Here is a 72,089-nt window from a genome sequence, read left to right as displayed (position 1 = left end):
ACGAAAATAGAAGAAACCTTGTGCTTGATGCTTGGAATTAATGATAAATATGGACATCGACGAGCTATGGCTGGAGAAGCTATCGAAGACTCCATTGCAAATATTAATGTTTGTATGGATGATATTGATGTTGATTTACTTGTTGATGCCGCTTTCCCCGTGCCTGACTATATGCCTAAAGAGACTCACTTTTGGTATGACAAAAAACATCCTGTGATAGAGGAAGGTTCCATGTTTCCTTCGATGGAAGAGTTCAGGATGCTTTTGAGAACATTTGCTATTAGAGGCAAGTTTAACATTCAGATACATGATAGTGACACTACTCGATTTATAAGCCATTGTAAAGAAAAAATATGTCATTGGAGGATAACAACTAAGACAATAGAAGATGGAAAACGGTCAGGGTAATAACTCATCTAGTAACAACCTTTGATGTTGTATGTTGCAATTGTTTTATAAAGTTATATGCAACTAACATTTGATATTGTGTTCTCATGCAGGTTAACAAAATAGTAACGTCTCATAACTGTTCATCAACAACTGAAGTGATCTCTAGCATGGCAGACCAAGCATCGGTGGTAGAAAAGTTAATTAGCATACTTAGGACTGAACCAAATATCGGCGCTAGTGAGATTCAAAAAGGTTAAAAACCGAATCTTTACTATTAGTTTCCTAGTAGTGGTGTCCGTACGTTAAAAGACCAATCGTACGTAAAAAAAACCAGGTAATGGCCGTATGTCCCGCGCGATAGGAAAAACTGGCCACGCACCAAGGAAAACGGTTCACAAAAAATCAATAGCGCAAGAGAGAGTCGTTCCATCCCCTATAGATTTTTTTTAGCCGGCGGCGGCATGGATAGGAGCGCCGCTTCGGGTAGCCGACAGCTGCTTCCAAGTCGCATGGGTGCCGCCACACCAGGGGTGTCGGGCTGGCGGTCTCCCGCGGGATCGAGGGCTTCGGCTGGTGCGCGTTAGGGGGCCGCCAGAGAGGTTTGTCGATGTCCGTAGCGTCCGCCGCGGACGAGGCCATCTCCACCACGCCGCGTGGGAGCGCGTCTAGGTGCGTCCTGCTTCAGCTGCTCCTTCGTCACGTCCTGATTGTTCAAGCTGCGCCATGTCCTGGTATGGCAAATTTCTCCTCCCGCGCTCTGCTCCGACCCGTTGTGGCGCGCTGTGTTTCTAGAGTAGTTTGGCACTCCACCGCACATAACCTGCTCGACATAATGCCGCACATGAGCCATGTCACATCCGCTACTGAAATCCACCAGTGTGCTCGCCTGCTCCTCCTAGCTGTGTATTCCTCTCCTTCCCGAGTACCCCTCCTCTACAACCGGTGGTCCTCCACTGTTGGCTTCTTCATCCTCTATGTTGATATAACTGAAGATACCGAGCCTCAAGAGAAGAGATACATCTTATAGGCAACTATCGACTATGCATATGCATGTGAGCGCTGGTCTCTTACTGATATAGTAGAGATAATGTTCAGTACGAAAAAGAACAAGAAAAAATAATTCTCCTACAACACGCTCAAAAGCAGCTCAAAATTTTTAGGCCACATGTGTTCTCTAAAGTGTAAAATGATGGTTTCAGTAGCAACCAACATTCATCTATGCTCCTATGTGCTATTTTTTACAGGCCATGGTTTCTCTGAAGCTTTTGGCAGGGTCGGAGACCATGATTGTGCTCAATATGAACAACAATTTGCTACCATAACGATGACAGGAACACATGGCAATGAGATGCTTCATCTTACGCCGCACACCATACCCACCAGCAACCATCGCACAATGCGCAACATCGAGGATTGGCTCTTCGATGTGGTGGAACTGGGGATGCATTCAGTTTGAGAAACGATCGTCCGTTGAGGCGAAAGGGACACATGAAAAAAATACTGGGAATGCATTCTGTAGAAAATGTAATCCGTGGAGGCAGAGGCAACACATGAGAGTAGAAATAGAGCGAGGTGTTTTCATAGGAAGAGCAAACTTGATATTTGTGTGCATTTTCTGTTTACACGGAAGATGTGCATGGGCGAGGATTTTTTAATGACTCGTGGCAACACACGAGCATTCAACTAGTACATAGTTACTAATGGATATTAGACTGTTTGGAGGGCCAAAGAAAAGGCCATGAAAAAATTATATGGTTCATTGCAACCGAGCTTTCAGAATCTCTGGAACTTCAAAGCTAAGATTGAGAAGATATCTTCTGGTAGCATTGTAGAGGTTGATGTGAGGAGTAAAGGAGGTAAAGTGTATTTCTGCAGATTTTTTATGGCACTCAAGCCATGCATTGACGACTTTTTGAACGAATGTAGACCATATGTTAGTATAGACTCCACCTTTATGAACGGAAAGTGGAATGGATAGTTAGCTAGATGTACAACACTAGATGGACATAACTGGATGATTCCTTTGACATATGGATTCTTTGCTTCAGAGACATAGGATAATTGGACTTGGTTTATGCAACAATTGCATAAGGTAACAAGACATCTTCAAAACGTAGCTATCTGTACAGATGCATGCAAAGGATTACAAAATGCAGTTAAAAAAGTTTTCCCTCGAGCTGAGCAAAGGGAATGCTTTAGGCATCTAATGGAAAACTTCAAAAAAAAGTTTCATGGCGACCTTTTTGGTCGGATGTGGCCAGCTGCCAAGGCTTATCGTCTAGAAACGTTTAACCACCATATGGCCAAGGTATTTGAAGCTAAACCTGATGTCGCTACCTAGTTAACTACTTATCATAACTTGAAGTGGATGAGATGTGACTTCAACACGGAAATAAAATGTGATCACATTCACAATAATCTAGCTGAGAGCTTCAATAGCTGGATCAGAAGAAGAATGAAGGACCTTCCCCCAAATGAGCTAGCAGATTCACTAAGAGAGAAAATCATGAAGCTTTTTCATAGGCGAAGAGAGGTTGGGAAAATGATCGGTGGAATTATACTACCTGCTATCATTCAACATATAAATAATAGGACTAGAGAACTTGATCATTTCGATGTTGGAAGATCAACATGAGAAAGTTGTGAGGTTAAGGACACCAATTTTTTTTTCTTAGGCATGTTGTGAAGATAGTGAGTCAGCGAGTGCACTTGCCTAGAATGGCAGCACACCGGGAAGCCTTGCGTTCATGGACTTGCATTCCTTATAGGGACGACAAATACAAACTTTCATCCATATGTGCATCCGTACTACTCGGTAACTATGTTTCGAGCAGCCTATGCTGGAGAGATTGATCCCATCACAGATGGCCTCAGGTTACTCTAGATTTTGAGATGGTGCCACCAATTTCAACCATAGGAAGAAAACTGAAAATCAAAGGTTGTCTTGAAGATGGTGGTAGTAGCAGTAAAGGGAAGAAAAGATAGATGAAAAAGGAAAAGAGTAGGAAGATGGCAACCAAGAGAAGGCACAACACAATAAATGAAAAGGAAATGCAAAAGAGAAAAAGAGATTTGGCACCACAAACAGATGCAAAAAATGTGGAGGGTTGAGGCATAGGAAAACAACATGTCCACAAAATGAACCTAGAGAAAGGTAACATTTGTATTGTTCTATTAATATCACATTTGCATTAATCTCTCTTCCTAATGTCTTATATATGTTTTGAAACAGAAAGAAAAGGGCAAAAAAGGTTAATAAAGGTGATGACCAACTTCCTATAGAGGTGATTGATTAAGTGATTTTTCAGCTGATGCTGGGATGCCGAAAAGAATTACAATAACAATCCCTCATAGCCTTCAAGACAACCCCGGGGTTATTACACAGAGGTAATCCTTCTGCTTGCTTTCATATGCACAAAATCACGGGGAAGAAACTATTTTCTAACCTAATGTTTAATTGTAGGAGACTTGTTATAGCCATAGCTGGAGATGGTACATCGCCGCTGCCTGTGACAACTACTTCATCTCCAGTGACACCTAGTTTTGATGTGCCTTCAAGTTCAAGTGTCTGCAAGAAAAAATTAACCCCAAGGAGGAGGAAACAGTGATTTTAATGCACCGAGACTCTATTTTCAGTTCTTAGATAGATGTGTTGCCTTTTCTAATTTGTTGAATAATATGCACACCGAATTTATTACTGTGACTGTTCTAAACTCTGAATTATCTGTTGAATAATATGCACACATATTGTTGGTGATGACTTGGTGATCTTCATGTGATGAATGATATCAATTTCAAGTAATCTGACAGATTTTGTGATATATGGATGGATGTTGTAAATTGCGCAAGCTACACTGGGCATTAGTCTTGAAATTCAGAAATCTGGTCATATACAGTAAATATTGAGAAATCTGAACTCATCCACTGGACTTGCTATCTTAAAAATTCAGATGGTAAATAAGCAAGAGAGAAATTTGGAACACTTGACACTAATTCATTATGCTAGCTAAAAGGATGTGATTGATTAATGGAAACAGATTATGCTAGCTGCTCAAGAAACAAATATGGTTACTCAATTTCTTTTCCTAGAGGAAACAAATCATGTAGTGGTTGTGAAAGTAGCAGAACTTGTATTGCATAAACTACAAAATAATAGTCGATGCTTCAGGCTAGAATAACAACTGCAAAAATGATCCTGGACCCAACCAATTACCTAGCCACGGCATGGACGACGTGGAGGAGACTCCATGCAGATCACGATCCCCTTATTGGTCGCCACATCCCTCCGTCCTGCTACTGTACGGGCGCCGCCGTCGTCTCCGCAGCAACCTAGACGTCATCCCTACCACAGGTACCTTCCTGGCAGATCAAGTCGGGGTGTGGGGTGGTTGCGGTGGGAATCGCTACCGGCTCAGCTCGACCAGACGAGGTCTGCGCTGCCGGTTTCCTCCGTCTTACAGCTGCTGCAGCTTGGGGAGTGGCTGGAGTTGGGAACAATTGCTTGCTCATCTTGCAAGGTGGTTGATGGATTCGGTAATGTATGTATTTTGGAGTAAAAAGAAGTTGCTAGATCTGTAAAGGAAGCGAAGTGATATGGCAAATTATAAAGGAATGAATGTAATGTGTGGCAAATAGTAAAAGAGAAAGTAATGTGTGGGCAAATTATAAAGATCCAATGTATGTGTTGCAAATTATAAAATAGGGGCGCCGGTGGAGACTGGATATGCTAGAGAGAGAGGCTCGCCGCCCCCGCTGCCCGCTGCCCGCTGTTCCTCGGCTCGGTCCGGTCGCCCCTGGGAGCCTCCGTAGATCCGCGCGCATCGCTGGCCGCAGCCGCAGCCATAGCCATAGCCATTCGCCACCACCAGCGCCGCAACTTTCCTTACCACCCGGCGGAACCAAGCTCGGAGGACAACCCGACCCAACCCTAACCCTAGCCCGAGGGCTCCTCGCCGGCGTCCGCGATGGAGATGGTGGAGTCCGATTCGGGGCCGGAGCTTTCCGCAGAGGAGGAGATGGCGCTGATCCGGGACAGCACCGTCGCTGCGGAGGCCCACGCCAAGGAGGGCGACATCTTCTTCCTCGTCACAAACAGGTCCGCTTCCTTCTCATATTTATCCATCTGGTTTCTTGCTGCTGTTATTTGGGTGGACCGAGTTATAGGTTGGGTTACAACTACGATTTGGAGGTATAGTTGTTAGGGACTCAGAGCTGGATTTGGTGAAGAAATTGCCTTTTGATCTGCCTTTGTCTAGCATAGTTTAGCTGTTGGTGAGATCCCTTATATAACATAAGAGATTATATCCTTGGTGAAGGATAGGTAAATTATGACAACTTTCATTCCTATACACATCAAACCATCTGTTTCAGACTACATATTTCTGTATACAGATTTACATAACATGCACATCTCATGTTTGACTCATCCTTGCCCTGCCACTTCATTTTTCTACTCTCCATTTCTATCTTTCTTACACACACATGTTTATTTATCATTAACTCAAATAGGTGGTGGCAAAGTTGGATTGATTACGTCATTCAAGATTCGGCTGGTGTAACAAGTAATGGTTCTCATCAACATGAGTTTGGTTCAAATGCTCCAACAAGGCCAGGACCTATTGACAATTTAGATTTGTTGGATGACGTGGCATCTGAAGTCTCCAGTATGGATATTGAGCTACATGATACCTTGGTTGAAGGCCGTGATTATATATTGCTCCCTCAACAAGTCTGGGAAAAGCTGCATGGTTGGTATGTCACATTTATTCTGAACGTGGAATCTGATTCCCCAAACCTTATGTTCTCCATATAAAATCATTTTGTTTATTGTCAATATGCATTTAATTACGCGTCATCTTCTTTTCTTGTGGTTGCTACACAACTTCTAGCTGTCTGAAAACATGGACCTATCTTCGTTCTTGTGCCACCTTACTTGACTTTAGGGACAGATTGTCCATCAGGGTGTTTATTATACTAGTCCATATACCTGTGTATACTAAATTCATTCACTTTCTTTGACATGCTTGGTCATTGTGTTACAAAGCCTATAGAACAATTATTTTGGCAGCAACATATTTCGTAGCATCTGTTGCTGGTAAACAAAGATGCTGAACACAATACACAAAGAGAAGTCTGTGCTACTAAACTACTTACTATTCACTAGTGAAGAAGTTGTATCGCTAGAAGAATGTTGAGTGTGGTGGAAGACCAACACTACCAAGAAAGGAATTCACTTTGCTTAACTTATTTTTTATTATTTTCAAAATCCGTTTACAGGTATGGTGGAGGACCAACACTACCAAGAAAGGCAATCAATACTGGCTTCTCTCAAACTGATCTAGCCATAGAAGTTTATCCTCTACGTCTGCAGTTAATTCTGATGCCAAAAGGAGAACAAGCTGTAATAAGGATAAGCAAGAAGGTGTGCTCTTACATCTTCGTCCATCCTTTTTATGAAAACATTTCAGTAGAATTCATGTAATGGCACTATTTGTTGCAAAACTACTCTAGACCCCCCCCGGAGAATTAATGGAAAAACTGAATATATATGTAATTTTAACATGCAGGATACAGTTGATGAACTCTATAAGAAGGCATGTGAGGTTTTTGACCTGGTACCAGATGAGGTAGAGCTGTTGTATTTTAATGTCTACGGCTATGGGTTTTACTGCATTTATAAGTTCTGCTTACTCATTATTGCTATTATTGGCAGGTGTACATTTGGGACTACTATGGTCGAACAAAGCATGCTCTGATGGATAACTTGGAGAAAACTCTTGAGGATGCCAACATTCAGATGGATCAAGATGTGAGAACTGGGCTTTACATCACTGTTGGTAGTCATGAGCTTTTTTAAAAATATTTTTGACTTGTGCTTGTCACTTTCTGTTTAGTGATGGTGGCACTAAATTTTGGTGCAATTATGTCAGCACATTTTCATAGTAAATGATCCTAACAATGAACTGTATCTTATTATGGCAGATTCTAGTTGAAGTTACTGCTAATGCAAATGGTAGTCTGGATGGTGGGTGCATGAGTTTGATCCAAGAAAACGATTATTTTGAACGTGGGTCAACTTCTTTGACGACAGATGCTTCAAAATCAGGATTCTCAAATGAGAATTTTGCATCAATCAGTTATGGTTCCAGAAGCTACAGCTCTAGTCTCCCTCAAAGCCAGCACCTGCGATCTTCCAACGGTGACTTGGATACTTTGCCTGGTACTGTTGGTGTGACCACCAGGGGGTTTCCGTCAGGTCTTACCGGGCTACTTAACTTAGGAAACACATGTTTCATGAACAGTGCTGTACAATGTCTTGTGCACACACCAGAGTTTGCTAGATATTTTCGTGAAGATTACCACTGTGAAATTAATTGGCACAATCCGCTGGGTATGGTGGTAAGTACTCTTTCTAGCATGGCCTGAAATCTTGATGCTTTAATTAGCCCTTATCTGGTATGACTTGTTGATCATTGAGTATAACTTGTTGATTATTACCCGTAAAAAAACTTGTTGATTATGATAATATATTGGTAAGAAGTACTTGTATAGTGATATGCAACAACCATGAAAGTTGTCAGAGACTTAATTTGCTACAGAAGTAAAATTTACATTTAATTTAACTTGAATCTTCGTGTGTGTTGCATACTTTCGTAGTCTTACTGCTATCATTTTGACTATGCTATCTTCTTTGAGATTCATAGTACTCTTCATTAATAAAGTTTTCTGCTAGTTTTTCTTTAATATGGAAAAATCTGTGTGTTTTCTATATAATCGTGCATCTGGCAGATTGTGCTCTTTCTCTTGTTATAGCAGCTTCTGTCTGGTTCCTGTCTCTCCTCATCTATTTATATTCCTACTTAAAAAGATTGCAGTTGGTGGTGAGTTCACTCTTATTCCTCCACTAGTACTCGCCTGTGGACCAATAAACCTTGTAAAAGTACAAATAAATAAATGCATTCCTACCTTCCAAGATATATATAAATAAACAAATGCACTTTGTACTCACATATGGGACCTAATACAAATGAACAAATGCACTACTATTTTTTAACTTAGACCAACACTCCTGTAAAAGATACGAACAAACAAATACGTGAATGAGACTCCCAACTCAAAACCATGCTCTAGTTTTAGTTTAAGGAAGAAACAAATTCTTATTCTAGTGCAATGATAGACCTCATCCTACCCAATCAATGACATCATGCAGTCCTCTTCCTAATGTCTATCCTCCTGCATTAGAAAATTCAAAATTTTGTCCCACTTCAAATCCTGGAAAGCATTGTTTTAAAGGCGCTAAGGCGTCCTAAGAGTCGGATGCTTTGGATGCCTAGGCACCTAAGGCGGGCGTTTTTCTATGGCGGAGGGGGAGCGCTTGGACGCCTAAGCGTTGCTTAGGGCTTAGGTGGCGCCTTTAAAACAATGCTGGAAAGGCCATTCCATGGTCACTTCAGGTTCTCCAACGTCTCGCCAAAGCGATGCCTGTAAAACCATGCTGGAAAGGCCATTCCATGGTCACTTCAGGTTCTCCAACGTCTCTCCGCACCAATCTCTCCTTGTCTTTTGAATTTTCTAATGCAACGTCTTCAGGTTGCTCTCTTGTTAAGCTGTGAACCGCGCAATTGTTGCAGGACACCAACCTCTTTCCACGATCTCAACCATTGACTCAACTCTTCCTTTTTGTGGTTTTGTAGCAATGGACATGCATTGCGTTTGAAATCAAAATTGCTGTAATTTTCTTTGCAGGAGAGAAAAAAAATTCTCATGTTTATTTCTTTTTGGCATCACATACCAGATTGATTGCACATTACAGTTGGTAGCGATAGGTACTTTTATGGGAACACCCTGAAGTTCTAATACAGCAACGTTGCCAGCTCATACAAAAATAACTTGGCTATTATATAATCTTTTTTCCGGTCTCATGATCATTTGCATCTATGTGCCATATTAATTGTACTGAGATCTGATGGTAGTCTTGTAGGGTGAACTTGCATTAGCTTTTGGAGAGCTACTGAGAAAACTTTGGGCTCCTAGCCGTACCCCAGTTTCTCCACGACCATTTAAAACAAAGCTTTCGCGGTTTGCACCTCAGTTCAGTGGATACAACCAACACGATTCACAGGTTTGATTCTTTCGTTGGACATCCCTTATTTGTAAGCAGTTTTCTTTAATCTGCACCTCATGGAATTCTTCCAGGAGCTATTGGCATTCCTCCTGGATGGACTGCATGAAGACTTGAACCGTGTGAAACATAGACCTTACTTAAAATCCAAAGATGCTGATGGACGATCAGATGAAGAGGTTGCTGATGAGTATTGGGCAAATCATATTGCCAGAAACGATTCTATCATAGTTGATGTATGCCAGGTAAGTTGCAAACGGCGGAACCTGTATGAATCACTTACCTCAATGTTATAAGGAGTTGGTTCATTTCCTTCTGTTCATTTTTCGTTTCTTGCATTCGTTATGGATTTTTTGTACGTCTCTCAGTTTTAAGTGGTAATTGGGATGACCCCGTGCAGTGGTATTTTGCTAAACGTTGCCACTTAATTGCCAGGGACAGTACAAGTCAACTTTGGTCTGTCCAACCTGCGGAAAGGTTTCAGTGACATTTGATCCATTCATGTATCTTTCCTTACCCCTACAGTTCGCTTCAACGCGAAGCATAACCGTTGTGTTATTCACTTGTGATGGGAGTGCTCCACCAACACTATACACTGTAAGTGTACCCAAGCAAGGTAGGTGCAGAGATCTTATCCAAGCGCTCAGCAACGCATGCTCACTTAGAAAAGAAGAGAGACTTTTAATTGCGGAGGTTTGTTACAAATGCCCTGTTTGAGCAAGCATATTTTGCTGTGTTTTATCATGCAAGTAATTATATATTTTCCCCTGTATTGCATCTGCAGATACGAAATCACAGGGTCCATCTCATTCTTGAGGATCCAGTGCTTCAGCTTTCTACTATTAAAGATGATGATCACCTGGCAGTCTATAGGCTTCCAAAATTAGAAAAAAGGGCAAGTTATGTTCAATTTGTGCATCGCCGTGAAGACTTGTAAGACATACGTTACATTTGTATTCTGCTAGAGTGATAGCTATACTAATACAACATACACCATTACCATTTGCTGTTGACTTGCAATAGTGGGAAGCTCTTCTTGTGCATGAAGTTCTTATAATATTAGCTTTTCTTCTGTAGGGACCATGGCAACAATAGCAGCTTGACCTCTTGGAAATCATATGGTGTCCCTCTACTTGCACAAATATGTCGAAATGAAATTGTCACTGGTTCTGATATCCATGAAATGGCCCGTAAAATGCTTGTGCCCATGTTAAGAAATCAGGTATCACAACACTCGGCAGTTCAAAGTTCTCTTTCCACAAGAACACAGAGTTACCATACAGACAACAGCAAATTTCAGCTACAGTTGATTGATGATAGTAACACAGTAATTGAGCAAACAGATTATGGTATCAGGGTTCCGCAGTCCTCGCTCGCCACTGTGATTTTTGTCAACTGGTCCAAGTCAGATCTTAAAAAGTTGAACACTAATCATTTGGAGCACCTTCCAGAGGTGTTTAAGTATGCTCCTCCTGCCAAGAGAACCCGTGGTGAACCTCTCTCGCTCTATGCATGCTTGGATGCTTTCTTGAGAGAAGAACCACTTGTTCCTGAAGAAATGTGGTTAGTTTTCTGTTGTACTCCCTGAAAGATACACTTGTTGCTTCAAAATGGGTTGTTCACGCAAGTGTTGCTAAACGCTACTTAGCTGATATTCAGTTTCAGTTGACATGGGGCTATAATTATCTCAATAATTAGCTGGAGTGTCCACATTTCCATTTCAGCTGATATAACCTCATTCATTCGCTTATGATTTATTATTTCAATGGGTATCTTGCTTTGCAGAATATGAAATATCTAAATTGAGAAAAACCTGGAAATGTCAGTGCCCTCTTCGTTACAGAAAGTAGTCTCACTGTATGGTTGTTTTGTTTATGTATAATGTCAACTGGCCTTGAGAGCATTACTATGATTCCTTTGTTTCATTTCCTGAGCTTTTTTTAAAATCAATAGTTGCATTTTATAATAGGCACAGGCTAATTGTTCCTGTGTGCTGTCTAGAACCTTACTTTTACAATTTAGTTTAACAAAACTATGTTAATCTAATTAGGTACTGTCCAAGGTGCAAGGAGCAAAGGCAAGCTAGTAAAAAGCTCGATTTATGGAGACTACCAGAAGTTTTGGTTATTCATTTGAAGAGATTTTCATTTAGTAGGTCAACTAAGCATAAGCTAGAGACTTTTGTTAATTTCCCAATACATGGCTTGGATTTGACAAACTATATTGCTAACAAGATCTCTCAGCATCAAATATATGAGTTATATGCCGTTAGCAATCATTATGGCAGCATGGCGAGTGGGCATTATACTGCATACATAAAGGTTAATTTCTCAACTTCTAATACTTTTTCCTGCAATTGTTACTTGTTTGTCTGCCAAGCAGTAGTCATAGCTCTGTAGGAATTACAGTGTTATTGGTGTCTGTAACCTGTTGATACCATAATCATGTGGTATTTGTATTTTTTATGTTTTATCTTTAGCTGTAGTTTTAATTTTGCATTTCTTATTCCAGTTCTTTTTTCAATCTCACTATGGTATTTTTGAGATGCCGAAGCGCATATTTTCACGGTTCCATTTTTTCCTTTCGAATCTTAATTGTCAGATATTTGAAATCTTTTATGGAATTTTTGTTACCATGTGGTCTTCCATAATTCTGAGTGCCACTTATTGTGTTCTAGAGTTATTTTCCCATGTGTAAGGCTGTAGATAGAAATCTAATAGGGTGTTCTTTCTTGTGCAGCTCTTGGATGAGAACAGGTGGTACAATTTCGATGATAGCCATGTTTCTGCTATCAATGAGGAAGATGTGAAGTCCGGTGCAGCTTACGTGCTGTTTTATAGAAGAGTTAGAGAGCCAGACGAAGCAGCAAGCAATGGAACTCAGTCTTGCGTGAAACGGAACAACAGATCTAGCCAAAGATAGTGTGATCAATGCACAAATTCTTTCAGTTTTAGAAGAATTCAGGAAGAAACCCCTGCTTCTCTTCTTTTCATAGAATTGCAATGTTCCAGTGTGATACCGTTATTACTATTGATGGGAAAGGTAGGGTTTAAGACCATTTAGAAGTTATCAAATATAATTGCAAGGTAGTTCCAAAGCTGGATCAATACTGATGGGGGGATCATATGAAGACGTCAAATGGTTAACAAGCTGGATATTGCGGCTATACAGCCTGGAAGGAAGGTAGGGTTTCTAGTTCTGTCTAGAAGAGAAACGAAAAGGCGACGATCTGAGAGTACTGTTTTGCTTAATTTGACTCTTGAGTTTTGTTTCATTGTTAGATGTAGTTACTGTACACCTTAATGTTTCCATCATGAACGCTAGACGCCTAGACCAGAGGTGATGTAGTTTCACCTGTGTCATACTGACTGGTGAGGCTGTGCACAAATTCTGGAACCGTGACTGTCATGCCGATGTCAGTGCATTGCTCTTGATTTATGGTGAACCCATATCATTACAGCACATTGTAATTTGTGGTGTAGTGACGTTCCAGGTTCCAGATTGTAGAAATACATGGAACTGCTCAGACCTCATTCTGACTGGTGAGAGGCTGTATACAAATTCTGGAACTGTGACTGTCATGCCGACGTTGGACCGTTGGTGCACTGCTCTTGATATATGGTGAACCCATGTTATTACAGCAAAATTTTAGTTTGTGTAGTGCCGTTCCAGGTTCCAGATTGTAGAAATACATGGAACTGCTCAGACCTATAAAACCATGTGGCTGATAATCTTCAGGTTAGCTGTAATCGGGGATATTTTGACAACATTAACTTTTGCATGCGTGATGGGAAAAGAAGCCTTTTACCGGAATATAGTTTGTCTTAGATGGCTCTTAGCCGCACTTTCAACCACTGACCTTTCAGAACAAAACATATTTTAAAAAGTAAGAGATTTAGGAAATAACTTTATATTTTTTCGATAAAGGGAATATATTAATATCAAGAAGATACCAATTACACCCAGCCTCTGCAACAATGCACCACCCTAATGGCACTACGGATGCACACAGCCGAAAAAAGGAAAAGAAAACTAAGAAACAAAAGTCTCGCTACAGTATCTCGGGCCTAAGAACAGCAATACATCCACCACCATGACAACACCCGAATTACGGACTCTCCAAAAACGACGCCTTCAAGAAGGAAACAAGTGCTCAAACACCGTCATCGCTCGATCAAAGATCTTAGGTTTTCACCCCGAAGATAGTCCCCGCTCTCAAAACAATGCCTCCAACAAGGTCACCGCTAGGCACAACCAGGCTAAGGCCGAACTTGGGTTTTCACCCCGAAAGGTAGGACTCGCGCTTCACCCGTGTTGCCGCCCCACTTCCAAACCGCTGCCGTGAAGCCGGGACACCAAGCAAGCCCGTCAACGGCGCGGAGACTTGAACCTCCCTTAGCTAGTCCTCCCCTCCGGCCTTTAAGAAATTCTCTTCTTCCGACTTTCATCATGGATCCATAGTCACTTGATGTCAACACGGAAAAAGAGCTTCACGCCGCTCCCTCCGGAACCAAACGGTCGGAATAAACGCATGGGTGCGCACGACCGAATACCTCCGATCCGACAGAACTCCAGGCAAAGCGCTGTTACATTCGCCGGTGGAGCCTTCCGGAACTCAACCCTCCGGCCAGATCACGAGTCCAGGCCTCCAGTAGGTCCTCCTCTTCACGCAAGAGAGGCCCTAGGACCGCCGCCTTTATTCAGGTCGGACCCCCACGTCGGCGACCATCGCGGACTGGCTAACCCAACCCTCCACCGGCGACACCATCGCCGGCTTCCAAGCACCTCCATCGCTGACGCCCGCCACATGCCACCAGGTCGACGCCGTCACCGCCATCCAGGGCCGCCGCCCTTTGTGCCGTGATCCAAACCTTGAGGAGGAGCAGCACGAGATCCGCCCCCATCACCACCCGCCCGGCGAAGCCGAGGCGAGGAAGGAAGGAGAGGATCGCGCCGCCAGGATCCAGGGCCGCGCCGCCGCCCCCAAACCGCCTGCCCGGTGAGTCCGCGGCGAGGAACGGAGGAGAGAGCCGCGCCACCATGGTTCCATGGCCGCGCCGCTGCCCCCATCATCGCCTGCCCGGCGAGGCCGCGACGAAGACGTGATGAGGTAGCCGCGCCGCCATCAACCGCCGGGTTCCGAGATCATCCCCCCGGCGCGGTGGCGTGCCTCCTACCGCCGCCCCAGGGGACCGTGCGCGGATCCCCGCCGCCCCCATCACCGACCGCGCCAGGCTTCGCCGGCGGCAGCCTCAGGGGACGCCGAGGAGAGAGGAGGAGGCGGAAGGGAAGGCGGCGGCGGAGGGTTAGGGTTCCGCCCCGAGTCGCCCTGGAGGGGACGACCCGAGCGGTTTTCCTGAGTGTCGAAAGCTATGTTCACTAGATGACCCGTTGCGCTATCGCGCAAGTGCAAATGAAAGCGTATTAATATGCCAATGGATGCTGACATATAGGACGGTAATTTAATAAATAATTTATTTTGGTGCTTAAATCTATATTTTTGGTGATTGATCATGTCTTGAGTTGCTATATACGCATCAAATATGGCGTTTATTTCTTATCCCTATAAATTTTACAGAATTATACAGGATGTTTCATACCAAAATAGTTGTAAGACGATCTTTCATGTATTGGTCATTCAAATTTAATGCGTAGAGTATTCACGGTTCTATTAGATTCGCCTTCCATTTTTGCCATGAGATTTTGTTTTCCCATTTTCTGCGATTGTCCATTGATATTAAATATTTTACAATTTCTATAACTTGTCAGGTTTTACCGGAACCACATTGGTAAGGAACATATGCTATAAAACTAAATCATCAATCTATCACGTGGATGTCTGCACGTTGTGAAGTTTTGTCAGGAATAAACCGAAATAAGAAATGACTAAACCAAAATAAACAATAAATTTCTGTAGTCACAAAATCGTGCATCTTCCTCAAATCACGCAGGGAAATATTCGTTTGCAAGAGCACAAAACTCAACATTGATTCAAGATGGAAAACCGTGCATCTTCCTCAAATCACGCCTGGGATAAACAACCATGTCAAGATGTACCTGCCATTTTGATTCAAGATACATCCCACTGCCAAAACCAAAATCTCAGCCAAAAATTGACCCGTAGTCGTTAATTACAACTTCCACACAGGGGAAACTGTGACAAATAACTATTCTGCAAACAACATTTTTTACTACTGTGGTAAACCATATAAGATAATGCCTGAAACATCAGGAGATAGTTAAGTTTGTGCTAAATAAGAGAGAACTACAGTTTAGAGAATACCACATGCAAAAGCATGGAATCCCTTTTCTTTATAGAGCATGGAAGGGCATATACCATCTTGTTTATAGAAGGTCTGCCAGCAAAAATACTATCTAAAGATCAACAAGCAAAATCAAAAGGGACAGTACATATATGATAAGCTACCAAGTAAGATCATCTATCTTCTCTAACTGAACACCATTCCATCTAGCCTGGGTAGTGCACAAAAATCTGAAACTCGTACATTAGCAGCTTTGGGATAAAATTACAGAGGATATGGCCATATAATTCTGAAACTCATATCAGTTGATATCTTCTCTGAAATTTAACAACCTCACAAGTTCTGAACACTACAACTTGATTGACTACAAAATCCAGTCGATCTCGAGTGGAATCTCAAGCGCACGCCGCCCTGCGCAGGTGACAGTATCAGCTTGCCCAAGGCTGCAGGCAGCGCTGAAGCGGCCCGGCCGCGCGTCTGTCTCGTGTCCAAGGAGTACGTCCTGAGTCGCGTCTTCTCATCTATGGAACTAAAAAATGGAAACATCTAACAACCTTAGATGCATGCCACATATCAGCCATTTGATTTTGTGCTCAGGTTCCTTATATGTCAAATACACTGTAATAAATACAGTCAGGTAACTTTTGCTGAAGAAATATCACTTCATGCACAACTTAGGTATGAACTGTAATATATATAACACTGACAGATATACGTACTTTCGAAACACTGTCATATCAGTATTTTTCCTTGAGAACACCTAATGTAGCATGAGGACCTGAAACGTAAGTGAGTGAGCACAACAAGCAGGTCTTATTACACACAAAATATGAAAGTTAATAATTCTGCCAGGACATTCAATCAAGGTCGTGCCGTAGTACAATCATGTGAATTTGAGGTCGTGCCTGCATCTTAAAATTCTGAAGGGTTAATTCATGATCACACACAAATTGTTCACTGAACCTAACATGGAAGAGTAACAACCATGTGTCGGCAGGTTGTTCAATGAACCTACAATGGAAGAGTAAGAACCCTATGTCAGCTAGATTAAATCTGCAGTACATATCGCATTAAAGTTATGATAATATCTATGACTTTATGCCAAAAAGAGGGAGGCTGGGGTCAAGGGGAAAAGTGAGGGCCCAACTAGGACAAAATGCACCGGTTGACGTAGGATTGATGGTTCATGAAAATATTAGGGTAACAAAATGCACTGGAACCTAACAAGATAACAAAGATTATGTCTGAAATACATCTAACTATTCAAGGTAAAGAGCGGTAAACATATATTTGTAACACTGTAATTTTCTCCCTCTTGGAAGATCACAAGAAGAATTGTGAAATACACCAAAATTCACGCACAGAAAGCGACGACACAAAAGCTACAGAACAGATACGAATTCAGTCATGACGTGAGATCCCCTTACACCATATGAGAGTCATCCAGTTGACAACCATGTGTTGAATAGTCAAGAAGAGGTAGCAGCTTCTTATGCTTTTATTCTGTAAAGAACAATACCTGAGAGGAACGTAAATATTAACAACCCAAACTTCCATAAGAGTGAAAAGTGGAGAGGTTATAAATTTAGAAACATCGCAACCCCACCTTTTTCGCAGCACACCGCCAAGCAGTATGTTACTACACCTCACATATCAGAAAGTAAATCAGCATTATAAACTCTAACCCTCCACATTTCCATTAGTTAAGTATGACTAAAAGCATAACGAGCATAGTGCAGATTCTTTCAAAAAGAGATGTAATAAAATATATTAATGCCTATGCAAGCAATCCTACAAAAACTACCGAATTAAAATAAGAAATCTAAACATGTACAATGTCTTTATCTTGTAAAGTAGACCATCAAGCTAATACCCTACTTGGCTGTAAAGTAAGCAACTCCCACCTAATTTGAGGGCTGCTACCCAACTCGCTTCGGACCCGCTCCACGAACCGCAGAAAAACCAAGAACAAGTCTCAAATTCATTGCTCACCTGCAGATAGGTTGGAGACGGTGAGGTCGCTGGCACGGACACTTCCAACCCCCGCCGTCGCTCAGGCGGGCACTCCCTGCCGCCGCCGCCATCGCTCGGGAGCACCTGTGGACTGCATGTTGTTGTCGATGTAGGATTGTTTGGTTCCATCGTCGTCTCCCGCTCCCTTCCTCCTTGTGCCATATACAAAGCAGCCAAACGACCTCTCTGGCTACCACTGGCAGTCATGGCTACCTCCAACCATTAGAGCCCCAACATCCCCTCCTTGATATCCTCCTTCTCTTCTTCCTCAGACATGAACACATTGTGTTAAGAAATAACATCAATTAAAAATCAGAGTGTTGGAGGAAGAGAGAAGATGAGGAGGGGGCTGAGGTTTGGGATAAGATTACGTTGCAGAAACGGCCGGCGAGCAGCACGCTGGACACGGATGGCCACACCCCTGAGCCGGCCGACCGGCTCCTCAATCTCCGGGACGGCGCCCGAACCCGTGGACGGTGGCAGCTGCGCAAGGGAGGAGCGGCGGCTGCGCGAGGGAGGAGCGGCGGCGGAAGCTGGCGAGGGCGGAGTAGTCGTCGCTCCCAACCCTTCAGGCCCTCCCCTTCTGCTGCACCAATCTCCCAAGTATATTTGTTTGCAGATATAACAATGATATTATTTTTTCAGGAGAAAGGAGAAAGGAAGCAGAGCACATAGCACATTTCTGGTGGCATGGTAAATATAGCAGGAAAATAACCATATTTACCAGTTTGTGAATGATCTCAATATATTAATAGAAGAAGATAAAATAGCTCATTCCGGAGGTTACAATCACACACACATGTTAAAATCTCAACTTATACGCCCTATTTCCGGTAGGCTGCGATAAAGACCAGAGTACGACGAAAAAGATCTGTGGGGCTGTGATCCCAGCCAGGTCAAGGGGCTTACAATTAGATGTGCCATGGTTTGTAAATACTTTTGACGAATAACCTCGCTACATACTCTTCTGCAAAAAATACAAGTAGAACTTAAAACACACATCTTTGAAATAATACAACAAATTTAGGAACCAACAAAACAAATGAATGGCTCAAAGACAAATAACATAATGCAATCGGTGTTGCTCCAAACTCGGACTCGGACAAGACGGGCAGTGGAGAGCAAGGGGTGCAGCATTTGTCTAAAGATAGTACTGGTGCATTATACATAGTAACCAAAATTCATGTTCTACTTTGGTAGTCCCTTAGGCACACTAAAGGATAGTATGCCAAAATGTAACAATACAGTAATAATTCCGAAAATTCAGGAGAAGTGGTAGCAAGATGGGTTTTCATTTGTTGGTGCCTTTAACGGCTGCATTTTCTATTTCATCTGCATGCCAAACATGGTGTGATTAACATCTAACTTCAATGGTTTACATATTACATGGAAGTTAACAAAATATACTAAAACAAACAATTTATATAAGTTGAGTAGAACCTTCAGCTAGTGCTGGTCTTTGATGTCTTGCTTAGCAAGTGCCCATATCAGTTCAGGGTCAATTTTAGACTGTCAACAAGTGACAAAGTCTGAAGGTGATGCTTCTGGCCTACAAGCATGCTCAAATCCTCAAGTCTTGTGCTCTTTTCGAATATTGGCCCACTCTGTATTTGCTATAAGTACCTGAAACAGAATATGTGCAACCTCTTCAAATCTATTTCGAAAGATACAAAACCAGATCAGCTAAAGCTTCTACAACACAGATTAATTGTAATACAGTGGATTATCATCAATAGCACAAAATAATACCTCAAAATCTCTACATGATAGGCAACTGGAAGTTAACATATGTATAAGTATTGATTAAATCTACCTCTGCGATAGTGTTTTCTGTTTCTGGCTCGTCCTCCATCGAACTGAGCGACTCAGTGACCTGAAAAATTAGAAAGAGCAGGATTAAAGAAACTGCATTCGTACCACATTTAGTGACCTGGTGGACAAGAACGTAAATATTTGTAGTATATCTTCAAGACTATTTGGATTTGGTTGTACTAATGAATTTTGCTAATTTAAAACATATGCCACATATGGTGAGCATCCGACGCCACGGATAACCAAACATATAACTCCAGACTAAGTAAAAGTCCTGATAACACCAACTGGCCGTTTTAAGTTAACAAACTACTATATCACAACCTGGAAATGAACTGGGCCGTTTATAGAAGAGGCTAAAAACGCAAAACAAGTGTAGTAACTCAAGTAGATCAGTAAGGGAAATAACGAAACTATGTTCATCCTACAATAACTTTTCAGGTGTTGTTTCTATAATTCAGTGTTGACAAACCAATTCATTTGACTCACATGCTCAGCTGGTGTTTTAAATAAAACTGACTGAGAATGCAATATCTAAGCCACACGAGCATTGCTGGTTTAACATAAAGTGGGACCTAAACTGGCCCAACAGGCGCATGGCAGCAATTTCTGGAACACTGCTTGAGCATTGTATACACACTAAAAATAGCAGTCTAAATACAAGTAAAATCATAGCATTATATTTTAGCAAAGTAGCAGCACCTATCAACATTTATCTCTTCTCAAAACTAAATCAATATCAGAGCAGTTTTCCAAATTCTTAATGATTTTCAAATTTGATCAGTGTTTAAGCAACTGCCCAAGCTTCTCATTATATTTGCTTTATTTTGCAAAGTACGCAAACCTTTCCTGCTCTAATGCATTGTTACACATGGAAAGAGAAACAACATGCTCGATCTGCAATCTATTTGCCTAGTGCAGTTGATCTGTTTCGTTCTACTTTCCTGTATTGTTCTATGTTTTAGCATGGACTGAGGCCGAAGACCACCAGCAGATAAAAAAATTGATAAAGCCTCCAGTAGCTAACAGGTAAGAATCGATGATAGCCATTGTTAGCTGTACTACTTGCTCAGCAATTGATACCACAACAAGGTAAAAAAAAATTAAATACTGCATTTTTTCAAATTGAAGACTATATCAACATTACTATTTATTACACAACATAGAAAATGAGAGAATAGCATATAGACAGTTAAGTAAAAAAAAGAAGTACCTTCGCTATTTAGGCATACCAAATATGTAACCCTCAAAGAGCAAAGACCATGGCATTAATAATCCTAAGCCTCCCTTATTGTTTCCTTCCCGGAATAGAAAATCACGACACATGAAAGTAGAAATAAAATTGCTCTGGCTTTTGCCTCCAACAATGACGATAACCATAGTTCTACGCTCCTAGACAGAACTGAACAGACTTTGTGAGAATGAGAAAGCTGCAAAATGGCAACTTGTGGACAGAGAAGACAAAACAAGGAACGAGCAATTTTAAAACTTGTCACATTAAAGGGGTATCATCTCCTTTCGTAGCTATACACCTGAATAAATGCCCATGGTATTGGGATATGGATGTAAACCAATATAAACAAAAAAACATGAAACAGTCAAATAGAACCGTAGAGTAGCCTAAAGTAGCTATCCAGCACCAATATAAGCAGATCTACAAAAATACTTTAAAGCAAGCAACAATACTACTTTTTATGCAGAACCTTTGCCATGCCAGTGGCTTAGGAAACGATGAGTATGTTTTCTTCCATACTTCAATTATGTTGATAAACACAACAGGTACCGTTAAATTTTGGTAACAAGAACACGATCCAGTCTCTGCTCGGGATGTATATACATGATAACTATTTGAGCATTGTATTGTAGGCACAGCTAAAAACAAATTATCACACATGAAATTTGATGTTTCTGTAGACCTACTTACCAACGGGGGATCAATTGCCATCAATTTCTTCATACCTTTTTCCAGGTAAGCTCTGATATTTTTGAAATACGACAAAATTCAAATATGTTAGAGAACCAAAAGCCATTTCAAAATACTCTATTTTCAGAGGAATTTAAAAGGTATTCAAGAGGACCATGAAAATACTCTATTTATTGCCTCGTGCAAGAGCTAACTCCTATAAATCAGTTTTATTCCCATAGTGCACAGAAGTCACAAGAATTAGATTTAACAAACCAGTTACTACATAGAAATTATAGGCAACCAATATAACTAAGCATACTTTGCAAGAAGAGGCAACTTTACTACTGTGGTAATCAAGCAGAACAGCAACGATTAGACCCGAAATTTTCTCACAGTTTCCTGCTTGCTCTCTTCCTGTTCCACCAAATAGAGAGAGACATTCCTAAGGGGAGAAGAAAAGGATGATTCTATCAGATCTAAACTGATATAAAATGAACTGAAATACATTACGGTAGGATAAAAATGTAAACAATCAACTCAAGCCATTAAAAAAGACAAGCAAGAACACGGGAAAGGGGAATGATGTTGGGGCCTATGTCGAGAGAGGAGAAGAGAGGTGAGTAGGATAAACAAACCTACAGCAGCCGTGGAGTCCACGAGAATATATCAATTTTCTGGGAAAAGAAATATGTGGGCAAGTTTCAAGAATGCTACTTTTCTAGTTTTAGCAAACAGAACCTCCAAAACCGAAATTCATAAAATAGATGTTTTCCCTCCGCAATACCTGAACAAGCTCAGAGTCCATACGATTAATTTGTGTTCTGCATACGGACTCCTTTTAAATTCAGAAACCATGTTGGGCACTACAACTTCTTAATTTCAATGCAAAACTAAGTGAAGACATATATGGGTTCTAGATAGATGGAAATGATTCAGGTATACACTGACTACATGTGTTTCAGATGAAGAACATCTGGAATATCAAGAAGGGAAAAAAGACACAAAGACTAAATTCCTAAATTAGCTTTCTGCACCTCAAGAAGTTTATGATTGCATCATCCGGCTGAAGGACCGAATATAAACTAAATATCAAGTGTTATTACTAACAAAGAGCCATGATGATAAAATTCCAAAACTGAATCAGTAACTGAATCACTTGTATATTGCTTCTGTTGTACAAAATACTGGCAGCCTACATCTTGTAATTTTCTTGCATTTTGTAACTCACCTTAAAGTTACTGGTGTTATTATTATTTACTTATGTTGGCTGTACATGAAAAGACTTCAAAACATCCTCATTTGTGGAACGTGGATTTGCTGCCATAGTTAACAAACCAGCAGCAATTGCAAAGCTTATTCAGATAGTCTGGTAAGAGGAAGTCACAAGTAACATATCAGCGGCCCGCATAATAGTTGGATCTATACTTGGTTTGCAACCGCTGCCATGCTTAATGCATTACCCTTCCTACAGACATGCAGCGTGAAAACTGAAAACCAACCATAAACATAGAAACGCACTTACCATTTTTCCTATGCAAAAGAAGCTACATCAACCTGCTGCACAAGGTGTGAAAGAGCACTAAGGACAAACATTTTCTAATTATAGAGCAGCCAATGGTACAGTAAGAACAGATTGTGTAAGATAAAAGCAGAGAAGATTTCAATAACATAAGACGGCTTGAATTAAAAAGCAAACTGATTCAAGGGCTAAGCTAGAAATGCTTGAAAGACAAGGAGAATCTCTAGTATCACACAGAGCTTACCAAATGAGGCCTTGTTCTAGTTCTAGTCATACTGAAAGAGGCTCATGTATTGTTCCGCTCCTGCTCCAACCTTTGCAATAAGGTATCATAGTGAAATAAGGTGCGAGCTCCAAGATTATCATGCCAAGGAATCATTGATGGACTGATTTAAAGAACCATGAGCTAAGAAGGGAAAATGAATAATTGCCAGAGGTTTAGTAATAATCATCAACACATCATAATTGCATTCGTTAGCTGACAACATTGAAACCTCAAGCACATAATAAACTACATGAGCAATTTAAATGGACCTTCAGCATATTTCCCGAAGGCGAAAAATCTGCTCCATAGCCAGAGGTTCAACACTTAAGTCAATAGCTACTATCCTACGGCTGATCAGGTTCATCTTGCTATTTATCAAGCACCTACATGAGCATGTACGGTTCACCAAGATCTATATATCTTACATAGAACAAATCGAAAAGACCATCACATATTTTCCTCCAAGCCACAATTAACTGTACAGCTTTTCTAGAAATTAGAATGGCAACACCAGTTAGAATCCTCACCAAGCAAAGAAAGCCTCATAGTCAGAACACCAAAATCCAAATGCCAATCTATTATATGCATACTGTGTGGACATAGGTTTCAGCATTCTTGGGGCATTCTTGGGAAAATCTGATAACAACATTAAAAACTTGGATATTTATTCCCCTTGTAAAGAATCTGCAAAAGAAAACATAAATTTTAGAACCAGAACATCATATGACCAAACCAGCTTGACAGAAAGATAGGTCAAGAAACTAATACACCATATTCTCAAGTAATGACTAATGAATGAAAATGCAAAGAGCGGTGATTTTCTTTCCAGCAATGGCCATACAATGACACCTCTCCCTTGCATATAACCCTTCTTCAAACTCCATACAATCAGCATGATGGATAAGATGCATAGAAAGATATGAGCAAAAAGGAAATACAGAAGGTTCGTACCTGCATTTCATCAAATACGTGTGCATCAAAATGATCCGTTTTGTCATGGTTTCCATGGTCCTACTAATCCTCTTGTTCTGACTTTTTCTTACACAGATCTTTGTCCAAAATGCAAAAATCAGCAGCAAGCCCTACAAAACATCAATCATCTTGTTACTGTAATATCAATCACCATACATAAAAATTTCTTTTTTTTTGCTGGAACCTAGAGAGGAGAACACAGAACCAAACAAATAGAGAACCCAGAACCAAACAAATCGAGATCCAAAGGGAGATAAGAGGCCCTTCTATTAGATGGAATGAGATCGAGTTGGGAAATCATCTATTTCTCTGGTTCATTCGGCATTCCCCTCCCAGTCAAGATTGTCTCAATTAATGACTGAATTAGTGACCGTCCGACCAGCACGACGACGAGGGAGGCCTTCGGCGCTTGATCCGAGCAGCCATCCACACCTGCTGTTCATGTGGGGAGAATCGGAGGCCGCACACGAAAGAATCGGAGGCGTAAACCTACCTCAAGGAAGCCGGCGCCGAGGATATGAACGAGGGAGAGTGGGGATCCCCTCGGCTCCGATCTCCGCAGAGGCCGCCGCCGTCCAACCGCTGCCGCCGCCAAGCAGCCGAGGGTGGAGGGCCTGTAATTCCGGCCCGTCATCGCTGCTCCCTTCCGCCGCCGGTTCCCATGTACAGCCGCCGCTGGCGCTTGGGCGCTCCGACCAGTTCCGCCAGATACGCCGTCGCGCGGCCTGTGACCGCGGCTACCCCGTCCAGCCGCCGGTGTCGATGCTCCCTGCCGCCGCCGGCGCTCGGGCGGCTTTGCCGGCGATGTCCGCTCCGGGCCGGCCGGTTCCCCCAGATGCGCCGCGGTGGCGTGGACTTCCTTTGTCGTCGTCTTCCTCCCGCATCCTCTCCCAACACGGCGGCGAGGGCGCTCGTGGCGGAGACTTTCCATCCACCGTCGTCGTCGCCACACACGGTCAAACAAGGGGAGAAGGAGGCGGCTCGGGGATTGGAGGCGGCTCGGGGATTTGGGGGAGGATTGGGCAGCAGCTTCTGGCTAGGGTTTTTTCACCCACCGCTCCGTGGAAGTCGACGAGTGCGAGCACCCGCCGCTCTCTCTCGCTATCGGCCCCGCACAAAGAGGGACCCAATCGTCATGGAGCATACACGAGCAGAGGAAGGTGACGAAAAAATCACCACATCCGACGGCTGAGGTGAAAAGCGGGATTGGGGATTTACTGTGCAAGTGAAATGGACGACCAGGATTGATGTGCCCCTCTCAGGTGCCTTGGATGGCCGGGTAGTATTAGAACATTTATAGAAGGAATGCTGTAATGTTTCCTGAGCGGTTTTCCTGACTGGAGGAAATAACTTTATATGAAAAGTTTCATGTATGCATGTAATGTTTCACATAAAATTGATACTTTTGTCCCTCGTGTAAAAGGACAAAAAATATCTCGAGAAATGGATTAGTTTAGCGCCAAAATTTATCTTTTTTACACATGGCATAAAATATGTTGGTTTTTGCTAAAACAACTTTGTGATACATGAGACTTTTTTATATATTTTTTAAACATTTTTAAATATGTTCAACATGCATTTTAAATAAAGTGTGTATATGCACAGCGGGTGAAAAAATTTAGAAAGCAAATTTTTGTCCCAAAATTAATCGACCAACGCAACCATAGCCTCTCTGTAACCAAAATAAGGAAATGTAACCTGGCTAACCTGGCTATAGTTAGCACAAGATGATGTATAAAACAGAGTTGTTAAGGAGCTTAATTGATTCAAAAGGTGTTTGCTGAGCTTCTCCAGTATCCATTGCTGAAAGTGCCATGGGAAGATGTAAACAATGAATGAAATGTGTTTCTATTCACTTCAAGGATCCATACTAATCTAACTTCTGAATATCATCTTCTCTAGAATTCTTGTTGGATGTCTTGAGCTTGATAGATAGACACGAGCCTGATATACGCAGAGAGTCAAGGAACCACCAAATTATACGCAATGTAGAACGATTGGTTCAGGAACCTCACAACAATAGGCAGTCGACTTTTCATTTGCAGCAAAACTTTAAAGTCATTTGCAGCAAAACTTCCAAGTCTGAGTAAGTAAGAGCATCTCCACGGGCAGCCTCTAAATAGTCGCCGGCAGGGGCGCCAGCACTGCCGAATGGGGGCGCCGGCACAACATCCTCTATTTGGGGATGCTGCTTCCACACCGGCGCCCCATGCACCAGCCTCGATAGATTTTGAAATTTAAAAACCAAAATTCATACGAAATTTATACAATAGTAACTCGAATTTAAACATACTAAAACTTGGCCCTGCCTCGTCGTCGTTCTTCGCCATTGCCGCCTGCGTCTGTGCCCGCTTCTCGTCCCTTGCTTCGCTGGCGGTGGAGCACGGCGGCCGGCGTCGCAGGAGCTTGTCGGCGACGCTGTTCCCTCGCTTCCTGCCTTTCCCGACAAGCTTCGATCTCGGCGCGCCTCGCCTGCTCGTGGGCGAATGGCTCGTAATGGCGATGAGCGTTGAGCTCTGCGAGCTTCTGTCGCTCCGCCTCCTCCGTGGCCGCTCGCTGGCGCGAGATCTCGAGGACGTGCTCGAGGTTCGCGTCGTTGACGAACTCGCGCTCCTCCTCCTTCAACCATTGGTAACGTTCAGCGACGTGAGGATCACCGCCCGCTCCGGGTGGGCGGGGGCCTGCGACGGCTCGCCCCAGTGTGTCGCCTCCTCCGCCACCTCTGCTTTCGCGTCTGCGACGTAGACCTCGTGCCACGCCGCGAACCGTGGGTCCTCGTCCTCGTCGGAGTTGTACTCCGCGTCGGGCTGTGGCTCCAGCTCCGGCTGCGGCTACGGTGGTGGTGGAGGCAGTGCGCGGCCATTGAGGCCAAGCATCGAGCAGGTGGTCTTCAGGCGGCGCGGCATTTTGAGGTGTAGAGGAGAGAATGGAGCGGCGACGGTGGTGGAGATGACAGGATAGCACCGCGGTGGTGGACGACGTATGTACTATATAGCGGTGGCAACTACCCACATTTACGGCGACGTAGGCGACTGGACGCCGCGTGGCCAGTCCCTGCCCTCGTGGCCGCCTCGATTTCCGCGCGGGAGACCATTAAGCGCCGACGATCAACCTTTCCGCGTCGCGGTCGATGCGAACTGTCGCGTCCTCTCGCTGACAAGGTGCCCCCACCCGTGAAAACCGTCGTTCCGCGAGGCGCCGGCGCGCCCTATTCGCGCACTTGGCGAAGGGGCCGACACGGGGATGCCGACGATTCTATTGGGCTCGAAAACTAGCCGGCCGATTGCCACCCTTAGCCACGGTGATGGTCGCTGGCTGTAGGGCGCCAGGGTGGTGTGGTGTACCACGCGTCCAATCTGGTGGCCATGGTCTCGGCCCGGAAGGCCAAGGTCCGCTCGGTCGATAACCTCGCCGGGGAGTGGCTGCGTGACTGTGGGCCGGATCTAAGTCGCGCAGCGGTGGCAAAGTTCTTTCACTGTGGGGCATTCTCGCTGGCTACACGTTGATACCAGAGCAGAAGGACTTTTGTGTGGCGTTGGTCGGTGGACCGAAAGTTTTCCACGAAATCGGCATACATAGCGATTCTTTGCAGGGAGCGCCTGTAGGTTCGAAGATTTGGCGCTCAAGGACGCCGTATAACTGCAAGTTTTTCACTTGGCCTGTGTGGTGTCTCGAAACAGGTGATGGACGCAGTGGCGGAGCCACGTTCTGGCTGTGTTGTCAAACGTCAACATATGTATTTGGCAAGTTAACTACCCCCACCTATTAGTACTCAATGGCTGAATGCAAATAATCTGGAATTAAACACACAGGCCCACATGTCATGTGGTATGAGTAACTTTGCTGGGCAGCTAGCGTAAGAGCATCTCCAGCCGTTCGAGCCCGGGCGAAATTTCGGATATAACAAACGCCGGATTGGATGTAAAAAGGGCGTGGGGCACAGTCGCACACCCGGCATTCGCCCATCAGCGGCGATAGTTTCAAAAAATCGTCTTCCCGCTACACAAAAGAATCGCCAAAGTCCGGCGATCGGATTAGCCACATTCCAGCGATCGAAACAGAAACTAGATGATTACAGTCTCATCGGCGGTCCCATCCTGAGCCTCGTCTGGCGCGGCATCGGGCGGCGAACCATCGGCGTCTGCAGTTGTCGCAGCGGCGGGAGTTAACGTTGAAGCGGAGGACGAAGCAGCCAACGGGGGCCGGAGGATTTCTTGGCGATGGGCGTCGTACCAAGCCCTCGTCTCCTCGTCCATGTTGGCGTCGTTGCCACCGATCAGGAACGCCAGGTCGGTGTTCCTCTTCTTCGCCGCGGAGGTTTCCTTGAGCAAGCCAATCCGGACGCCCTGGTTGGCGAGCATCGCCTTCCACCGCACGTCGTGTTTGTCGTCCCTCCCGGAGGCGTGCGCCCTCGTGTCGGCCCAACACTTGTCGAAGGATGCCTGCAACCTGTCGGCTGGATGGCCGTCCTTCTTCTGCTCTTTCAGCTTCTTCTGGCCAAGCTCGGGGCGGCCCGCCGACGCGGTAGGTGCTCGATCGTCGGGGTTGTACTGATCGCCCTTGTTATTGGCGAGATTCTTGCGCACCTCCTTTCACTTCTCGCACTCCTCGATGCGGGCGAACACGTTGCGGTATTTGAACATCTGGCCGTCGTTGTCGTCCGCGTACATGTCGAGCGCCCGCCGCATCTGCAAAACAGGCCGGCGATTCAAGATTAAACCTCAGACGATGTACAGTCGACGGAGGAGCCACGTCGAGTGAGCATACATTCGCTTCAAAGTCATCGCCGCTCACCGGCCGTTCGTCGATCTCCTCCTGTATGTTGTGCCACTTGCTGCACGTCGCCTGAATGACCCCCCAATGGGTGCCCATTGCCTTGTCGCCACCGTGTATCATCACCATCTTGTTGAAGTATGGATCGACGAGTTTGCGCTCGTCGAACGCCACCTTGACCCGCTGCTAGTACGTGTCGAAGTTCTGATTTGCGCCGGTGATGTCGTTCATGGACACGGTCTTCCAAACTTCGGCGAGGCACTCCTCTTCTTTGCCCGTCCATTTGATCTGCGGCTCGGCTGGCGGCGAGTTCTTCTTCCTTTTCTTCTTCCCCTTAGACGGCGCCTCCGTGGGTTCAGACGCTTCCTCTTCATCGACGTCCTAGTCGACGTAGGTCTGCTCATCTTCTTCGTCGACGTCTTGGGTACCGTCGTTCTGATCGTGGTGATCGTCCTGGCCGAGGTTGACGCCGCCCCGCGACGCGACGGCTTCCGTCGCCCTTGCCTACTCTTGTGTGAAGAATCCCGGGCTCGACGCGGCGGCCATGGATCCCGACGTGATCATCTCGTGCATCACAGGCTCATTCGGCGGCGGCATCCCGGGGTTGGAGAAGGAGAGCGGCCCACGTCGCAGGGCAGGCGAGATGCCCTCGTACATCGCACTGTCGTACGCCGGCGTAGGTGTCCTGGAACATGGTCGTGGCCGGCGACGCCGGCGAGAAGGAAGGAGAGCCGATCATACCTTGGGTCGGCCATGGCCCGGGGAATTGGCCGACGCGCGGCTGGCCAAAGTTAATGGAGATTAGCCTCGCCTGTTCCTCCGCCGCCGCCACCCTCTTCGTGTTACACTTCTTCTCCCTCTCCGCCCTGCCGCGAGTTTTGTTCCGCCGCCGCTCCACATCCGCCACCCACTGCGCGTTGTCTAGCCTGGCGGCCTCTGTTTTGGCGCCCGCGGCTTCCTCGCCTTCGGCGCGCCATCGGCGGCGAGCTTCTTCGGCGGCATGGTGGTGGAAGGGAAGAGGAGGAGCTGCAACTGTGGGGGAGAATGGCGCTACCTCCTCCGAAATTCGGCAGGGAAAATGGTTCTATGCGGCGCATTTTGGAGGAAAAATGAAATTAATGGAGGGAACTACCAGTTCTGTCGCCGACAACGCTAGCCCGCTCGACGTTTCGCGCGCTTTTATTTCACCCGAAGTCTCCAATCTGGCCGCGAAAAGCCAGGGATGGCATGAACTTTTCGGATGGATGAAAGGTCTAATCTATACCTAATAATAAAGGGAGAACCGTTTCCGTGGTTTGGTCCGCAAGCTGGTTTCGTCCGTCGTCGTCCGTCGGTTGATTCTTGTACCTACATCAACTGGAATTCATATGCCAAACTCAGACCTCCGAGTAGTAATCGACATAGAGTCTACGTGTCATGGGCTTCCAAACTGTGGCTCCAAACTGTGGTCTGATCCGTCCTTGGCTTTCCCGATGGTATCCTAATTCTACACATACACGTACACAGGCCGACCAAGTAGGGCGCACCGATCGTCCATCCTATGTACACCTTCAACCGTCCCTTTAGAAGCCTTCCTATGTCGCCCCGTCATAAGAACCGACAATGTCTCCACGTTTTTTACGGCAACATGTACATGTCAAACACACCACGTACACCTGGAGGAGAGTCCTGCCAGAACTAAAACATCGTACCATAGCAAACCAGGGCTTGGTCTGCATCATGTCCCTATATATGTTCTCGGCTATCCCTGATCAACTCACGCATCACATCTAGAAAGAAGCGCGGAAGAGATAGCCCTCGCCGGTAGAAGCGACGGCTTGCTCCCGCCGGCAGTCCCCTGACCGGGGCCGTTCGACTTCGCCGGTAGAGGCGACGACGACTTGCTCCCGCCGGCAGTACCCTGACCGTGGCCGTCTGACACCGACGGTCTGCTATCGCGCGCCAGTTGCCGACCACGAGGGGCTACTCGCCGACAAGACCGTGGAAATCAATCTGGTATTCTCACCGATGTCCACCCGTACAGCCCGCGCTTCTGGGTGGCCACCGCCCCCGGCGACCGCGCGTGGTAAGCTGTGAGATCGCGGAGTTCGTCTTCCGCGTGGCTGAGGATGCATCCAAGTAACTGTACCGGTTCAGGCGGGTAGAGCATCGCGTTCCCGTGCGTCATTCGTGCGGCTCACCGACGACTACACCGACAACGAAGAAGGGAGGTGCGCCGCGATCGGAATAGGAGGAGTGCTGGCTAGGCGTTTCCAAAATTAGGGGTGGCGTGAGAGCTGCAGGGTACTGTACCGGAGGGTAGTACCATGTCGAACTCTGTCGAGATTATACGTGAGCAGGATGGAAGATGGAGGCAAGCTGGTGTGGACCGGGAGATTCATAGATGGAACAAAGCGGGACTCGAGTAGTGCGACCTTGCGAGCGCCGACGTTGGCTATCAGTGAGGTCCTTCTTCCCGATCGAGCCGCTGCTGCAGCGTCGGTGATCTTCTAGCGTCGGAGGTGATGGTGCTGAAGATGGCCGGGACATGGGCACGCGCGACGACGCGACTGCGTTGGGAGATTTGACACTGAGTTGGGCTTTGGCTTCCATCTGAAGCTCGAGAGATACATAATCTTATCCTCTATTAAAGGATACGGGAAGCTCAGAAGCGGACCTGCTGTTTCAGTAATCCAATGCACCCCACTGCCGTGGTTCTACTTTCTTGGACTTTTCAGACGCTGATTCAAACAGCTCGTTCCACCTGATGAAAAGGATTGCAAACATACACTCAATTAGCTTGAAGGTTTTACTATGATCGGTTAATACAACACTTATTACATCAAGGTATTCTCTGAAAACACAGTGAGGAAGCTCAATACGCAACTCTGAAAACATAGTGAGGACATCTCAAAAAAAAAAAACATAGTGAGGAAGGAGCAATTTGCTCTGAATTTTTTTGTTGCATGCTACGTTGCTATCTGCTAATGTTGCTTTGCTATCCGCTAACAATGTAGACTGCTGCTGCTTTGGTGAGATGATGTCAGGGAAATTAAGAGCCATAGATAATTAGCTGTTTGTTTTAATTTTTCTTTTTACAATCTTGTTGATTAATTGCTAGGTGCGGGGATACATTATATCAAATGTATGTGTTTCAGAGGAAGTGTGAGATAGATTTTTGTAGTTATAGAAAATTCATATAAACATTGAAATTAGCCTAGGTATAATTGTCTAAAAATAAATACCGTATAATATATGTCGGAATCCGTAGCAACGCACGGGCAAATTTTCCTAGTTCGGAGAAAAAGGAGAAAGCGGGAGGACGGCTGAGGCGAATAAGGGCATGTACAATGATACCTAGTCAGCCGTCTATAATGGAAGCCACGTAGGAAATCTACTGACGTGGGGGAGAGAGAGAATGGAAATGAGGGGAGTCCGTCTGTTAACATATAGACGGTCTAATGCCGGGGAAATCGCTGCTTAACGACGGCATCATTGCCGTTGTACGAAGAGGCGTCGTGTATCGTGGGCTGATATGGTCGCTAACCAACCCTGCCCTTCCCGTGAGATTTACAGGTCGTTGCTGTACTAACGACAGCTAAATAAATGCCCTATTGTACAGGTCGTCTGCAAATATGTCTGTAGGTGACATGGAGAGCTGCTATAGACATAGGGATGTAAACGGATTGGATCGGATCGGATATTGCTCTTACCATATCCTTTACCATATTTTTGTAACGGATTCGGATCGGAGCGGATAATGGTCGGATGCGGATTCGGATGCGGATTATATCGGATTACGGATACGGAGCGGATTCGGACCGGACTCGGATCGGATGCGGATTATTAAGAAAATATACATATAAAAAAAATAGAAGTATCTATTTTTATGTAAAATATGTTTGTAATTATAGACTATAGCTAAATGTACACACTTGTTCGTACAACAAAGCAAATTGCGTGCTAATAGAATACATAGTTTGGCCGATGAACTAACTATATTATCTAAATATTTATGGTTGGGCTAGTTTTTTCGGATTATCCTCTTTGTGGACTCGCTGGATAATCCGCAAAAAATGGCGGATAATCCGTATCCGTCGGATAGTATCAATACCATATCCTCTACCGTATCCGTCGGATATCCGCTTGATCACTATCCGCATCCGTATCCATATCCGGCGGATTTCTAAAAATGCATACCATATCCTCAAAAACGGATACGGATACGGATTCGGAGCGGAAATTATCCGTACCATTTACATCCCTATATAGACACCATGCGTCTATACTAATGTACATGCCCTAATGCCCGTCCGGATGTTAAAAAACGGCTGCCTCGTCGAGGACGACTGGAGATGCTCTAACGAAGCGAGAGAACCACCGTTCAGTAACTTCTCGATCCCCACGATATACGCCTAGACTTCTCCGCTTTTGTTCCGCCTTCCTCTAATCCTCAATTGTTTCCCTTCTAAATCGTTGAATCTGATGGCATTGTGGTCTTGGCGTCTTGGCGAATGGACTGTGGCGATCATTGAGACCTAAGGGCCGAGATGCTGAGGCTGCCGCTCTGCCCGGAATTGGCTGACGATCACCTCAGGCATTCAGGCGGACCTCGGGTTGGAAATCGCCAGTCGGGCATGGCCTCCTTCGGCTTCAGCGATCAGACCACGAACTGGTCGAGATTGGCCATCGTCTCGTCATCCGTCGAGTCGTCGAAGAGTCCAGGACGAGGTACCTATCCCCTTTTATTTGTATACAAGTTTTGCATTCTTTCGCTTCTAATTTTCAGAATATTACTCTAGTTTAAATCCGGAATTCTGTTATATGTGATGACTACAAGGATATAATTTGTTTGATCCGAAAGCACTATTACTACTTTGGTCATGAGCAAATAGCTAGTTTATTTGGATCAGAAATTGTTCTATGTATTGTGATCTATTTCACTTGCAGGAATACGAGCAATAGGAAAAGGAGATTTTCTTTCTCGAAAAATTATTATGGGAGTGTCTAATCATCATCTAGATGAAAATGCAATTGGCTCCAAGTCAGATTTAGTACTACTCATTCATCTGTTCAGTCCCCCTCTTTCCCCTAAAGACTACCTCATACCGTTCTGTCCGGGAAGCCCAGAAACAAACAATTCAGTTCGGTCAGTCTGATTTTTCCTGGTTTTTTTTTTGCATTAAGCCCATAATTTGTTTTTTTTTTTTGAGCAAAAACCTCCGCCTTTATTAAACCCGAACAGGAATACAAAGGCCCTCAGGCGGATCTACAAACCAAACTCTACGACCAAACTCTTCAAAAACTGCACTACGCGCAAGATTGTGCGCCTCTTTATTTGAAACTCTACGTTCAAAACTAAAAGAAAGCTCGTCGAACTCAGACCGAGCTGCCAAAACCTCCTTGATGACATGTGCATACCTGCCCAGCGATCGCTCCTCCAGGCTTCGCACCACATTCTGGCAATCTGTCGCCACCCTGATCCTGTGCAGGTTCAAATCTCTTGCCAGTTCGACAGCTTCCCGGCAAGCTAAGGCCTCGAGGGTCTCCGCATCAGTACGACCTTTGAATATTGTCGCCGATGCTCCAAGAAATTCTCCAAGATCATTCCTGGCTACTGCGGCCGCCGCTCCCCTGATGGAGTTCTTCCCTACCGCTGCATCGACGTTGATTTTCGCCATGCCGCTCGGTGGCGGGATCCATCCTCCATTGGTTGGCACAAGCCTGGCCGGTGCTTGTTTCTTCTTCTCCTGCTCACTAAGGTTGTACATCAGCCTTTTTGAACTGGGCTTTGGTACATAAGCAGTGGCGAAAAAGTAGCCCATAATTTGGACATGAGCCTTTGCTCAGGCTTTCACAACGCTAATTCGATTTCCGTTGGCCTGGTCTACCAGCTGACTCCACATCACCATCTCCCTCTTCTTCATCCTCCCCACGCAAAAGCAGCCTGGCGTCCAGCTGCGATGGGCACCACACATGACATCAGAAAAAAGAGAGGAACAAAAGAGATCCGGCAAGAAACAAGACCGATCCACATCCAAGATGGACGAGAATGAAATCTACAGCACAATGAAGAAGGCAGAAGCATCTTGGCAAACCTTTGTACCTCATAACCTCTCAGGACACGAATGTCACCACTTCTCCCACTCGCCCAAGTGCTTCCCAGAACCTCTTTTTGTTTCTTTTCTTGATCAATCGTGTACATCTACCCCAAAAATTGGCTTGGATCTGCAAAGTAAATGCTCGATGGTATTAGCAATTAGTGAAACCACCAAATCCTTTGGTGTACAGGAACATCCCTACGCTAGGCATGTTTATTCTCATATGTACGTCTTGAAATTTAAGAAAAATTCAAAAGGTATGCCACCTGGTGGCTATGGGGTAAAACTACAATGGATGCTATTATGTCATCACCAGCCTTACTATGCCGCTACCACCAATCGGTTTCTGTAGCTATGTTTGCCACATGATCATGATAAGACTATATAGAAAATAAACTAGGAAGTAGGAAACTGATACAACAGTACTGACTAACTAGGAAAAACTGAATAAACGAATAATGAGTGACAGAATATGGGTGACACATATTTAGAGAGATAACTATATATAGGTTCTCAACATCTGTCAAAACGCCAAAATTAGCAGAAACAACAGTGAATAAAAGTTAGGGAAATTATGCCTGCAGGAGCGGAGGACGTATACCTACTTGAACCTCCCTACTGGATGCTATTATGTCACCAGCCTTACTATGCTGCTGCCACCGATCGGTTTCTGTGACTCTATCTAGAGTATAAGAATGAGATACTAAAATAGTAAGAGACATGCAATGAGAAGAATAGTACCAGGGGGTTAGCATTCCATGACTAAGAAACTAAAACTGGAACCGAGAAGAATGATGAAGCACACAATACAGAAACCTATCTTATTTATGAATTAGCTCTGGAAACTAAATCAATGCAATGAGAACAGAAAAGAAGACAAGGTCACTGAAAAAACAATGAGATAGAAAAAGAACAAGAAAGCATCGGATAAAGAGGTACCTTGATGAGGAGTGCAGCGCATGTTGTTTGCGCCTGATTCATGCCGAACAACGGAGATGGGCGACTAGGGCCGTAGGTTGGAGTGGATCTGTACAGTGAGGAAATACATGGGCTCCAAAGAATAAAAAAATGACATAGTAGATATTAAGAAGAAAAAAAGTGCCAGGGGGTTCGAAAAAAGAAAGGAGTAATACACTTAGAAAAAAATTCGGCCACTTACCCCAGAAGGATCTCACGGCTCTAAAAAAGCCATCGACATGGACAGAAGCACAACCAGGAAACTGAGAGAATAAAAAGACAGGCAATGAGAAAGAATAGTACAATGGGGTTAGGATTTCAAGACTGAGAAACTAAAACTGGAACCGGGAGGAATGATGTAGCACACAGTACTGAAACCTATCTTATTAAGTTGAGCAAAATAGGAACTGAGAGATAGAGAACACTGAGCAAAATATTTAATCATGATATGCTTGTATAGTACCAAGACAGAGAGGATATGCTTGTATAGTACTAAAAAGAGAAATGAATGTGAAAATGCTTTATTTTGGCACTGCTCTTGGGATCATCTAAAACCACTGACCTCAAGTTCCTTGACATATTTCCCCGCTTGCCTTCTCACAGCATAGTACCACAAAGAATGAAGAGACTAAGAAATGAGCGAAACTAATCCCGCCTTGAATGCAGGATCTTTTGTGGGTTAATTAGCGGGACTGATGTCAGCAAACTTAACACTAATATTATCTTCCAAAATGGACCAACCAACCGAAGCTGGGCACCCATCCACACAAAAATTTCACAGGACGCTCCTGATACAGACCTGCAAAGTGATCAGATCATAACAAAAACAACCAAACAAGCCTAAAAACCTCGCTCTGAAGTACATACACACCGAATAAAACCTGACAAAGGCTTCGAACAGCTACCATACCATCTGAGAAAAAGGACGGAGACCAGGACCAGGCCAACCGACGATAATCCAGCTGAAGTACCTGGCCAGTGACCAAAGAGACACTGCCAAATATGGAGAAATAGAAGGAGCATAATCTACATTCTGCAAGTAAGATCGATGTCCAGCTTAAGATCAACAGGCAACAACGATAAGGATGCAACACCATGAAAAAGAAGAAGAGCAATATACTCAGAAGATTACCGACCGCTTACCCAGAAGGATCTCACGCCTCAAAGCATTGACATGAACAGAAGCACAACGAGGAAACTAAGAGAAGGACCTAAACATAATTAAGAAAAATAGTTTAGACTGATAGACTGATGAAACTAAACCGAAGAAATGAGATTGAGCACATATAAACTGAGAGACTGAGAAAATAAAAATGAAAACAGAGATAAATCTTGAAACTGAAGAATGACACTGATACTAAACTGAAGAATGACACTGATAAGAGATTAAGACTGAAAAAACAAACTGAAGAAATAAGAGATAAACTAAGAATTTAGAAGACTAAGAAAAATCTTGAAACTAAAGAATCCCACTGATACAAAACTGAAGAATGACACTGATAAGAGAGTGAGACTGAGACTGAGACTAAGACTGAGAGAGAAAATATAGACAGAACATTGATAAGGACTGAGAGGAGTGACTGAGCAAAGCGAGTCGCCATCAAGCTTCGAGAGAGTGAGCTAAAGAATGAGAAAATACTGAGAGAGTGAGATAACAAACTGAGCATAATAAGAAAATCAGAGAAAGGAGGAGAGAGAAAATATAGACTGAATATTGATAAGGACCGAGAGAAGGAGTGAGTGAGCAAAGCTGGTCACCATCAAGCTTCGAGAGAGTGAGCTAAATAATGAGAAAATAATGAGAGAGTGAGCTAAATAATGAACACTGACGGAGGAAGGGAGGGACTGAAAAATATAAGATATCTTAGTCATCTAACCAGTACTGACAAAAAGAAGATATCTAATGAATGACTGACACTGAAAAATAACAGACAGAGAAAAATAATGATGAAAACTGAGGAGAAAAGAGAAACAAAGTTGATTGAAGATCAATGAACACCTGTTTTATCTGGGTTCGCATATTTCTTGTGTAATTGCTGATTTTAAAAAACTCATTTCTACTGCAGGATTCAGGGATGTACTCTCACGAATTGCATAAAACAATTGATGTCCAGGATGACTTATTAAATCAGGTATGCATACAAAAACAATAGGTGATAATTAAATTCTCATACATAAGTATGCAACAAGAAAAATCCATAATTCATATAATCTTTATGGCAGGAAGGATTCACATACACAGGCTTCCTTCTTGGTATTGTTAGAATTTTAAAACCATGGAAAATGAAGGGAAATACCTCCTTGCTGAAAAACTCAAACAATGCATCATCTAAAATTCTCTTCCTCCTTGAATTGACAATAACCTATGTAATTAAGTAACTTCAAGATCAAGATCTATTAACTGATACAACATGACCATATTAACATATAACATGCTACATCAAAAATTAAAAATGACCTGAATTTGTGTAGAAACATGCACCTGACATTACACATATATTTAGTGAAACAAAAGAAACTCTAAAACACACTCATAAAAGCTAGCACACTTAAAAATGAACAACTTGTTTTAGTACCCTGCGTAGAGGCGTGTGATTTCAACACTATTCCTGGGGGTTTCATGGTGATCAAAAACTTCAGTGATGGAATGAAAAAGATGGGTCGAATTAACACCCTTGCAAAAAAACTAAACACACTGAAAAAATGCCAATCTAAGAATTAAGAAAATCAATTAAGTTCATTACTAAAGCCTTGCAGACTGTGTAATGATACGATTAGGATTAAAGGCTTGTAACACGCTAATGTTAACCAATATGCTGTGGGAGAGCTACAAAAGGAGGCTCCAGCAGACAAGCATCAACAGAATTTAAAATGTAACGTCGACATGCTAAAAAAAGTGTTGATTCATTGTATTGGTAATGCAAGCATAACACATACACACGAGGCCACATACATCACCAAATTTCTGTGGTTGTTGTCCTAAATTAGGAGGAAGCAACCAAAACTGTCATACCTCCTCTAACGATCTATTCAGAGACGGATCTAGAGGACACGCAGACGAGAATCGCCTCAAATCAACTAAGAACAACTAAAATACAAACAGATCCGTGCACAGAAATCATACACGCCTTGCTAGTACAAAAATGAGCACAAAATGATGGGTAATAAGAAAAGGGAATCAGCAACAAAGAAACCATACCCATCCCGACAGCCTCCATGGCATCCTCGAAACGCAGGTCGCTCGCTGGGAGCTTCCCCATGGAGGAAACCATCTCCTCTGCCTCCACGGCGAACCATTATCTGCAGGAGAAACAACAGGGACTCCTCCCGGCGCTTCCCTCCGGAAAGCCTTCCCCGAATCAAATCCACAGTTGTAAAAAGACACATAAATCAGCCGGCGACAGACCAAGTACCGCCCTCAAATCCCTCCTCGTCTCCAACTTTCTATCCACTAAAACACAGAGAAGGGGGAGAAGAGGGGAGATTCGCGCGATAAACGACCACACTCCTACCAGCACCGACCTCTGAAGCCTCCACCCCCCGCCGATTCAACCACCGCCGCCGAGAACACGAGAGTATGCCAGCGAGAGGCCAACACCGCACTCCGACTCTACTCCTCGTCTCTGCCTTTCTCCGCTTAGCACGGACCCCGAAATTCAAACCGAGAAAAAACTGGACAAAAACCGGTCAAAAAAACCGGACTCAACGTGGAGGAACAGCTTAGAAGCGACGAGGGGAGGAGAGAGAATCGCTGCGACGAGATTCCCGCCAGGGAATGAAGGAACGGTCACGGATCTGACTTGAAGCGAATTGGAATTTCATCTAGCTGAAAAATAGGAACGGTGATTATTTGTATCATCTTTCTTATGGCAATAGCATTTTATTGTCAGGTCTAGAGTTCTGCAAATGGACAAATTCGTCAAGAAGTGGCAGTCAAATTCAAATGTTGCAGCAGATCAGCTGAAAATGAGGTGCAAACTCCTGTTGATGCTAGAGCTCCTTTGGAAAGGGTGTTACTTAATAGCAATGCAAGGTCACGCCCAACCAAAGAAAATGAAGTAGTTGATCTATCAAAACTTTCAGCAGATCCTGCAAAACGAGAGCCTATTTCCCGATACAAGACAGCCAAAGTTCGTGATGATGTCCGGAGAACTTACCTACAGAAAGGCCCATTCCAACCTGTAAGCCATGATTTCCCCAAACAGATTTCAGCAGAGGATTATGCGTCGTTTTAATGAAGATTGGTTCAACACATACAAGCCTTGGCTAGAGTATAGTATAAAGGAAGATTAGGCATTTTGTCTATGTTGCTACTTGTTTCAAAATGAAAGGCTAAGCAGCTGGATGTTATATCTTCAGACCTGCAGTCTCACTTGACAAGTGTAAGCTTCTAAATAGTTTTCCAGCAAATGCTTTACCAAAGTGTTGTACTCTGTTATGGATAACGAGTATTATTACTTTTTTTCTGTAGTTAGAATCACCACTTGATTATTCTGATATGAATGACTATTCTAGCCTGGGAGGTCTGTCCTCACTGAAAGAAGCAGGTATGTAATATTCCCATTTTGCTTGTCCTTTGGGATATTTGTGTTGATGTTGGTTTACAGCCTGTCAAATATGACATGCTATTTTTTATGTCTTCAGTTGTTCTTACGCTCAAAATGGATAAAGGTGGACAAGAAGTGCTCTTTTTAAGCTATGCAAGAGGTTGCAGTGGCCAATGCCAGAATTCGAATTTGTGGAACAACGGTTTAGGTATGTCCTGGAATACAAAGATATATATCACCTCTAGAAATGAAGGAATATTTTATTTCACTAACGTTAGCAATGCTAATATTTTCTATATTCAACAAATTAAGCTGTGAATGTGCTAATTTTTCTGTATGGGTTGCTGCAACAGGACTCCTATTGTTCTTGACGGGGAAACCACAACGAACTTCAATAGCTTCGTTTCAACCATCACCTTACACGTACCTGATGTAACAGTCATTGAATTTTTGCCGCCCCACTGAAATGCCAAAAATGCCGTGGCGGCAGGCTAGCCAGGCGACACGTGAAGGGTGCCGCCGTGGCCTGTGGCGGCAAGGCCTGCCGCCATGGCCTGTGGCGGCACGTCGCCGTCCCGTGGTCGCCGTCCGCCGTCCGTCAGCTCCGTCGAACCCTGGTGGGCCCTGCCGCCACAGAGGGCCTTGCCGGGGGACAAACGCAGCAGCATGGCACTGATTCCCACGTTTGGCTTTTCAGATGATTGCTTCGCTTTTTTGTTGATTGCATCCATTTCCCGCCTAATTCTCCCGCTTGATCTGTCCAGTTCTCTATAAATATAGGCGTCGATGTTATTTGGTACACAAGTCACAAGTCTGTTATACCTTAGCCAGCATGAGTGTGCCTTGCTCGGACCAGGATTTTAGGCCGATGAGGGGAAGAATGCAAGCTTGCCACCGGGGGTTAGAGCAGAGAGGTGTTGGTGCGGCCGCCTTGCGAAGGTGAAGGAGGTGGTGGATTTTTCTGATAAGTTCGGCATGAAATATTTCATGTGCGCTTATTAGGATCATGATCCACCCGCACGAACAAGTTCATCGTCCTCGAGGCTTGCGGTATGTTCTAAAAGCATGATGAAAAATCCTGGAGGCCTGCGGTATGTTTCATTAATTTTCGTTTATTAACTGTCTTATTTTTGTTGCAGTTTCCCTCGCCCCTTTGCAACTGGTTTCACTGGATAGACCAGGAGCAGCCGGATTGGGCGCGCCGTGAGGTGGAAGAAAAACAACGGCGTGCGTGGGCAAGGTTCCATGAGGAGGAGCGTAGGGAAAAGGCCATTGCTAATGATAAAGCAGTGAGAGAGAGAGAGAGACAGATATAGAAATTAAGGGCGGAGCAAGCTCGAAATCGTGAGATAAATCAGAAGCGGATGGATGATGAGGCTGCAAGTAGGTATGCGGAGGAAGAAATGCGCTAGAAGGCCCGTGAAGCGGAAAGGAAGAGATTAAGGGAAAGGGCTGCTGAGGCGCAGGCAGCAGAAGAACGCGGCGACAAGACTGGAAAATGGCCACGCTGGACGCAGGGAAAATAGAGTGATCTGTTGTAGCAACTACATATGTTAATTTCTGTCTTAAATTTCGTTGTAGTGATTAGCCGTATTTTGATTTAAGTTATATCTCCATCTTTATTTCGTCAGATGTTTTAATAATAAATGTTGATTCCCGGAAAAAGTTCGCGCCTAAATTTTTCCGCCTAAAGTTCCCGCCTTATTTTTCCCGCCAAAATATGTCTCATACTTAGGTCATACATAGATAGAAATAATAATAGTATGTAACAGTTCTAAACATATCACGCTTGTCGACGACGGCGTGGTACTCTCTGCTTAGCACCAGAAGGCGACAAACGACGTGGTGGACGATGTTGGCGCAAACCTCGGCCATACTCTTTGTCCTCATCATCGGTGCTGGCATCATTGTTCTGTGGTGGAGTTTGTAGTAACGTGCTGAGATTGAGATTGTGTCGCTGGAGGAATTAAACTTTCTTGTCCGCTCATTATGTCAGCAGCAAAGAATTGATGAAATATCCCTTGATTGTCAGATCGACTAGAAGATCCGGTATAATATTCTTGCTGCATATGCTCACGACCCTATGGTGGGCCATATTGTGGTCGAAAACAGCTATCATGTTGGGCCAAGCAGGATCAAAAGATTGCTCCGTAAAAATATGAGTTATCAGTAATAGGCATCAATATTTTTCATGGGAGAAATTATATATTAAAATTGAAGGAACCTGTGGAGGAGGCATATTGTAGCCGAGTCCAGCTTCCATCTCTGACCAGTTAGGTTCAAAAGATTGCTGCGTATGAAAAAGGTTCGTAAATAATAGGCGTATTTTTATTTTGTGTAAGTTAATATCTGTAAAATATGAACATACGCGAGTGGTGTTGTCGATGTTTGAAGTCTCCCCTTGGGTGTATGAATATCGTTCCCCGAACGGATTAGTAGAGAAAATATTCTCCTCCTATTTGTAGTGGATATTTTTGTAAATCTTGTACAAGAACATACGACCATTTATAATTTTAGATGTATCTGATAATACCTGTGTGCCACCATGTGGTGGAGATATGCGTGCTGATTGTGAGCGGTCAAATAAAGATGAGTCGCCGCGTGCATATGATGGATTTCGCGTAGGAGGTTGGCTCGTACGCGTCATGCTGCTCGTACGCGCCATACTGGATCTGGACGATGGTGCCTCCGGCATATCGTAAGCTTGTGTAATAACATCATCATCTTGAGCGCAACCAAATCTTTTAAGCCCGTTCATGGCCGTATCAAAAATACGCCTAATCAGGAAATTTTTTCCTTCAGGGTTATTCACGTTTCGCAGCCGCAAAGCATCGGATGCAGACCGGGCGATCTCCCTATATTCACGTATCTGAAAATAGAGAATTCAAAGTACAAGAAAATGTTGTGAATATTTATTTTAATTGCAATAAACTAATATTTGTAAAAAAATGCAAGTACCGAGGTTTCGCGATGGTATGCTGTTGTATGTCCGTTCAGTCCCTAGAACCAGCTGCTCGGCCTGTGTGTAATCTGTCGTCCTCTCTGGTGGAGGACCGATGAGCAAAGTCCTTGTGTTACTGCGATACCACTGATTGTAGTGGTCATATGTTGCGTCATTATATGGTCTACGAATGTAAGAAATAATTATCGATAGCACATGTATGAAAATAATCGAACCAATTTAATACACAACGTACCTATGTTCCTGCACTATATCGGATTCCGCATTATTAATCCACAGCTCTATCCACTGTCTATTACGACTGCTCCAGTCAGCACAATTCAATCCTTTGTTATCTTGCCTGAAATGAAATAAAATATTTAATTACGAAGATGTAAGTCAAAAGTATAATGCAATACATTTTGTAGCGAAATGAGCGCACTTACATGTGAACTAGATCGTCAAGTCGCCTCGGTACTGGTGGTGGACCAAACTGTCGCATGACACGCTCTGGGTTATATGTCTCAACCATCCAAAAAAATAGGAGGTTGCAGCATGTCAACCACAAGCCGGAGCTTGTACACATATCAGGTGTAGGTGGATGAGCACCCCACACGGCGACATTTTCCGTCCATGGGTTCCATCTGATCATGTGATCCTCTAGCCCCTCAAACTCCTGGTGGTATTCCGGGTAACAACCGTGTACCATATTTGTTGACCACCTTTTTTTAGCAGGTACCCAACGAGCTCCAAATGTCAGAGGGGCATGTATAGCCTGGTCAAAATCGTATGGGTGTATTATGTTGGATAGGTGGGGACGTTCAACAGGAAGGTACTCCCATGACCATAGCTGAAGAAACTCATAACTGACGGCAAGTATGTGGCCCTTATATTTTTTCTGGGTGGCGTGACATGACCCCCTATATGTATGAGCAAGCATGGCTGAACCAAAGCTGTATACGGGCCTGAGAGGTAAGGGGTCTTCTACTATCTCTTGGGCAATTTTAATACAACAAATCATGAGTACAAATAATTATAAATTTATTACAACAAATCATGAGTACAAATAATCATAAATTTATTACAACACATCATGAGTACAACTAATTTTAAATTTATTACAACACATTAACAAATTACATCAAGCCGGGTTGTTGTTGCCACGGTAAGGGCATTCCCTTCGCGCATGACCGAGACATCTGCAAACGCGACAATATGACGACGAGATTGGCGTCGACCCTTCGCGGTCCTCTTCAACGCGGGTCCGGAACCCATATGGTGGATTTATCCGGCCATACATCCCTATAGTGCTGCCCAATGCCCCATGTTCAAAACTCACCGTTCCATGTGTGCAGTAGGTTGTAGGAGTTGAAGTACGAAGATATGTAGGTATCCACGCTGATGTTCTCTGCTGAAGCAGCCTTGAGGACATGACTACAGGGGTATCCCAAAAGTTTTGGCTTGTTACAATTGCACTCACACGAGCTAGGTCCGAGGGTGACAGCATGCTTTATTGAGCCTGTGGTGACCTCTCACATACTTGGCGTGTACATGTATTTCCCACTTATTCCTAAGTGCATCAATTTGACGGAAATCATGGCTTTGTGATTTTTTTGCTTTCTCGTCGAGCGACACTCGCTGCATCTTTTCAGACCATGGCTTGTTCATTGCGTCCCGAGCGTTGGCAACCTGGACTCTGTCTGCAAAGTACGACAAAGTCCGGTTCCAAGTTTCATTAATCAGCACCGTGATAGGGAGGGCGCGCACACCTTTCAGCACGCCATTGTACACCTCTGACATGTTGGTGGTCATTATGCCGTACCGAGCCCCAGAGTCGTAAGCAAGCGCCCACTTGCTAAAATCGGGGCAACTCTCGGCAATCCACGTAGACAAATTAACTGTCATGGTATGACTCCTCCGATCTTTTCTCTGTGGCAACGCAGCTTTCTCAATTTCGGCATTGATTCCTCTCCAAATTGCATTCATCTTCTCTGCTGTCTTCTGCATGCACATTCTCTTGAACAGCTTGAACCAATCCTTGTTCTTGAACTTTGAGTAAAAATTGGCTGCCAAATGCCGCATGCACCACCTTGTCTCTAGATCGGGCCACCCCCATTCAGGATCTTGTGCCACCTTCATAAATTCGAGCATGCTCAATAGCCTCGTTTTGCGATCAGAGATGATGCAAACATCGGGGCGATTTCCGACAACTGAAATCTTCAAGCAGCACAGGAACCAGAACCAGCTATCATTATTCTCGCTCTCCACCAATGCGTATGCAATAGGAAGGAGTTGATTGTTTGCATCTACTGCGATCGCCAACATGAGTGTGCCCTTGTACTTTCCAGTGAGGAAGGTACCATCTATTGATAACACCGGACGACAGTGTTGGAATGCTTGTATAGCATGGGGGAATGCCCAGAATAAGTGGTCAAGTATTTCTTCATTTGGCTCCCTGGGGTGTTGACGTTGTCTCCTGAATACTTGAGTCCTGGGGTTACTTGGCGATATCTGATGGAGCATTCTGGGGGCTAGGTCATATGCTTGCTCATATGTGTCATACAGCCTCTGGAAAATCTCCTCCTTCGCACGCCTTGCCTTTCCAGAGCTGACATAGAAGCCAATCTGATCTTGTGCAGTCTCTTGCAGCGTCTTCACACTGACATTGATGTCTTTTTTTACCAACACTTGCATGATATGTGACACATATTTTGCAGTGATGTTCCGGTGGTTATCCAGAGCCCCAACCAGCTCGCAGGTATGTGGTTCTATTTTTGAGATATGCCAGGGCTGACATACCCCAGAGCTCTTTCGAGCGATCACTCTCCCCCTACATCCCTCATTCAATTTGACACATATCACTTTTAGCTGACTTGGATCAGACTGCTTCACTCTGTGCTGTCGAGATATGCCCAATGCATACCTCTTTATTGCCTGGTCAGCGGAGTCCTTGTCAGGTAAACTTTGTCCAACTAGCAGACTGTCCTCTCCTAGGCCTGGAATAGAGCAAAATTCATTGCTTATGGTCATGGTCTGTAAGAAGTAAGGGTCCATTGGACCTGGAACCGCCCTCCGGGAAGGACCAGCGCCTTCTTCGTCTGATGAGGATTCAGACGAACATGAACGAGCGTCATCATCCAACGCCTCATGCAATCCCTCCACGTGTTCGCTGATGTCGACGACCGCGGATCAATATCCTGGGCCAGCATTATGGTGGCTAGGCATCTGCTCCGATGGGCCGATGCTAGGAGCAGCGGTGATGGCAAGCTGCTCCGACGGGCCGGTACTAGGGCTTGCGGTGATGGACAGCTGCTCCTCTGCAGCGCTCCTACTGCTTCCGACATCATCACTAGCTAAAATAAACTTCACGTACACCATCGGCCGTCCGTACATTGCGGTGATGGACAACTGCTCCTTTGCAGCGCTCCTACTGCTTCCGACATCATCACTAGCTGAAATAAACTTCACATACACCATCGTCCGTCCGTACATTGCAGCACCAGGTGTGCTTGCAAACCTCATGTACGTACGCCAATTTGTATCATTTTTTACCTCCCGCAAACCCCAACGGGGAGGTCATGTCCTATCTACGCAGATAAGAGCCTCAACCGTCATCCTCATGCCATGCATCCCCTGACCAAATGGGACTCGAATGCATTTTCTTACATCCGCAAATGTTGTATTAACCATATCTATCACTGCAACTTCCATCGAGTCACAGTTCGAGAAATCCACCCCTCCAAATTCATCACGTACGACTTCCCCATAGAACACTACCAAATTTTCCATCGTACCTACCGCACAACCAGATTTTTAAAATAAAATTAGTAACATCCTACCTTAAATCATATTCATGTTTTAATAATTTCATTACATCAGATATTTTAACATGCCATTATGACTTTTTCAAAATGATTACTCATTTATTGTTAAAAAGGATTATTTTAACAATAAGAATTCGTTACATCACATATTTTAACATGGCGTTAAGACTTTATGAAAATAATTAATCCTTTTTTTACAAAAATAAACGACACAAGAATTCTTAAATAATACTGTTAAAATATTGTGACTCCATTTATACCTCAATTCTTTTTCACAGATGGGTGTACTCACTTCTTCAATAAATTAGTTGATTTCCTCATATGTTCAAATTTCGCTCATACATACAATAATATTACACTAGAGCAGCTATATGCTTCAACCCACCTAAATTCATCCATTTGCTCATATGTTAAAATTTCACCCATACATACAATAATATTACACTAGACTACGCAAATTCAATGTTGCATGTCTAATTAGTAAAGTAAGATATACTGCAGTAAACAACAAATGGTAACAAAATTTGTGCATATACGAATATAATCAAATATCTCACATAACTCACCTTCATGCACTTAATCATGGACTTAATCACTATCTATGCTAATTTTCCGTCTGCTCGTACGAGAGAAGAGAGAGAAGGAGAGTAGCTGCACGTGAGTGAGAACAATGCCCTGTGAGGAGTGAGCAGCTGCTGCTTTTAAAACATGCGGAGTCAGACTGGTGAAGCACTTTCGGTGGTATATTTCATGTATCAGTCGTTTCATGTCTGCACCAAATACATGTGAATCGGGCGAGTTACACCCATACATCATCGAAATTAGCTGCAATCCCTCCATTCACGCGCCACAGCCAAACGCATGGGAAATGATCACACACATTCAGCCAAAAACAGAGGAATCCAGCAGCACGCACTTTCACGCGCACAAACTTTCTCGCGAAGACTTTCGGCCAGAGACGTGCCGCCGTGGCCGGTGGCGGCATCCTGCCACGCCAGCATGCCGCCGCGGGCGCTGGCGGCAGGGCCCACCAGCTAACGGCGATGTCGACGGGAGGCCTTGGACGCGAACGTGCCGCCAGAGCTCACGGCGGTAGGGCGTGCCGCCACAGCCGGCGGCGGCACCCGCCACGCGTCGGCGGGCGAGCGTGCCGCCGCAGCAGTTTTGCCTTTTTCGCTGAGAGGTGATCTTTTTTGCCATTTCAACTGGTGCAGGTGGTTCTTTTTGACAAAAATTCACAGTCATTACACTTGAAGGCGTGCGGCCTACTGACAAAAAGGCTTCTCAGGATTCAGCATCGTTGATAATGCTCCACAAGCTTCAAGAGCTCGAGGTCTGTATATGTAAGACTTAGCAAAGCACCATGGATCCACTTTCCAGCTACTACTAATCAACCTGGGGATCTGATCTTCACTCCCATAGTAAATTATGTTAAAATTGTTTATGAAGAACTCCGTGGTAGTGCTATTTAACCTTGCATAGCCGTAGAAAGTATTACGTGGCCACTTGGGTTCCCTAGTTTCCGTAGTGTTGTGTTTGGAGGGATTGGAAGCTACATTTCTGTCTTCTAAAATTATATTATATGATTTAACTTACTGAAGAAAGAACATTTTGTGAAAGTTGATATTTGTTTGTATTTTCTTTTATGGGCAACAATATTGGTTTGAATTGAACCATATTTGGGGAAATTCTCTACCTTACTTATAAGGTACTGCAACATCCAATTAGAGTTTCAAGCTCAAATTTCTCATAGGTTCCTAACAGAACTGAGTGCCATCTTGTTAACTCCTTTATTAGAAGTCTACATGATAACTGATAAAATACCCCGTACCTGTTTGTTTCATGTGTATCTAATAAAATGACATAACGTTGGCTCCTGAAATTTCTCTACACTACACAAATGTCCCATCAAAACCCAATTATAACGTTGACAGTGGAAAACAAAAGAAACATGTCAGCCATTTCCCAAAAACCAAAACTACTCCAAAACACAGCAATTTACAGCACCACACCAGCTGCTGATTGCTACAACTAGTATATACAAAAGCATGACGACGGTCTCTTACCGCCGGCTGTGTCCAACAACCCATACATGGCCATCTTCTTCTTGTGCTCGTCGGCGCACAAGTAGTCCAGCGCCACCCGGTGACCGAGCCTTCGGCTGCTAGCGCCACCGGGAGTGCCGCCCTTGGTGTCTAGGCCATGGTGGTGGAGATGTATTTTCAACTAAGCACTGGAAAGGTTGGAATAACCTTAAGAGACTAGATACTCATGTTGGTGGTCCTTCGAGTTCTCATAACCAAAACATGAAGAGATGTGACGATCTAATGAACCAAAGCCAAGCCAATCCATTGAACCAGGCCGGGTGATACTTGATGGGGTTCCCATTTCAGTTCTCTTAAGAATATGATTGTTATGTTTCCCTCGGTAATTGAAGTTCTTCCTCAAACATAGGATGGGAAGATATGTTTACAATGGTTAATGATTTCTTCCTCAAACATGGTATTGAACTTCTAGATATGAATGTTATGCATATTCCTCGGGGATCAATATCAAAGCATAAAGCTCAAATTGATGGCATATCAAATAAGAATTACTATCAGCGTGTCATGTATGTTGTTATTGATCTATTGCGTGTGGAGTTAGATGGGTGGTTTAGTGAGAGCAGCACGACCTTGCCTACTTGGGATGGCTTGTTCGGATCCTTCTGATTCACTCTCTAACTTTGTGAAAGATAAAGTACTAGCAATGGCTCGGTTATATCCTGATGACTTTGAAAATGAAAGCAAGATGGAAGATCTTAGCATCCAACTTGACAACTTTATTGAAAACGTTCGTGATGATTCAAGACTCTCAAATTTGAAAGGTGTTAGTGAACTTTGTAGAAAACTAGTGGAGACAAAGAAGCATACTAGTTTTCCTCTAGTATTTCTTTTGGTGAAGCGCATTGATTCTGCCGGTCGCAACAACTACAGTTGAGAGAGCATTTTCCGCAATGAAAATTAGCAAGACTGATTTGCGGAATAGAATAAGCGATGATTTCTTATATCATTGTCTCACTACGTATGTTGATATTGATGTGTTCTTGTCTATTAGTATCGATGCTATTATGCATACCTATCAGGTAAGCATGACCGCAAAGGGGTTCTACCATAAAGTAACAAAGTGTGATCTTTTGTGCTCTCATTCCACAGTGTGTTCATGTTTATTTTGTCTACACAAATGTGTTCTTAATTTTTTTTCACATTATTTAAGCTTGACATCACAACTTTTTGATACTGGCTCCGCCGCGGCGGCCGAATAGGTTTTAGCGACGCGACCTGCCACGGCTAGCCGATTGCCCCCCTTTGCGACCAGAAACAGGAGACGCTCCAACACCTCCTGCTTCGATGCATAGTCACTCATGAGGCTTGGGCTTGGACGCTGATGCGGTGGGACAAGCTTGAGTGGATGCCCGATGTTGGCACTGAGATTGTGCACTGGTGGACCTCTCGTTTGCTCCAGGGTAGTACAGAGGGGCATGTGGCCAACGATAATCTTGGTCTTCAGGTGTGTATCTGGAGGCATCATAATTGACATAGTGTTCACTGGCGCCACCCCAGCAGCGGCGGCGGCCATTAGATGTAGGATCAGGGATCGGGGAGGAGTTCCATAGGTTCACTGATAGCTAGGCATTTTCGCTCGTAGCTAGGATATCCTAGCTACGCTTTTTCACTCGGAGTCCTTCGGATTCCCTGAGGCTCTTCCTTTTTCATGGCGGGATGGAGATTAGGCTTTCGCGTTGTAGGGGGGGGGGGGGATGGAGATTAGGCTTTCGCGTTGTTGGCGGTGATACTTGTGGCTGGGGCTTTTTTGCCCTCTCTTCTATGTGTAAAGCTGAGAATGGTTTTAAGTAAACCGGGTGTAATGGTTCGTTTCCTCACCGTGGGTTCATCTGGTTCGGGTGTAAATGGGCTGAGCTTCATAAAAGTTTGGTTCAGTTTGGTTTTTTCTACAAAATAGCTGGGTATGGTTAAGTTCGGGTCCGAATAGGTTTGGTTCCAAACAAGTCAAACCCACCGTTTACACCCGGTTGGAGAATCAGTTCCAGAGCTGCCGTTCCAGTCTCTTCCTTCCCGTGCGACCACAGGCGCCGCCTCCACAGCGCATGGTTCACTGGTGCAGCCTCTGCAATGGCCGCTGCCACTGCTCGTGCTCGGCTCGCCGGTGCAGCCTCTACGACTGTGGCCGCTGCTTCTTGCGCTCGGCTCGAGGACCACACGAACGGCTCGCTGGCGCAGCCTCTGCGACATCCGCCGTCGCCGCGTGCGCTCGGCTCGCTAGCCACGCACACGGCTTCCTCTGTGAACGCCGCCGCCGCTGCTTGCGCTCGGCTCGCTGACCACACGCACGGCACGCCAGCACAGCCTGCGACCGCCGCCACCGCTGCATGCACTCGCTGAACGCTGACCACGGCCATGTGGCTCCAACGCAGCTTCTGCAATAACCACCGGCGCTCGGTCCCATCAGCCTGAGAGGCTGCAGCACAAGGGCAGGGCGGGTGGCGGCGGTGAAGGCGGATTGTCCGGTGAGGAGAAGGGGCAGGCAGGGCGGGTGGCGGCGGTGAAGGCGCATTGCCCGGTGAGTAGAGGCAGACGGAGGTGCGGTGACGCCCTTTCTCCATTCCCTGCATCTCTGGATTAGCTCGTTTCGTGCACTGCCGCTGATAGCAAGATTGAGTTGTGAGTTGTCCCTTCCAGATCGATGTATGTTCAGCAGGAGCTGGTTGTCACCTAATAACTCAGCAAAAGGGTTCAAACCCACGGATGTGTACTGGGTTTGGTTCGGTTTGGGTGGAGAATAAAGTGGGTATGGTTTTGGTTGGGTTGAAAATGATATTAAATGGTTTTAGGTGGGGTTGGACTGACATTAATATACCCGCGGGTGTGGTTGATGTATGGCTCAGTTTCTAAACCATTCTCAGGTTTATCTATGTGATTAGTACACCTTCTACGGTGTATTCTCGAAAGAAAGAAAAAAAGGATGGATCATGGTCATTAATTATATAGAACTATGAATGATGGGTTACAAGACTTCCAGACAACTGATACATGCTATAAAGTTTATTTTCCAAAAAAACACCTGACCTGTCACGATGATAAGACACATGGAGAAGAGTATACAAGTAAATTGATATTTTTCTCACAACTCAACCTATAAACATGGTAAAACGTTAAATAGTTATCAACTTGGGAGTAAAACCATGCATGCATTTCCTTACGACTGAACGGCCAGCCTTTGTAAATGCTCACAGAAGACCTGGAAGCTGACATCATCTGTGAATATGATGTCAGAACCTGCTGGAACATCGTGTGCTGAGTTGTATGTGGCTGATGGATTCAGCTTGGCTAACAAGAACCTCGCCTGCATGCAGCAGAATAATGTACTGTGTGTTAATTTACATAGATCAACCTGCAGTTATCTACATATATGTGCGGTACTGTTACATAAACTTGAAAAAAAAACTTCAGTGTGCGAGGTATAAAATATACTCAGATAAGAATAATTGCCACCAGCAGAATCGAGGGAAAATCAATGGATTATAGTTTCAAAGTGGAGAAAGGGATGGTGGCTAAAGATCATAGCTTAGAGCCTTTGAACATTCAAAACAGTAAACGCATGTGCATGGGCCAAAGATAGTAGGATGTGAGAGCCGATTGGCTGCCTTAATGTACACACATGACACGTTACTGATGGAAGTATCAAAGTGGAGAAAGGGATGGTGGCTAAAGATCATAGCTTAGAGCCTTTGAACATTCAAAACAGTAAACGCATGTGCATGAGCCAAAGATAGTAGGATGTAAGCCGATTGGCTGCCTTAATGTACACACATGACACGTTACTGATGGAAATAGCAACAAATAAGAGAATAAAACAAGATACAATAATATATACGCACCTGCGAGCCATGTTGGTCACAGACAACTAGTCTAGGAACTGGAAATCGGCCATTTATTATGACCTGAGCCTCCTCCTGAGGAGCTTGTAATAATTGTGCGAATTGCTGAAATAAACAAAAAATTCTGAGCATCCGAATTGCAAAATTCAAGTATGTGATTAGTGTTGCAAGTAAATCAGCTAGCCTGATATATTAGTCTTAAACTCTTAATCACCATGGAAGAATCCAAATCCAAAACAGCAAAATATCAGTTGCAACAGGCCCCACGAGGCATTAGCTCTGCCCGAGTGCCAAAACTAAGCCAAAGTGTGGCTTGCCAGAGAGCTGTAGCCAATAAAATGTATCTCGCCAAAGGAAAAAACAGTAGCGAAAATCGATCAAAAATGGGTGGGGCTAAAACACTGGCATAGCTTGCCTAAGAAAGCTTGCAAGCTTTTGAACCAACCAACCAAATCCAAAATATTGAGATATTGGGGTTCTAAATCCCCAAAATTCAGTGGAAGAAATGGTGAGTCTATAAGCATAAATGATGACTCTGTGTCTTCCTTTTTCCATTTCCTTTTGATTTACTAGTTGTCAGAACTCTCTTTTTTCTGACTTATAAAGAGCATCAATTCTGAACTTGAAAGTTTTATGGCAATAAATCCATAAGTACATGCAAATTAATCTGAAATTCTGGCATGTTGAACTGATGCATCAACTGACCAGGTTGCAAGATTAAACCCTGAGGGTGACTAGAAACTGATGTGTTGCCATCTAATACTCAGCAGATCAGATTCACTGATTGACTGGATGTTTTCACTCAAAGAGGAATGTAAAAGCCATTTTCATTTTCTAGTATTCACCCAAAAACCCGTCCAGTTAACTTTTCAAATTTCAGTTTATGATACGAAGAATGCAATTTAGTACTATTAAAACTAGTATTGTACAGGAAGAATGGAACAAAATGGGAGCTGGTTGAGATGAACCAGGCAACCGGCAGATCTTGAGAAACCCTGTCATGTAGCTTTTTTATGGAAGACCAATGCAAATCACCACCAATATTGTACTGTAGAACTGATTCACTCCGGCATGTTTATGAGTGACTGGTGAAACTAGCACATCAATACCTGACGGTTTCTAGAATTAAGGTGCATTTTGTCTGGAAAGATCAAACCAATGTCTCCTCTCAAGTAACTAAAATAGATATTGTTATGAGCCAGTACAGCAAAATATAAATAGAAAGTGCCACATAATCATACATTTGCAGTTCAAACAGTTAGAAAGGAGAAAACACTTGGGGAGCAGAAGATTCAGAAAGGACCAACCACATTACCTGATGCTCTGGCTGATTCTGGTAACACATGTTTCTCCACTGAGCAATTGTCATGCCATGGAAGATGACAACACTGAAGTATGCATCAAGTAGCAGTATACGATCTGGTGCTATTGACGCCACATCCAGGAATACAGGGGAAGGAGGTGTATCAAATGAAAATGAAATTAATGAAGGCTGAATCATCGCAACCGAATTAGTGATGCTCTCACGGTTGAGTAACATTCGGAAATAAGCTGTCTCATCTGGACTGTTATTGAAAACCTGTAACAACAAAGCTCTCAGTATTAGTATGGCAATGATTTCCTGGAGGAAGAAAGAAACCAGCCAGTCAAAAACAAGTGATAGTCAACTTTAATAATTTGACATCCAATGATGTTTTAAATATTTTAGATTGGAAACTCTCAAATCGTATGTACAAATTTATCTTCAAAAGTATTTTTCAGAATATTATAATTCTCTTGGGTTTAATGTATCTACTATGGTAAAACTTCTGTGGGGGGTGGGGGGGTAACAGGTGTGCAACACATCACCTGAACAAATTGTGAACGTCGGAGATTAAACATAAACTGAGGAAACAGTGAGAAATTAGAATGTAGGCTAAACGAAGAGGGATCATCCTTTCGATAATCCCCAAATCTTGAACAAAGTCGTATGAGAGATCTATCGAGCCATCGTGTTGCGTCAAACTCTTCCTACAAAAATGGTTCAAAAAGACTGTTAATCATGCATCTCAGCACAAAGAAAGGGCAACAAAATGAATGTACAAAAATGCAGGTGTCTGAAGATGTCATATGTTAAATCAGAGAGCCAAAGGTACAGTTTGAATAAATCTACAATATGCCCAAATGTAGTAAAGATATCCACTGAGCAGGTAATGCTGACATTTAATAAACGGTTAATCTATCTAGGGAACATGCCCTTCCTTGTCTTTGCATACAGCACGTGCAAAGATTCAGATTGATCGATCATGTGGTTGGTGCGGCCTGCGGGAAGTTTTCGGGCATGAATGACTACCGGGCGCATGGACGGGTTAATGGGCTGAGCTGTCTTCAGTGGGTCAGTATGCCGCATATGCCAATGTACAGCCAAACGAGTGGATAACACTGAGAGAGAGGAGAGACGGGAGGTGGCAACTGCCGCGCAGGCTGAAGAAAACACATGCGCACAGGTGGGAGACACCACAGCAGCGGTGGAGGCGCTACTATCTTGGAGATGGCCAGCAGACACAGCAGCAGTGTCACAGTTGTTCTTGAATTGCCACTGGCCAGCAGGAAGTGGGGGTGGCATGCAGCAGAAACGGGCGGCAGTGGTGTCGCCTTTATTGGCTACTTCATCGCCATGGATTGCTCCACATCGGCCAAGGTAACCACTAAACCTGTACTAGCACCCAGGTTATTTGGCCAAATGCCTAGCTGGATATGTGATTTTGCTAGGTGGTGTGTTACACACTAGAATTTCAGGTTTGGTGGATGGGGCATGAAAACAAGAATAGATTTCTCAATTGGAGGATGAAGACACTAACGGACTGCGGTTTTTGTAAGGTTAGATGTAGGGAAAGAATTTCTAAGTCTTTAGGTGATCACACAGCAGGATTTACTTGGTGGTGGTTCGATTAGTTTGGATTGTATCAATATACTCAACCATTTTTCCGTTCACCCACTAGTAGTCAATAAAGGGGAACTCAGCTAGTTTATTATGAAACTTGAACCTCTTACTTAACCTGGTAGCTCTTTGTATATAATCTGGCAGCCATGTGGGGTAAATCCGGTAGCTGGTTTAGGAGAATCTGGTAATTGCTTGTAAAAGAATCGGTAGATATATCGAATAACTTGTTAGTTTTCATCAGACAACCTGCTAGTTTTGTCACGAAACCTGGCAGTTGTTCCTGAACAACCTAGTTGTCATTGGAAAACATGTTTAGCTTCTCTAGAAATTTGGCAGTTTGTTTCATCTTGTAGTTGTCGTCTGAAAAAACGGGTACTAGAGATCTGGTAGATGTTGCTAAACAACCTGATAGTTCAATCCTGAGAACCTGGTACTACCTCCGTTAGGGATTATAAGGCCGGCGCGTATTTCTAGGTTACCAATTTAACCAACATAACATGAATTGTCCAATACAAAAATTATATCATTAGAAAGTAGAACATCTAAACTTTCAAATGATATATGTTTTGTAATATATATCTTTTATTATGTTAGCTAAATTTACGGCCTAGGGATACGTGGGGGTCTTATAATCCGTAACAGAGGGAGTAGTTGTTTATGGAGACCCAATAGCTATATCTAATAATAATTTATAAGTAATCTGGTTGCTATTTCTAAATGAGCTGGTAGTTGTTTGTGAACATCTTGGTAGTTGTTATCTGTAAATTTTGAAAAGTCGGTAGCTTGTCATCGGAAAACACGGTAATTGTCTAGATCTGCTAGTTGTTTCTGAACAACCTGGTAGTTCAGTCGTGACTCGTGCGAACCTGGTAGCTATATCGAGGAAACCCGGTAACTATGTCCAAAAAGTCTTGTAACTCCGTAGCTATCATTTGGAAAATTGGTTGTTATTTCTAAAGGATCTGTTACTTGTTTGTGAACATCATGGTAGTTGTTATCTTTACAACCTGGTAACCAATCAACCTTGCATGAACTCTGCAAATAGATGAAACATTGCATTGGTGACGATCTTCAGTGACACTGCAACAAGGACTAACATCATTAAAAAAATTATTATAGGGTGATGGCGGAGGCGTGGTGAAGGGAGAGGAGGGCCTGCAGACCCTCGTATCTAACTATTTCATTAACTTGTTCTCCCCCATGGCAGGTACAAACATGGAGCATATTCTGGATCATATTATGCCGAGGATCACGAAGCAAGTATATCAAATGCTCTCGGCTGAATACAGAAGTGGAGAAGTTAAAGCTGCACCTGATAGTATTGGTGATTTAAAGGCCTTGGGGCCAGAGGGCATGCCAGCGATCTTTTATAAGAAGTTCTGGAGGACAGTTGGTGATACCCTGGTTCACGAGGTTCTTATCATGTTGCGAAGTGGCAGTTTACCAGAGGGATGGAACGAAACAGTTGTTCAGGTCATCTCAAAGGTTCACAACCTAGAGGGTATGAAAGACCTACGCCCTGTGAGCCTATGCAATGTTGTTTACAAGTTCATCTCCAAGGTGCTTGCAAACTGTCTAAAAGCCATTTTGGACGAACTCATATCTCCAAATTAAAGTGCCTTTGTACCTGGCCGTCTTGTTTCAAATAACACCATTCTGGCCTATGAAATGTCACACTTCATGAAGAGAAGGGGGAAAACATGCTATATGGCGGCAAAACTTGACATGAGTAAAGCTTACGACATGGTGGAGTGGTTTCTTGAAGGAGTAATGAAGAAGCTGGGAATGTGCGTGTTGTGAATGGGCAACTAGTATTCACAGGGGGCCAAAGGCCAGTACATGTACATGTGTGACAATATGCACAAAACCCCTCATACACTGGGGATATACAAGTAAAGGGGTTATACATCTCTAACAACCCCCCCCCCCCCCCCCTAAACTCATGGTGGATCAACAACACTGAGTTTGGAGAGAAAGAACCCATGTTGCGCTCTAGTCTGGGCCTTCGTGAAGAAGTCAGCCAGCTATAACTAGGAAGGCACATACTGTAGAGCCGAGCCATAACCTGATCCTGCACATTACGCACAAATGAAGCATCAACACCTATGTGCTTGGTGAGCTCATGCTTCACCGGGTCACGTGCAATGCTGATGGCACCAGTACTGCGGTCTCCAATAACCAGCGTAACCAAGTCACCTCTGCCGTCAAGAGAGCCATCGCTCGCAACTCAGCCTCTGCACTCGAACGAGAGACGGAGTTGTTTCTTGGTCTTCCAAGCGATGAGAGAACCACCAAGAAAAACACAATAGGCAGAAAGAGACCGGCGTTCCGATGTCACACTAGCCCACGTAGCATCTGAGTAGGCATGAAGCTGTAAGGAGCTGGAACAAGGAAAGAAGAGGCGACCGGAGATGGTACCACGAAGATAGCGTAGGACGCCTAGGAGGTAACAGAATGTGGACAGGATAGGAGATGTTAGGATGGGTGATAGCAAGGTAGACAAGACTCCCAACCAAGTGACAATAGCGCGCGGAGATGCACATTGAGCTCCATAGGAGTCTCACGCTCATCGCCAAGAGCGGCACGAGTGAGGAGGTCATGAATATACTTCTCCTAGGAGATATAGAAGCCATCAGAGGTAGAAGAAATCTCAATCCCAAGTAGCGAAGAGGACCAAGATCAGTCATGAGGAACTGCTCACGAAGACGGGCCTTGACAAAGTCAATGTACTCAGAGTCGTCACCAGTGATGATCATGTCATCGACATAAAGAAGAGTCCGACCATGAGAAGATGTGTGGACAAAGAGCGCAGGGTCATGTGCGCTAGGGACAAAGCCAGCGGAAGTCAGGCAAACCGCTCAAACCAGGCGCAAGGGGCTTGCTTAAGGCCATAGAGGGAGCGCCGGAGACGGCAGACCATGCCATTGGGAATAGAGTACCCAGGAGGTGGCTGCATGTACACCTCCTCACGTAACCCACCGTTAAGAAAAGCATTCACATGACCACTGTTCGTACTCTCCTTGCTGTTGCTTCTATTCGTCACTGGTTCGTACTCTCCTTGTTGTTGCTTCTATTCGTCACTGGTGTGAATGGGTGGTGTGAATGGGCAACTAGTATTCACAGGGCCACTACATGTACATGTGTGACAATATACAGGAAACCCCTCATACACTGGAGATATACAAGTAAAGGGGCTATACATCTCTAACAGTGTGAAATGTTTATAGAAAGAGTTATGTTCCCCTTGTCTCAGTTTCTTCACACATTCCCAGCTAGCATGACAATTGTGCAGTAGACAAACTATATGTGTATATGACAATCAGTTTTTGCGCTCCTGATAATAGCTAATATAATGCTTGATGCATGAAAGAAGTTACCTCTAATTCCATTTTCAATGAAATGTATCTTGCCAAAACAACAGCTGCAGTTTCCTGGTCAAATCCTTCGACTAGTTCCTGCATTACAAGAAAATATATGTCGAACTGTCAAGTGTGCAAGTCATCCACTGAAATGTCGTAGCCTCCAAGTAACACTTAGGAACTGATAATCTCCTACTTAATTCTATGAAGAACTCTTTACTCAGGGAAGAAACATTCATTTGTTCGAGCAAAATTTGACAATAGGATTTTTCAGATATCCTATAAACAGTGAACACAAGTCTTAAAGCAGTTATCTCCAAAAGACTGTTAGCACTGATTCGACAGCTTAAGCCCGGTGAAAAAAGGAATGTTCAATTGTAGTACATCCCGCACTGCGCGCACTTATAAAAACATAGCCTTAAAACAGGTGCATGAGAAATAAAATACTACAAGGCAACAACGTAAATGTGACAAGTTGAATGCCCAAGTGTTTCCACGGCTTCTAAAAAATCTTTGCGGTAGCACATGTTAATCATAATACAAAGCACAATAAAAGATGCTCCATACTTCCAATGATCATAGACTGATTATGGTTCAATTTTAGCATACAGCTCAATAGCATAGCATACATAAGAAAAAAAAAGGCTAACCTCAGTATTGGTAGAACCATCAACCCATTTTCTGGATATAGTAGTAACTCTTATCCTCATTTGACCTTCTGGGTGTTGGTAACTACAAAAGAATCAGCACAAGAATCAGCACACATAGTACATTCGGTCAATTAAAACAAAATAGTAGAATAGAAATAAGTACCTGGTTACAAATTGTATATATAAATCAGGATTTTGATGTCCAGGCTGGCTGGTGCGTTCACTCGGTGAGACATCAAAAAATACTGTAAATGATGTATTCCTATCAAGCCCACACATTTTCCATGCCGTTGAATTTCCCTGGCCGACAACTGTGTCTGCGCATAGAGCTCCTTTCTGCAGTTGCCATTGCAAACATCAAGCCAAGTCTTAAAATTAGTCGTACTTTTCAGCTTAAGAGATCTTAGCACAAATGGGTGTATGGTATAGATAGGCCTACCTTCTCCAAAGATGTACACGGTCCAATAACACCCTGAACTTTAATGTCCTTCGAGCAGTTTATTTCAAGTGTGCCACTTCAAGAAAAGAAAAGGCAACAATCAGTACATATTTACAGCTCCCTCACTGATATAAGGAGAAAGACCTCCACAATCTCTACTTAGTGAACATGGTTAACTACTTAGCTATCTGAAATTCTCAGTACAAAAGATTGCACAAGTTCACTATCCAGAAGAAACTTCTCATACTCCATCAAGCAAAAAAGGAAAAAAAATCAGACCAATTTTGATCTTCAACTTTCTAGTGGTGGTTAGGTGGATGAGCAGTTGACATTATCTACATGGTGATAAAAGAGGAAATGAAACATGAAAAGAGGAAAACTGTAATCCAAATCCTAGACCATGTAATATTTTAGCTTCCTAAGATCAACCACACCATCCTAGGTTCCTAGCTCACAGCCACTGCTAGCCAGTCCCAAGTCCTCCACCACAACATTCGTTGCTTCCAATTGCCACCATCTGAAACCGCCCACAAAAATCTGGCACCGCAGCAGCCCCTGATGGCACTCCATGTCATGTCCTCTACTAATCCATCTCACCGGCATCGAAGGCTGCTCCCAGTAGTAGCATGAGTTCATGAGCCATCATCCCTCCACATAACAAGATTGAGAGGAGGCAGGGAAGGGAACAGAAGTCACAATGTTGTGGACGAACAACTCCACTGTGGTGCTACAATGTGGACAGCACAAATGTTGAAGGAACCACTTCAACGTGCTGCGCTAGATATCGCTCTAGGGGCGGGGGCTGTCAAGAGTTTAGTCAAAACTCTCAACACACAAGATCTAGTCCAAGATCTAAGACAGAACACAAGGTTCCATTTATTTCATAGGTAGAGGTTGAACCTCTATTTATAGGCTTCATGAGCCTTCACTACTTAGCTCTACTCACAACTAGAGTATTCTAGAGAACACTACATAAGCTAGGAAAAGAAATACAACCTAGTTACAACACATAGCTAGAACACTCTAGAAACCACTACAACACATATGACTATAGTACTAAACTACCTACTAAAATTTAGTAGTAGTGTGCAGAAGCTGGTACTAGATTTTAGTTTGGTTCTATTTTATTTTATTTTCTCTTCTATCCCTCGTCAAGAAGTTCTCTCCTGGCGGCAAAAGAATTAAGTCAGAGAAGGATACGCTATGGTGCAGAAATAGTATCGTCAGCGAAAATGACCAAGGCCACTGGTTTTCAAAGAAGAGATGTGGCCAACGTGGATCCACATGACAGAAGCAAGGGAGTGAGTGGTGTCCAAGGAGAGATAAGAAGATACAGGAGTTTGAAGCTCAACCTTACTGCTGCTTACCTGTCACCTATCTACTGTCTCGTCATTGCTGTGAACTCATGTATTCAGTCACTACTCATTACCGCCCCACAGCTGCGCTGTGTGGCGGTTGCTTATGATCATTGCTCAATTTGTGTAGCATGAACCAAAAACAACTTGGTTAGAGGTTAAAAGACATACGCATGATGAATGTTTACTTTGTGATGTGGATGGCCAGCACAACAGAACCAACAAACAAACCACAGTAGGTGGTGAAATGATCTGAGTTCAAAACTACCGACTAAACAGTTAAACAGATCTACCTAGACATACCATCTTTGGATGAAAATGTAAGGGATAATAATGGAAGGGGATAATAGAATGTAAACTTACTTGAATGAGAGGCCTAAGGAATGTTCACCTCCCTCAAAAATACGTTTAAAAGAATCCTTAAACACGGAATGCCCAAAACTCTCAGATAAGACAACAAGGCCACCTGTTCTCTCGATAGCAAGCTTCATCTCAGCTAGTCCAACCTGTTTTGATGTTACAAACATCAAAAAAGAATTATAAACAGTTCAACACATGTTCAGTTCATTTGCGGAATACAACCCGCTGTTTCAAAATCACGGTGGCTAAGAAAAACTGGACAAAAGTACCAACTGGTAATCATAAATCAACAAGCACAACTGGAGGATTTTAAATGACTTAAGATACAATCCACTGGGAATACTCTTAAGCTCATAAAATGTGAATTCATAATATTAGCATCTCCTGATATGTATATTTTTCTTCTTGGAGCAGCAAACATAGACGCCGTGACAAATTTGGTAGTACGAGGGCTTCTTATTCCACAAGAACGAAAGCACCTTTTCATTCTTTCATATATTATTTCTGATCAAACATTCAACTAGAGTAAGACTAATCAAACACTGAAAGGATATATTATTTCTGATCATTAAAAGTTGCTAGTGAAAGATGAACAAATAAATGCCTAATATAAGAGATGACTACAGCAGTGGGAAATTCAGGTCTTAGAATAATACACCCTTTTACACAATAGAACAGAGAAGCTGCATATTATTTTATAGAGCATACGTTATTTGTCCTGAAGTGTGTTGGATGCCTTGCTGTTTCGTGGTCATGAGAATGTGTCTGTCTCCATTGCGTGTCATAATGATACAAAATCCCATACTCAATCAAAGATTTAGGCTCTGCAAGCCTTTTTATTGTAGTAGGCACAATTGTTGCATTGTTAGCAACTATACTATGTCCGATGCTGTTGCTATTTACTTGCTCTGGTGTGCCTATTTTTGTATGTCTAATGTTGCATCCTGAACAGGTGCACCTGCCTGGCATGTGATGTAGCTGTTGATCGCATGTGAAGAACTAAATTTTGGTCTTAGTGGGACGGTGACTAAAATTTCTTGTTTGGTGCTGAGTTGTTTTCCTGTACAAGTTTCAGTTTCATCATATCTCATAAATTGTGCAATTGTGGCGGTATCATCGCCATCCCAGGGAGGATGTAACCAAATATAACTCACATACAGGCTCAACATCTCGTCTCGGCATGTCTGAACAGATACAAGCTTTAGGGACACCACAGTTGTATGTACTCAGCATGTTTCAGGAGGGAGTAGCCATGCCAAGATGAGACTGGCTACCAAACACACCCACAATTTCTGGTCGTCTAATAGCATCGGATTCCATTTATCTCCAATATATCCTGGTAACAACAACAACAACAACAACAACAAAGCCTTTATTCCCAAACAAGTTGGGGTAGGCTAGAGCTGAAACCCATAAGATCTCGTAACCAACCCTAAACCCAATATATCCTGGTAACGTGACCCTAAAATTTTCAATCGATTTCCACCAATTTAAAAGGCACCAGCTGATCCAAAACATCACAATCATCCAACCATACTTATGGTGCATAATGGCGTGTTTGTTTGGGCAGTATCTGGTGAGAAGTAGCTGGGGCAGTCTACCTGTGAGAAAGCCCACTGTTGGAAGCAGCTGGTGGACGTATAGCTTTGTCGTTTAGATTTAACGGGAATTAGCTGTTTTTATCCCATTTTGTGTAAGTATCTCTTTTATAATTGATACAAATATGATTATTTTACTTGAATAAGCCATTTTTCTGGGTAATTTTTATCTCTTTTTATAATTGATACAAATATGATTATTTTACCTGAATAAGCCATTTTTTTCTGGGTAATTTTTTTACCAAGATTAATTTCTAACATTTATTTTTTCAACAATTAAGTGGTCGAAATTTAATATTTTGACATACTGCAAAAACTAGGTTATTATCCAGGCATAAACCAACAGATAATCTAAAAAGATATTTGACATAACCAAGGTGGATTTGGCCAAATTAGAACGATGTCAGAACTTGCACCAAACACCCTGATTTTGTGTGCAATTTCCTCAAGATTCTAATTTTCAATATCAATTCAACACATACTTGCTCGTTAACAATTATCATTATCAGCACATAAATTGCTCAAATGCATAGTTATTAGTATGTTACTGGTAGACAGGGCTGCTCATTCAGTCCCTTCTCCACTCATTTACTTTTTGAGTTCCAAATCCCCTACTTGTATAAACTCAATAAAATGGTTACAACTACACTTGGCCATTAACAAACATGAATTTATTACTTCCAACAGCACATGCAACTGAATCTGCACACAAACAACAAAAAGGTTGAAGTACACGTGAACAAAATAACAGATCCTAGATGTTCAGGTGCATATGAGCCACTCCAACGAGAACACACAACTCCAGGAACATAACATCAGAGGTTGGGATGGCTGTTGGCAACCTACGCCTTAGGGAGGAGTGCGACAACACTCACATCGGGGAGAGTTAACTCTGAGGGGCTGCAGCATCTTCTCACCCGCGACAGAGGGTGTTGGGCACGGGGGAGCAAGCTCGGGGGCGGAGAGAGGTAAGATAAATTGAACTATCGAGGGCAATCTTGAACATAGGATCCTAGGGCATCTCCAACGGCACACCCCAAAACAGAAAGGAAAAGTGTCCGTTTTGGTCCATTTGGGTTCGCTGCAGACAGGATATAGGCCCATGTCTTCCCCTTGTCCATTTGGGGTGGGCGGTGCACCCAACGGCGCACCCCATTTGGACATTTTTTTCCTTTTTTGCAAAAAAAAATATATTTCAACATATGAATTTAACGGTGCAAATTGTACAAACAAATACAAATCCCACGAGTGATTAAATTGGGGAAAGAAGATCAAGTAGTACTAGTAAAGGATGCACGCCTGTTTGAAACACACAAGCAATGAACCTTGAAGCCATTTCAATATGCATCGCTCAATTGCCAAGCTCGCCTTGCTCCTCGCCACGGTCGTTTCCTGCGCCCATGCAAACTGCTGCCCACGTGAGAGGGACGCATCGTTGGCCTTCAAGCGAGGCATCAACGACACCTACGACGTCCTCGACTCGGGGGCAAAAAGGCGCCTAGATTGTTGATGTTGAACAGACGTCGCCGAAACCGGCCATGTGACCGAACTTTCTCTCCACCTCGTCCAGCAGCGGCAAGGCGCACTGATCTGGCAGCAGCAACATGGGCCTCCCTGCTCGGCGCTGGCGAGGAGGGCGGCGGGGCAGTGGCTGATGGCGTCCCTGTTCGGGCACCGGCAAGGAGGGGAGACGCATCGAGGGCAAAAAATGTGCCTAGATTGCTGACGTTTAGCAATGAAACCGGCCATGTGACCAAGCTTTCTCTCCACCTCGTCCAACAGCGGCAAGGCGCACTGATCTGGCAGCAGCAACATGGGCTTCCCTACTCGGCGGCGGCGAGGAGGGTGGCGGGGCAGCAGCTGATGGCGTTCCTGTTCGGGCACCGACAAGGAGGGGTGGCGCATCGAGAGGAGCCAGGGAAGCTGTGCGTGAGGAGAAAAGAGAGGAAAGTGAAGCCGTGGGGGTTGGTGGATTTGTTTGACTGGCAACTCGGCTAGGTCGGGCGTGGGACTGGATGCGTGTACAGTGTCCGCCTCGCGCCATTTCCAGCCCAAAATTGGTCCGGAAATGCTGTGGTCTGGGCCAAAAACGGACAACGGTCTGTTTGGGCTACCCCATTGGGTGGAAGCACCCCTCTCGATGCTTTGGGGTGGCTGCCTAGTTCATTTCGCCACCTGCCCCTGTGATAAGTGCTTATTAATTTTCCGATGTTTGTTTGCGCTCAAGCAGAAGCACAAACACACCCTTACCATTATTATCAGCTAATCATCAGTCGAGAAATGCATGACGCTTACAAGATTCCTAGTTATAAATATATATATGAAATGCCAATGGCTCCAAAAAGGTCGTGTGAGGCTCTCACTTAGGCATTCCTCGGTGCTGGATAAAGCCCACCACCTTGCCTTGGCCATAGGCGGTGGTTAAGGCGGCCAGCGAGGTCCTCCAACGACAGCAACAGTGAGAGAGAGGCCAAGGAGGGGAAGAAGCTGCAGCGGAGGGGAGAAACTATAGTCACTGCGTAAAACAGAGGGACCAACCCAGCAAGAGATAGACCTTAGCAAGCCTACTGCGCTTAATTCCTTTTGGAACTTGAAAATACCATTTAATTCTGTTATAAGTACTTATTTCTTGACAGATTAGATGCAATTTACTATATTCTACAACTTGTAAGAAATAGTCACATAACTTAATCTTACGAAGTTTCAGATAGTCATTTGATTAAAGACTAAAGGAGAACTGGCATTAATATAGTGATCTACTCCCTCCGTTCACTAATATAAGATGTTTTAGCTTTTTGTAGATTCATTTCTTTTGGTATGTATCTAGTCTACTTTTACTGGGTAGATTCACTCATTGTGGGGTCTATCTAGTTCGCATTGAAAAGTCTAAATCGTCTTATATTTGTAAACAGAGGGAGTATAAGTTAAGAACACGGACTTCTGCAATGTGAAGTCTATTGAGAATGATAGAAACCTCAATACAAGCACCAAATATAAAGCTGGCTAAAGAGAATACTAACCTGATCAAGAGCAGATGCAAAAACATCTAAAACATGACCTTGACTGACCAATTGCTTAGCAAGACCATCGTAAAATTTGACAGCTTTCTGGAAATGAGGAGCTGCATCCTTATCGAGATCCTTATGTGACCTCACTGGCTCTGATAGATCTTTTGATACAATCTGCGTTGTCAAATGGAATAATATTTCATGCACATGGTTTTATGAACATACGTGTAGAGAAATATCATCGCAAATAATCAGGAATATGTAGAACCATGGACTTATATACTTATATAACAGAACTGCCCCCCAAAGCTGAAATTTCAGAATTGCCAACACCTAACTTTAATTATGTGATGAATCATGTATAAAACTGAGGGAGGAGAAACATGTTCAATTGACTAATCTATGGTCATGCGTAGAAAGCAAGAATCTTTACCACTCCAGGACCTTCAGTGCATGGCCCACCAAGTAGTGCAATGATCCGTGCGCCAGTCCCAGGCATGCATGCTCCAAGCAACCCAGCTGCCACGCTGAGCGCAACACCAGTGCACCTGATCGCACGGTTCCCAGCCTCCACCGGCCATTGGTCAGGCTGCAACTCGTCGAGCAACTGTAATACAAGCATACAACAACCACTATATCAAGTTACACTTTGTTCAACTACTAAATTCACCAAACCTAATGGGCCAAAACTCTCACCGTGCTGAGTGTGCACTCGCACTCTGATACCGGGAGCAAGAACCTGTTAACCCCGGCCGTGGTTGAAGGATGCATCCCGTTGACCTGTTGCCCCCCTGGCTGCTGCGTCATCTTTGGGAATCCCGGCCGCCCCACACCTGATAACCCAAGCTGATCCAAAATCTGCTCTTTGGAGATGTCCTTGGTCCCCCGGAACACGTAGATCTTGCTGAGATCGGAGAAGCCAAGCTCGTGTAGATGCACTTGCGTCCCGAAGGTGACCAGGCCAACAAGTGCGTGCTCTGGCAGGAGCGCTACCGCCTTCCGCATGGACAACTTGACGTACTCCAGTTCCTCCTCGATGATGCACGTGTCGATGACGAACAAGAAGACTGGCGGCGGCGGTGCTGGTGATCCCGGGGCCCCAGCGACGAGATACTCAACGGTGGAGCATTGCGTGAAGAGCTCGGCGGGCACGTTGTTCTCGGAGATACCGGCGTAGTGCGGGGGAAAGTGGTTGCGCGAGAAGCAAAGCGGGCAGATCCAGATCTTGGCGGCGTAGTCGACACGGGCGAAGGGGTTGATGAGGGCGGAGCAAGGCGGCTTGCAGCGTAGCGGCGGATATGGAAGGGGCGGCGAGGCGAGGGACTCAGGAGAGCGGACAGGACAGATGGAGGCGGCGAGCGGGACAACGCAGCGGCTGGCCTCGACCTTGGACCGCGGCCAGGCGTTCCATGTGAGGCGGACAGCGTCCGGGCCATCAGGATCGGCAGGCGCCGAGGCTGCGGAGCGGTCGGCCGCCATGATTGAGCGCGGCGACCAGAGTTGGAGAGGAGAGCGGGTGGATCGAGATCGGAGGGGGGGAGAGGGGAAGGTGGTGGATCTTGGTTCTTGGGCCTCCTTCTCTTCTCGAGCGCTGTCTTTTGTCCTGGTTTTCTTTTCTCTCAGGGGCAATTGCTGAAACTGAAAGAGCTAGGCTAATTACACCATTTAGATCAATCTCCGGTCCTCGGGAGTGCGCTGGACAAAGAAAATAACGCGCATCTCCAGACCCGCCGCCGTATTTCGGACGTTCAAATTGTCCGTCCATTGCGTCGGCACGTGGACGCCATGCGATCCAGGACGACTATTTGCGTCGAGTATCCCAGCGGTGTGGATGCATTTTTTAACGGAGACAGCGTTAAGGTTGTTAATGACGGTTTAACGTCTCATCGAGGCGTGCCACCGGCGATTACCGGTTCCGCGCGACGACGGTCGTTCTCGCGCTTGCCCAACACATTGGCAAGTTTCGTCGGCGTTTCGCGTGCGCGGGAAACGACATGCGCGGCAACGCCGTTTCCCGCTCCGTCGTGGCTACATATGGTGGACACCGGCGGGGGTGACGGACACACCTCAAGCTAAACCCTAGCAACCATCCATGGCCGAGGACAACCTTAGCTGGGATCAGGTTGTTCAGATGTGACGCCAAGCCCACCCGGAGGAGGACGAGCAGCTAGTCGCCGACGCGTTTCAGGCCGAGCAGCTGGACCTGGAGGCGGCGGAGGTTGCGGAGGCGGCAGAGCGCGTGCAAAGGCGTGAGCCCCTCGCGGCGGCCAGGGCGGAAATCGCCGACGCCGCCTGCGCGGGCTATTAATAGCACCACACAACTACACTCCAAAACCAACAAGCACTTATCCTTCCACCTGTATAGAATAATACTTGTCGTACATCTGCACAAATTTGTTCAAGATCTGCGACATGTAGTATGGCCCGGAGGGTTCAGGCTAGGCTTGTGTTGGAAGATTCAAGGAACGATCGGATCAAGTTGCATTGAGGGTCTCTGGGACAGCTGACCCCGGCCGGTGGAAAAACCCAAAAACCTTCATTACTTAGCGCTAGTTAACAGATAACACTCCGATTCATATTAGTTGAATCAACTTTTCCTAGATTCGTATGTACCTAGTTAATTTTCTAAACACAACTTCATGCTCAGATCTTAAACTCAGTAGTAGTTAAGAACTAACTTCGTGTTCAGTCAAGTCCTAATCCATTTAATTTCCATCGTGATTCGTGCTAGTTATGAGTTGCAACATGAGTTGCAACTGATATTTGATGCAAAGAAAAAATGAAGTCGGACGAGTTGCTTCCTTGTGTTGTACTATTCCACATGATCCTGGCTCGTGGCAGAGGAGAAATTCCTTCAAAATTTATTCGGTGCTTTCCAGTGTATCAAGCATATTCTTATAGGAACAGTGTTGTCGTGGTGAACAAACAGATGCCATTGGTAGGCTTATGTTGAGGCCAAATGCACGCCGAGGGATCCGGAGGAGGGGAGGATGGAGATGAAACACAAGCAGACACACACGGGACACACGATATACCCAGGTTCAGGGCCCTCGTGAGGAGGTAAGACCCCTACTCCTGCATGTCTGTAGTAGATGAACTCAATAGGGAGCTACAATGGTGTTCTTCAGCACTTGGCCAAAGGTAGAAGATGAAGCTAGAGGAAGAAAACCCTAAGATAAGAGCACACTAGAAGTAGAACGTAACCTCCAAAGGCAAGGGAACTACCCCCTCCTTATATAGTGGAGAGGAGGCTTACAAGAGAATGAACTACGGAGGGAATCTATGCCTACATCAGCCACCTTTATAAAGTAGCGTTGACCCTGGCTCGTGATGTCCCCGCATGTGCCCTCTGTGCGTTGACCTCTGCCGATCTGTGCACTGTTGCTCCTTCGTCAGCGCATGCTTTGGCCTCAGTTGGAAGTTAGCGTGGCCTTCGTCACTGGGAGATCTTCCGTATCTCGCCAATGTCTTGTAGCGGGCGACTGGATCTTTGACCAACAGTAGACCGTTGGTCCTATGCCGGATCCTCATATCGGCATACCCTGAGTATTACGGGCTAGCTTGACCCGTATACTAGATCTATATGCTGGATTACCCACCGGGTCCCGTTATGTTGGTAACCTCTGTCCCGGGTTGGTACTTCAGCCGGACAAGCTTCAAGTTGGTCAATAACTTTGACACTATCATGTCGTACTCCAGCATAACTTGAATCACCCAACATAACCATCCTATGTCGGTCAATTATGCCCCAGGTTAGTCTACCGGGGGTCATCCCCCCGACATTAGTCCCCGAAGTTGGTGTGGTCCAGCGATGCTAGCAGATGGGCTATAGCAGATTCTCCGCCCGACATTACTCATCTCTCCGGCTTAGTTATTCCAGTTTCCTTTTTAAGCACGAAATACTCCACTCGCGGCATAGACCTAATCCGGCCCAATCGATCGACACTTAGCAAGTATTGCCGACGGCTTCCAGCACAGTTTCCCACTGGCTTGTGCCCCTGATGACCCACAAGTATAGGGGATCGCAACAGTCTTCGAGGGAAGTGAAACCCAATTTATTGATTCGACACAAGGGGAGCCAAAGAATATTTGTAAGCCTTAACAGCGGAGTTGTCAATTCAGCTGCACCTGGAAACGGACTTGCTCGCAAGAGTTTATCGATAGCAACAGCTTTATAGCAGTAGCGTAGTGAAATAGAAACAGACAGTGTAATAAAGACAGCAGTAGTGATTATAGTAAACAACAGGATTAAAATACTGTAGGCATAGGGATGGATGAACGGGCGCTGCATGGATAAGATAACTCATGTAATAATCAAGACTAGGCATTTGCAGATAATAATAAAACGGTATCCAAGTACTAAACAACCATAGGCATGTGTTCTGTATATAGCCGTACGTGCTCGCAATGAGAAACTTGCACAACATCTTTTGTCATACCAGCCGGTGGCAGCCGGGCCTCTAGGGAAACTACTGGTAATTAAGGTATAGAGTACCGGAGCAAAGCATTAACACTCCGTGAACACATGTGATTCTCATATCATAGCCTTCCCCTCCGGTTGTCCCAATTTCTTTCACTTTGGGGCCTCGGGTTCCGGACAGCAATATGTGTATACAACTTGCAGGTAAGATCATAAAACAATGAATATCATCATGAATCAATAACATGTTCAGATCTGAAATCATGGGCACTCGGGCCCTAGTGACAAGCATTAAGCATAACAAGTTGCAACAACATCATAAAAGTACCAACAACGGATACTAGGCACTATGCCCTAACAATCTTATGGCTATTACATGAACAATCTCATCCAATCCCTATCATCCCCTTCAGCCTACATCGGGGGAATTACTCACACATGGATGGGGAAAACATGGATGGTCGATGGAGAGGCGTCGGTGGCGATGATGGCGACGATCTCCTCCAATTCCCCGTCCCGGCAGGGTGCCAGAACGGAGTTTCTGATCCCGAGATTGGGTTTCGCGATGGCGGCGGAGTTCTGGATGTCTTCTGGAAAAGTGGTCGACCCCCCTTGCGTTTTTAGGTCGAAAGCCTTAAGTAGTCCAGAGGGGAGCG

At 44.4% G+C, this 72,089-nt stretch overlaps 2 protein-coding genes and 1 long non-coding RNA gene across 10 annotated transcripts; 1 reads left to right on the top strand and 2 right to left on the bottom strand.

The window, feature by feature from the left end:
* The first annotated feature begins 5,167 nt into the window (after positions 1 to 5,167).
* LOC124702803 (ubiquitin carboxyl-terminal hydrolase 5) lies at positions 5,168 to 13,092 on the top strand. 2 transcript variants are annotated; one of them, XM_047234967.1, is made up of 13 exons: positions 5,168 to 5,485; positions 5,899 to 6,141; positions 6,667 to 6,811; positions 6,957 to 7,016; positions 7,103 to 7,222; positions 7,372 to 7,788; positions 9,371 to 9,511; positions 9,586 to 9,756; positions 9,947 to 10,204; positions 10,296 to 10,444; positions 10,589 to 11,074; positions 11,562 to 11,832; positions 12,251 to 13,092. In XM_047234967.1, the coding sequence occupies exons 1-13, from the start codon at positions 5,355 to 5,357 to the stop codon at positions 12,431 to 12,433; spliced, it is 2,775 nt and encodes a 924-aa protein (XP_047090923.1). In that variant the 5' UTR covers positions 5,168 to 5,354; the 3' UTR covers positions 12,434 to 13,092. The 2 variants fall into 2 exon arrangements, with proteins under 2 accessions (XP_047090923.1, XP_047090924.1); XM_047234968.1 differs by having other exon boundaries at positions 5,169 to 5,485; positions 7,103 to 7,198.
* A 21,129-nt stretch (positions 13,093 to 34,221) lies between these two features.
* Positions 34,222 to 39,616, bottom strand: LOC124702801. 7 transcript variants are annotated; one of them, XR_007002686.1, is made up of 9 exons: positions 39,271 to 39,616; positions 37,215 to 38,434; positions 36,982 to 37,104; positions 36,634 to 36,870; positions 36,274 to 36,334; positions 36,054 to 36,141; positions 35,716 to 35,796; positions 35,120 to 35,241; positions 34,222 to 34,971 (listed from the first exon to the last, which is right to left on the bottom strand). It is a non-coding gene; the product is annotated as an uncharacterized LOC124702801 (long non-coding RNA). The 7 variants fall into 7 exon arrangements; XR_007002688.1 differs by having other exon boundaries at positions 37,215 to 37,282; XR_007002689.1 differs by lacking the exon at positions 39,271 to 39,616 and having other exon boundaries at positions 37,215 to 37,282; positions 38,369 to 39,259.
* Positions 39,617 to 52,395: 12,779 nt separating this feature from the next.
* Positions 52,396 to 68,642, bottom strand: LOC124702800 (protein transport protein SEC23-like). The gene is made up of 12 exons (XM_047234966.1): positions 67,710 to 68,642; positions 67,447 to 67,620; positions 67,026 to 67,187; positions 62,411 to 62,553; positions 60,693 to 60,768; positions 60,417 to 60,589; positions 60,254 to 60,335; positions 59,622 to 59,699; positions 55,170 to 55,331; positions 54,637 to 54,900; positions 53,322 to 53,426; positions 52,396 to 52,786 (listed from the first exon to the last, which is right to left on the bottom strand). Exons 1-12 carry the CDS (start codon positions 68,490 to 68,492, stop codon positions 52,640 to 52,642), a joined length of 2,349 nt encoding a protein of 782 aa, XP_047090922.1. The 5' UTR covers positions 68,493 to 68,642; the 3' UTR covers positions 52,396 to 52,639.
* Positions 68,643 to 72,089: the final 3,447 nt, after the last annotated feature.

This window comes from Lolium rigidum, chromosome 3 (assembly GCF_022539505.1).
Source record: "Lolium rigidum isolate FL_2022 chromosome 3, APGP_CSIRO_Lrig_0.1, whole genome shotgun sequence".
NCBI classification, from domain to species: domain Eukaryota; kingdom Viridiplantae; phylum Streptophyta; class Magnoliopsida; order Poales; family Poaceae; genus Lolium; species Lolium rigidum.
This window is presented reverse-complemented; position numbering and strand designations above follow the sequence as displayed.

Bases quoted from the DNA above. Each gene is read 5' to 3' on its own strand.
- LOC124702803 (XM_047234967.1), top strand. From the start codon at position 5,355: ATGGAGATGGTGGAGTCCGATTCGGGGCCGGAGCTTTCCGCAGAGGAG. The intron at 6,812-6,956 runs GTGTGCTCTTAC...TTTAACATGCAG, and splicing joins TAATAAGGATAAGCAAGAAG to GATACAGTTGATGAACTCTA. The intron at 9,757-9,946 runs GTAAGTTGCAAA...CTTAATTGCCAG, and splicing joins TCATAGTTGATGTATGCCAG to GGACAGTACAAGTCAACTTT.
- LOC124702800 (XM_047234966.1), bottom strand. From the start codon at position 68,492: ATGGCGGCCGACCGCTCCGCAGCCTCGGCGCCTGCCGATCCTGATGGC. The intron at 60,769-62,410 runs GTAAGTTTACAT...CTTTTCTTGAAG, and splicing joins TCCTTAGGCCTCTCATTCAA to TGGCACACTTGAAATAAACT. The intron at 54,901-55,169 runs GTGATGTGTTGC...TTGTTGTTACAG, and splicing joins GACGTTCACAATTTGTTCAG to GTTTTCAATAACAGTCCAGA.